Raw genomic sequence first — 66,574 nt, forward strand, 5'->3', positions numbered from 1 at the left:
CTGCACCGTGGCTGCCACAACCCTGCAGAGACATGGGCGTGAGGCACTTGGGACTGGACCCACCTCTCGGACTGCCCGTGTACACCAATAGCCTGGCTCAGCAAGACAGGTAAAAAGGGGGCCCAGGCTGGCAGGACACGCAGGCTGAGTGGTATCTCAGCACATCAGGTGGCATCCTAAGGGGGGCAGATTTCCCAGGCAGGGGCCCCCCGTTCCTGCCTCTTTGCTAACAACGGGATCGGTGTAATTAGCTATGGAGATGTGCAGTGCTTGGACCACCACCAAGGGATTGTCCCCTCCACAGGAACTGTCTACCCCGCTCCCCGCTCCTCCTCTGCACCCCCTTCAACACCTCTCAGTTCCTGGCAATGGGATCCACCCTGCACAGAGCCTGGCCCTCTCTGGGCTGGGGCAGGCCCCTCCCCACACATTTATGGGGCTAGTTAACCTAGAAACAGTCCAGGCAATTGCTTTCACCTTTTGAACCTTTATTTCCTAGTTCCTGTTCCCCTTCCCCCACCGCCTTCGCCAGACCCCCCAGCGCACCACACTAGAAGGGGGGAGGTTCCTGTGCAGCCAGCAGGGCACTGTCTACACTAGCGGCCGCAACCCACGGAGCCAGAGACCCTCCAGCCCCGCTCACAAGGAGTCGCAGCAAAAAGCAGCCAGGCCGAACGGGGCCAATCCTGTGAGACCCAGAGATGGTGTCGCTGCCCAGCCCCTCTTTAGCAGTGCAGAGACGAGGTGCCCCCCACAGCAAAGGCTCTGCCTGCTCCTTTGCGGCTTGTCCCAGCCCTGGGGGCTCAGTGACTCAACAGCGTGAATCGGGGAGAACCAAGCCTTCCCTTCATTCTTCAGACAAGCTGAGGCAGAGGAGGGGCACCAGGACACCTGGGTTGAATCTAGGCAGCGTGTTCCCAAGCAGGTCACTTACTCCTTCTAACTCATTTTCCCCCAAACCAGAAATAATTCTGACCTACCCCTCCAAGGGCTGGCTCAGTTCTTCCAAAGCACTGTAAGATCCGCTGACAGGACTATTTTCAGAGTAGCAGCCGTGTTAGTCTGTATTCGCAAAAAGAAAAGGAGGACTTGTGGCCCCTTAGAGACTAACCAATTTATTTGAGCATAAGCTTTCCTGAGCTACAGCATCCGATGAAGTGAGCTGTAGCTCACGAAAGCTTATGCTCAAATAAATTGGTTAGTCTCTAAGGGGCCACAAGTACTCCTTTTCTTTTTGACAGGACTATGTTAATCCAGAGTGTTAATCCAGGCCCAGTGAACGTTGACTCGGAAACCTAATGATAACACCATTTCGTTGCTGATCTTTTTTGCAGGGGCTCTGAGATGGTGGGTGACGCACACCACCAATTATTCCCCCTCCCCCGACTACTCTAAGGTTTTAATATACAGCACCCTGGTCTCAGAGTGCTGCCCAGCTTCGGCGGATGCTCCCCATGCCCCCCATTCTCTCTCTCAGACCTTGAGCACAAAGACTCCAGGAAATTCATTTTGCATACAAAACAAAGTTTAATTGATCCAGCCACCCCCACCCCCAGCTCCCACCCATGAGTGCTGCCCTTCCAACAGGGCTTGGGGAAGAAACTCCCCCACCAGAAAAGAATCCACATTAACATCCCCTTTGAGGCCTGAAATTCACAACAGTTTCTTGGTTTTAAGGAGAACTAAGGCAACAGATGGCGAGGCAGGAGGGTGGGTGGAACCCTGGCCAGATCAGAATTCGGCTGTGGCTGGTGGCAGCCGAACCGAGACCAGACCAGGTCTTGGAAGGGCTGGAAAACTAATTCCAGTTCCAGCAGCGGTAGAAAAAAAAGGGAGCCCCCAGTCTGCCCCAGAGGCCCAGCCAAGGGGAACTGAGCCCATGCTGGGGGCCGGGGCAGAGACGGCCGTAAACATATGGGTGCAGGCTTAGACATCGGCTATAAATATCCAAAGCCCCCCACCCCACCCCAAAAAACATAAATACATTCGGTAAGAAGAGCCCCTTCTATAAACGCAGAGTGCCCGATACACACAGATTGCTTCCAGCCTGGGAATGTGCAAACGCAGGCCCTGCCCCCCGGGGAGCCCCGGCGGGGCCAGGCAGTGAGGTACAGTGTGGTTGTGGGTTACCCGTAACAACGCCAGGCCAGGTGCCTCTGGTGGTGTCTAGCCCTGGACTCCACCAGTCCCGGGGCTGCAAGGAAACTTCTAGGTAGAGGCGGGGAGGTGGCCACCCTCCCCGCCCCGCCTCCGGCGAGGAAGCTCGAGGCCACAGCGCTCACATCAGGAGGCAGCTGCGCTCGGTGCCGTAGGAGTTGTCCACCCGGTCGATCTCCTCTATGATCTTGGTGAAGATTCCCCGGGTCATCTGCGGGGACGGAGCCGGGGAGGGGTGCTTGAGTGACAGCCGGGAGGGCTGGGATGGGATAATTGGGGCTCCCCCTCGGGGGAGGTCCTGAAGGAATCCACCCGCCCAGTGCTTCAGGCGTGGGGCTCTTGATCCCCAGCATCTGCGCCCCCCCCCCCCCCCCCCCCCCCCCCCCCCCAGGAGCGCCTCTGTTTCGGCAGCAGCTGCAGAGCTGCACCAGGCTCTGGGGAATCCAGTCGCTCCTGTCTCCGCAGTGCATGGACCTTACCCCTCTGTGCAGGCCCCTGCCCTCCCCACAACCCCTCAGCTCTGTTGGAAGGGGCAGATTCTCCCCCCACCCCCCAAGCCTGCAGGTACCAGGAGATGCTGCAGAGACAGGCTGTAGGCTCCCAGGGCAATTCAGCATCTCGCTCCCCCCCGCGCCCCCGAGAGTCAGGGCCAAGAGGTGAAATACACCAGACCTGGTTCTCTTTGGCCGACGACTCCAGGAACACGGCCCCCCAGGTATCCGCCAGCTTCTTGCCCTCGTCCGTCTTCACCTCCCGGCTAGAGACACGACAGGGGGTTGAATGGGAGCTGGATGAGGAGCGAAGACCCCTTAGACCAGAGCTGCCCACCCCCCAGGAACGCGACCGCGCGAGCGGAGGGAGGGGCAGCGGGCTGGAGCTCAGCAGGGAGCTCTAGGGAGGTGGGGTGCAGGGAGGAATGGGTGACAGACCACCGGGCCTCGCAACCCCAGAGCCACTTCTTACCTCTCCAAGGAGAGATCGGCCTTGTTCCCGACCAGCACCACCGGCATCCTGCGGAGGGGGGAAGAGTCAGAAGAGCAGAGTGAGCTGGTGGCATCCAGCCACCTCCGGCCCCCGCCTCCCCAACTCCAGTGGGCCGCGGCCCATGCACACCCAGCAGGCCAGGTGTCCAGCCCTGCCTGGGGAGGCCCCCCAAGGCCACGGCCCGTTCAGTCAAGAGGCCCAGTTAGCACCCACAGCCTCGGTGGGTTGAGATGCAGGCACACGCCCCATTGGAGTCCGACGGCCGGGGCTGGAGTAGATCCAGCCAGTGCAGCTGCAGACCCAGCCTCTCCCCGAGAGCCCCCTTGCTGGGACAGACCGGGCCCCGGACAGGGGAGGGGAACTCTTACCGGGTTTTCCCTCTGCTTTCGTACAGCCTGTTGTGAAGGGTCTTAACCACCTGGAAGCTGCAGAGGGGAGACGGGGAGCGGTCTCTAAGGAGAAGCCAGGGAGCTGCAGCCGCGCTGTTCCGCCGCCAGGCGTGGCCCAGAACGGCCCAGCAACCCCGATGACGGGATCCGGGGCCAACACCAGGGCTGGGCAGGTTCTGCTCCAACCTGGCCCCTCTGGACTCTGCCTATCCCCGGGTGGAGCCAGGGTGGGCCCGATCGCCCTCAGAGCCGGCTGGATCCCAGCCTGGAGCTGGCTGAGCCGGGTCTAGGGTCACCGTCATCGATTAGCCTGGCCAGCAGCTCCACCACAACTGGGGGGCACAACCCTGGGGGGGGGCCAGCCGCTGTAGTGCTGGTGACGACACGTGAGCCTGGAAGGGCCCCTCCAGACCCGCTACCCCAGGGGCAGTTTGCTGGGACAGTTGGGAGAACAGCCCCCTCTCTGATCCGGAGTCACGGCCCAGGACACGGGGCTGGCTGCAGCGTCCGGGCTCACTGAGCTCCCAGCCCGCCGCAGGGCACATCCCGTCCCCGGTGCTGGAGCCAAACCCCTGCCCCGCACCCCCCCGGGGGGGCGGGGACGGACCCTCACCTTCTGAGCGAGGTGACCGAATAGACCAGCAGGTATCCGTGGATCCCGATGCTGAAGGAGGGGGGCAGGATGGTGTACTCGTCCTGGTGAGCCCGGGCACAGCGTCGGGTGAGAAAAAGACAGACAAGATCGCGCCCCCCCCCCTTCATTACGGGACCCCACCCCACTGAGACACAGGCACCCAGCCCAGGGGCAGCAGAATCGAGTCAGGCCAGCAGGCGGAGGGGAGACCCCCAGCAGGTGTTTCACGAGTGCCCCCTCCTGCCCCAGCACCATGCTAAGGGACAGCGTTGCTGCTGGAGATTCATTCCTTTGGAAACACCGAACCTTTCACAACGTTATTTGGGTTATTTGGGGAAGGGCCTGACCAAATTCCCCCCTCCTTAAACACCCTCTGGTCATCAGACATGATTTCCCCCTTCCTGACCTAAACTGCTGCCTTGATAGGTGATGGGTTCCGCCCCAGAGATGGCTGCATCACATATCGGTTTTGGGGGTGGAAAGGGAAGACCCATCAGGACAAGGCACCAAGGGGAAAAGCTACAGCTAGTCCCTCCTGGCTGCCCCAAGGCCTTACCTGCCCTGCAGTATCCACTAGCTGGAGGTGAAATTCATCCTTTCCCACCATCAGCATTTTGTTGTAGGCTGGAGGGAATCAACGGCGCACAAGTCAATTATGGGGTGTGGCCCTCCGCACACAGCCCCACAGCTCCCTGCTGCCCTCTGGTGGCTGGTTTACGAGTCTGCTACTGACCCATAGCGAATGGGCCTGGTCCTTTGGCCTTGGATGTCCCCTCCCGCCCCCAGGTTCCGGGTGCTGAAGGAGACGAGGCCCCTGGAGCCGCAAGGAAGACGTTGGAAGCTTCTGGAGCTCAGCTGAAATCAGCTCCCGTTGGCCATGGCTTCCCGTCCTGCCCAGCCAGCTCCACACAACAGAACCAGAGCCGAGCCCGGAGACATTTGAGCTGGAGGGACCCCAGCGGCTCTGGCAGCCCTCCCCTATCCCCATGGATGTTCAGTCGATGATGGATTTGAGCCCAAAGCCTGATGCAGCCCCAGCCCCGGGGCGGGCCAGAGCGGCTCCGCGGTGAGCTAAGGACCGGAGCAGGGCTGAGCGTTTGACGCCCCCTGCGACTGGAGCACGTCCAGCAGGTCTCCTGCGATTGCACACACAGGACTAGCTGCTCCGGACACATTTAACAGCCCGAAGAATTGCTGCGTTTCCTGACAACAGGCAGGCCTGAGTAAAGGGCCACCCAACCGCCAATCGGGGCTGAGGTCTTCTGAAAAGCAGGAAGGGGCTGGAAACAGCCCAGGGCAGGAAGGAGGGAGGGGTCACGACAAAAGCAAAAGGAAACATTCCCCCCCCTCCCCCCACGCACAGCACGTGGCCTTTCAGCTTAAAGGCCCCTTGTCTTTTTATTCTGAGCCGGATTCTCGCCCTCGGTCGAGATCTATTCGAGTGAAACCCCAAGCAGAGCTCAAGTGGTTTCCATTCATACTAGGCAAAAGAAACTAACCGATCGCTTTAGGGAGCCGGGGACAGAGCCCTGATGGATACCTCGCCCCGGGCCCCTCCCTGCCCCCTGCAGAAGGCTCTGGATTCCAGGCAGGGAAGCCACCTTCTCCCCACATTCCCTCCCCAACGGCTGGCGTCCTGGCTGGTGTTTGTTTTAACACATGTGCGAGTTGTAGCGTGGACACCGCACATTCCTAGTCCCATCCAAGAACAGCAACACATGGATCCTGTAGCCTGGTCGAGCGGGTCGGTTCTGCCCCTGACTCTGCCACATCACTTTGCCAAGTCTCCTCCCCTCCCGTCCTTCTTCGGCGCCCCCCAACCCCACCTTTAAACGATGGCACCTCCAGTGGAGACTGGTTTTGGTGAGGCCTCTAGACACGAGGGGGATAAATAATGTGCGAAGACAACTACAATTCCCAAGGTAGAGATGCCCGCTATGGATTTAATCAGGCCTCCAAGGGCCCTGCACTCACTGCTTTCCACTGTAGGGTCATAGCACTCCAGGAATTCCCCGTCAACGAACTGATGAGCCAGGGAAGTTTTACCTGGAGGGAAGAGATTTGAAAGCTTGTTGTTGTGGATGCCGCAAGTCTCTTAGCGTACGTCTACATTGCAGTCAGACACCCGGAGATGGCCCATGCCGGCTGACTAGGGCCAAGAGGCTATCTAACTGCGGTGGGAACCAGGGGCTAGAGCCCAGGGCTCCAGCCTGAGCCCAAACGGCTGCACCACAACTAAACAAGCCCCTTGGCCCGAGCCAGCCCGGCATGGGCCAGCCGCGGGTGTCTGACTGCAGCGTGGACGTGACCCTTAAAGCCTGCTTTGTCCGCTGCCACGAGCCACCCACAGAGACAACCGGGCGCGGCCTGCCAAGTTCACAACCGCCTCCAGGTTCGCAGGGGACGTCCAAATGCGCACCCCGGCCGAGGGCGGCCTTTCTGCTGTGGGGTGGGGGTGGGGGGATCAGCCCCCACGGGTGGGTGTTTTTAGGCAACAGCTGATCAGAGGGATGCGAACCCACCCGCCCAGACCCCATTCTACCATGGTCCCTGGGGGGGGAGGGGGGGAGGAAATGTCAGATACACACACACACACACCCTGCGGGGGCAGGCCCCCTGGCTGGACACCCCCCCACACAAACACCTGAAAGCGATACACGAGATCTAAGGAAACGAGTCTGACTCCAGGTCATTTCCTCCCTCCCCTCGCCTGCCATGGGGCTCAATGGCAAACTGACCCCGCATGACCTCTCCTCCCAGCCCCTCCGGGGTCGGAGCTGGGGGGTGGGGGGGGTCCAGCAGAGACACACGGAGCTGCACACCCCAGAACGTGGCCATAACCCCGCCCCCCGCCCTGGGGCGCGCCTGGGGGCAGGTGGGAAGGACCCCCTGCTCCCAGCCCCCCAACCCCCCCGCAGATGCTGCGGGGCAGCTCGAAGCGTGCGGGAGCTGGGCCGGGAAGCAGCAGGAAACCCGCAGCGCAGCCGGGCCCGTCCCCTCCTCACAGGAGCAGCAGCCCCCACCGCCTCTGCAGCCCCTCGCCCCCCCAGCAGACCCCCACCTGCTCCATGCAGAGCCCCCCGTGCCCCCACGCCCCAGACCCCGCATGCACCCTGCGCCCCACCCCGCCGGCTCCGTGCACCCTCCCCCCGCTGCTGCAGGGGAGCCCCGCCCCGCCGGACTCACCCACGGAGCGGTACCCCAGGATCACCACCTTCCGGTAGCGCACCAGCGGCATGGCCCGCGCGGACAGCACCCGCGCCGCTGAGCCCGGGGGCGGCAGGACGGGGGAGAGCGACGCGGGCGGGCCCGGCAACCTGAGCGATAAGAGCCCGCCCGGGCGGGGCCGCCACCGCAACCACAACACCCGGCCTCCCACGTGCCCAAAACACTGCGAAAGCAGCCGCCGCTATTGGCCGGCGACCCGGCCGGAGGGGCGGAGCCTCCCCGGAGGAGGGCGGGGAGGGGGGAGGGCGCATGCGCGCTGATAGGGCAGGCTCCATTCATGAAAACGGAGGCTCGGAAACTGGACCACGTGGTTTTACACACACACAGGCACAGAGCACGTGGGGGGAGGGCTGTTTCCACAGCCTGACTCCCCCCCCGGAATTGACCCCCCCCCACTTCCAGAGCTGCTTCCACACACTAACTGTCCCCCCACGCCCGTGCTGTGCATCTGCCCCCTTCTGTTCCCCCCCCGGCTCTGGTCCCCCTCTCTGCCCCACAGGGACCAACCTCCTCCTTGCAGTCCTGTCGCCTTGTCGTCCCCCCCCCCCGCAATTCCACCTCTGCCCACCCGCCCCACTTCTGCACCCAGAACCTTGGCACGGCCAGGCTGGCTCAGACCAATGGTCCATCGACCCAGCGTCCTGTCTGCCCGCAGCGGGTGCCAGGGGCCCCAGAGGGAATGAACAGACCAGGGCAATTACGGAGTGATCCACCCCGTGTCGCCCATTCCCAGCTCTGGCAGTCAGAGGTTTAGGGCCACTTGGAGCATCGGGCAAGGTTCCCTGCCCAGCTCGGCTGATAGTCCTTGATGGCCCCGTCCTCCAGGAACTGATCTGTCTTTTTGTACTTTTGGCCCTCACCCCATCCCCTGGCAACCAGCTCCACCGGTGACTGTGCGCCGTGTGAAGCAGAACGTCCTTTTGTTTGTTTGAAACCTGCTGCCCGTTAATTTCATCGGGTGGCCCCTGCTTCATGTGTTAGGTGGAGGGGTAAATAACGCGTCCTGAGTCACCGTTTCCAAACCAGTCATGATTGTACAGGCCTCCCTCATCTCCCCCCTCAGTCACCACATTTCCAAGCTGGACGGTCCCAGTCCTTTTCATCTCGCCTGAGATGGAAACTGTTCCATTCCCCTAAGCATTTTTGTTGCCCTACTCAGTACTTCCGTCACTTCTAATATATCTTCTTTGAGATGGGGCAGCCAGCACTGCAGGCAGCATTCAAGCTGTGGGCGTACAAGGGATTTATATAGTGTCATTATGATATTTCCTGTCTTGTTATCTATTGCTCTCCTAACGGTTCCTAACATTCTATTCGCCTTTTTGTCGGCCGCTGCGCACTGAGAGATGCTTTCAGAGAACTATCCACAGCGACTCCAAGATCTTGTTCCTGAATGCTAACAGCCAATTTAGACCCCATCACTTCATATGGATAATTGTGACTGTGTTTTCCAGTGTGCGTTACTTCGCATTTATCTGCATCGAATTTCATCTGGCATTTTCTTGCCCAGTCACCCAGTTTTGTGAGATCCCGTTTGCAGTCTGCTTTGGGCATAACTAATTATGTATCTGCAAACTTTGCCATTTCACTGTTCACCCCTTTCTCCAGCTCGTTTATGAATCTGTCGAACAGCACTGATCCCAGTACCGCTCCATGGGAGACCCGGCTATCTCTCTCTGCTGTGAAAACTGGCCATTTATTCCTACCCTTTGTTTCCTATCTTTTAACCAGTTACTGAACCATGAGAGGACCTTTCCTCTTATCCCATGACTGTTTACTTTGCTTAAGAGCCTTTGATGAGGGACCTTATCAAAGATTTCTGAAAGGCCAAGTACACTATATCCACTGGATCACCCTTGTCTACATGTTTGTTGACCTCTTCTCTTCCCAGAGAATTCTAGTAGATTGGTGAGGCATGATTTCCCTTTACAAAAGCCATGTTGACTCTTCCCCAACAAATCATGTTAATCTGTGCGGCGGATAAATCTGTTCTTTACCACAGTTTCAAACAATTTGACTGGTCCTGGTACCCTGCCAGCTCAATACCCTCCCCCCTTTCTGTAGGTCCCCTGGTCTCCATGCTAATATGATGGGCATGGCTGGCCACAGAGACCATGAACAGACCCTCGCAGATATTCTAGGGAGAGGGTGGATGGCCATCTCAATGGGGAGAGACAGCCCCAGTATCCAGCGATTCCCAGCCCAGAGTGGAGTTGGGACTTGCCCATGCTGGGATGGAAACATCCCAAGCTGTTCTGTTCCAGTTAGCTGCCCTGAGCCTGGCCTGGGTGGGGGTATAATAAATTAACTTCCCCTGTAAATAAACCGCATGCCAGATAAGACTGGGGCAGGTGGGAGTCTGTTTTGCTCTTTCCAAAGCAGGCAGTTGGGGGGGTGGGTGGGGTGGGCACGGGGAGGGGGAAATAGGTGGAGGTGGTGGAAGAATTTTGCTTGTAAACAAGTGTAAAGGTCCTGGCTGGAGCCTGCCCCCTGGGGCTGGGTCCTTCCTCGGGGAAGTGTCTGAGCACATCAGCGCCTGCTGGGCCTGTCTGCCGCAATCAGCCTTGTTTACTGCAAACCCAGCGGGAAGCTTCAGGGCCTGTCTACACTGCAGTTGTCAGCGAGCTTGGGCTGGGGAGGGCTTGGGACAAGGGGCTGTTTAACCCTCCCCCCCGCCCCCCCCGCAGGGTCCCAGAGCCCAGGCTCCCGTCTGAATGTCTTCACCACAGTTAAACAGCTCCTTAACCCGAGCTCCACGAGCTTGAGTCAGCTGGCCCGGGCCAGCCGCGGGGGTGTGACTGCAGTGTAGACAGACCCATGGCACAGTGTTTGGCTGTCCCATCCTCAGGGCGGGTTGGGACAGGGAGGAAAGCAGCTGTGGTGGGCTCAGGGTGGGGAAGGGGGGGGGTCCTTATCCGGCGTCCCCTTTTAGTCTGTATCAGACTGAAACATGCCTCTCACCTGGGGCAGCCACAGCCCCCCCACGGCCTAGGGGCCAGGGCTGGGGGAGCTCTTGGTCTTGCCCTGTTGTGTAACCGGGGGGGCCCAGGCAGGAAACCAGGGTCTCTCTGCAGCAGGGCAGGGATCCCTGAGGTCTGCGGCACCAGTGTCAGGAGCCTTGAGTAGGCCCCGCAGCTCCCAGCCCCAGGGCCCCGCTCTGCCCTTCCCCCGGTGACATGCGCTCAGCAGAGGGCCATGCATGCACTACAGGGCAGCAACCCTGGGCTAGTTCCCTGCCTGTGTGCTGGTCCCTCGTGGCCTCCGGGGCACCCTGACAGCAGGGTGGGGGTGGGGCCTGGAGGGGAGAATCCTGCCCCACCATGCCGGGCCTGGCTCTGTGTGGGGATCCCAGCCACGGAGATTGAACCCGTCTTGCTTCTGCCCCCTTTGCCCAGGACAAAGGAGGGGTGAGGTCCCAGGGCCCTTCCTGGGCTCAGCTCCAGGCGCTGGCGGGCCAGGGCCATGCAGGGGCCCATTGCCTCCAGCTGCCGGCCAGTCTTCTGCACGGTTCTGCGGGGACACTAGGGGGCAGCCCACACCAGCTCAGCCATATCTGTGTCTCAAAATACCTGTACGCCCCCCCAGCCCCCCGCCCCCCCCTCCCCAGGGAACCGGGGGGCAGATGGGAGCTGGCCAGAACCCAAACCTGGAAGATGCTGGGGGGGAGAATGGACCGTTCCACCTCTGGGCCGCCTGTTCGAACCCAGCGCCTGGCCGTAGCGCTGGTGTGCAGCCGCTCACGTGGGAGATGAGTCTGGGGAGTTCTCAGCCCAGCTCCCACGGGGCAGCCCCGTCACAGAGACATGACGGAAGGTCTGGGTTGTGCCAGGCTGACAGCATGGGGGAGGGGCTGAAATGGGCAGGCTGGGGTGGGGGGTTGTGATATGGGGAGGGATGAGACTGCAGCGATGCAGGGGGCTTGGGCAGAACCAGGTGAATGGGGGGCGCTGGGAAAAGGGGAAGATGGGGCAGTGGGGGCAGGGGAGGTTCTGCCTGTCTTATCCCAATTCCTGCACAACTCAGCCTCCCCACCCTCCCCCCTTACCAGCCCGGCCCGTCTCCCGGGGGATGGCGCTGGGGACAGAGGCCGGAGGGGCTGCTCGCCAGAGGAGCCATTCCTCTCATGAGTAAGGCCTTGCTTGGTTTTGGTTGGGGCAGGGGTCAGACAGCAAATGGTGGGGAAGGGGGTTGATTATGCAAAGGTGCCCACAGTGATCATTGGGGGGCGGGGTGTCTCAGTGTGTGGGGGGTGGGATCTGCTAATTCCTGCTGGGCTCCTGCCACCTGGGAGGGGTGTGGGTTGAGATTAGACCTGAATCTGGGTCAGTTCGCCCCCCAATATTTTCCTGCATCATTTCCTCAAAGGGGCTCAGTGCAAAAGGTTCCGGTGTTTGGGGTTGGGGGGGGCATTTCCCCTCTGCACACAGTCCCCGGCCCTCCAAATTCAACCCCCCAGGCAGCTCCCTTCTCTCTGGGCCTAGAATCCCCCCTCCCCCCCCGCCTTGCTCCCAAGAGTCTCCACACTTCATTTTGGCTCAGAAGCCAAAAAGCTCTGGGCTTGGTCCTTTCCGGGTCTCCCAGCAGGAGTCACCCCCTTCCCCCTGCCGATGGGTTGTGCTGGGGGCTCAGGAGGGGGTTGCAGGGCCCATCTCGCCCCAGTGCTGGGGGGGATCAATGCAAGAGAGAAAAAGACCCGTGTTCTTGTGCCTGGGGCAGAACGGGAGCTGCTGGATGCCAGCTGGGGAGGGCTGGGGGAGGAGCTGTTCCTCCAATGATGCCTCCTCCCCCCGCCAAAAGCAAGCTGGGAGGCAGGTCTGCTGGCAGCAGGTCCCTGGGGTGCTGAGCCGTGTGCTCGCCCCAGGAGAGGAGCCAGAAGGGAGCAGGCCCCCCCGGGGGGCCCAGCCTGCCTCCCTCTGAGCAAACACTGGCTGCTCTCACAGCCCCGCGCCCACTTGACCTTCGCTAGGCAAACGTGAAGCAAGGAATGTGCAATGGGATTGGGGTGGCGCGGAGTCGGAGAGCGGGGCTGGGGGTGGCGATGTGGGGCCCAGCCACCCCACGGGAGACGTGGAGAAAGGGGCCTGCTGCTAAGTGTGGGGCGTGTCCGGCCTGTGGCTAGGCACCTGGTGCTTCCCCTAAGCAGCACTGGGCGTGACCAAGGGTGAGATGGGAGACCTGGGGATGCAGGTGGTGTTAGTGCTGGGGGGGGGGTCACCTGTGCTGAGCCTCAGGGGCCAGGCACCAGGTGAGACATGGAAAACCAAGGCCTGAGCTGCCCCTAGGGCTATCCCCAGCCATGGCGGGAGGGGGCAATCTGGGCAATTCCAGCCTCCCCCACCCCCCTGGGCTGGAGAGGAGAAAGGGGGACTAGCCATATGGAGGGGGTCTAAGCAGCTGTGGGGGTAGGACACAGGTACAGCCCGTTAGCAGCTTCTCTCCAGCACCAGACGACACAATCTCTTAATTAACAAAAATTAAATATTATTTTTTAAAAACCCAAACAGTTAAAACAGCTTTAACCCTCCCCTGCACCCTGCCACCCCCCGTGTGCAGCAGAGGTAGCCCGGGGAGAGAGGAACAGCGTAGACCATTATATTACCCTTTCTAAATATAAAAATAAAACTTTTAAGCCAGGGGTGGGGGGCAAGGTTAGGGGGTTAGAGTGACAGGGCCCAGCAGTGCAGAGTTAACCGGTTACCAAGATACACGTCCCCCCACTCTCCTCCCCTGCATGAGACAGAGCGGGGGAGTAGTCCCCCCCCCATTTGCACTCCCCCCCCGAGTTCAGTGGAACAACTTGCCCCTGTACGCGGGTCCTGCCCCTGCTGCTGACTGGCCTTGCGGCTAGGAGAGAGAGTCCCATCCCCCGACCTGGCACTGCCCGCACGGACCAGCACAAGTCAGCCTAGAACAGGCTGGCAAGGAAGCCGGGCGCTTACCCTTGCCGGGCAGGACACACAGACACGTGAGGGTCACTGTGCCGCCCTCACAGAGCCACGAAAAGAACCCAGGAGTCATGCACCCCCCCGCCCCAGTGTGAACGCTAGCCCGGTCTCCCCTCCTGGAGCCCGCAATAGAAGCCAGGGGTCCTGATGCCCACCCCCTCCTCCAGCCACTAGCCCACACTAGCGCTTGGCTCCCACAGTTTCCAAGAGAGCATGGCCAGGGTCTGGCTTTTCAAGCCAATGAGTGACCCCCACACAAGGGAACCCCTCTGACTTCAAAGCTCAGGGTCCCTCTGCCACCCTATTCCTGCCCCAGTTGTGGGGCGGCTGGGCCAGAGAGCCTACCTGGAGCCCCCACCCCCACCCCCCTCCCGGGGAGCTCATTCCCTCTGAGCCCTGCTGTGGAGGAATGCGGGGGAGGCCCACCCAGCCCAGAGCCCGGCAGAGCATGGCTTCCCGCGCGGCCGAGAACCGCAGCTGGGCAGAGGGTCTTGGGGTGATGACGCAGCCTCGGAGCCTCCTGCGGGAGCATGATTGTGTGCACGGCACCCCACCATCCCCAGTGGGATCTGGGCTCAGGGGCCCTGCCTCCGTTCCTCCTTCCAAGGACCCCGAGGCAGCCACTGTGCAACCCCTCCCTTGCACGAACTCCTTGGCAGGGCACTAACTGGGCCCAGCGCCGCCACTCCCTCCTCCCGAGGGTGCAAAGGGGGCGGCCATGCCAGCTGGCTGCTGGCAATGACCATTCCGAGGATCTCCCAGGCACTGTGGGGTAGCAGCAGAGTGGGCCAGGGCAGAATCCCTCGATGAACGCTTCGGGGGGACATGAGGAGGGTGGGCAGGTGGGTGCCGTGCCCAAGGAGAAGCGTGGGGTGGGGGTCATGCCAGGATGGGGGAGTGGCTGCAGGGTGAGGGCAGGTGGTCAGGGGCCTAGCAGGAGCATTAGTAACAGGAGGGAGGGATGGCCCGGGTCTGACCTGCTGCATTCGGTGGAATCACAGCTGGGGACGCAGCAGAGAACCCAGCCTGGGGCTGGCACATGCCCAAAGCCATGGGCTGGGCTGAGCCTGCAAACCCTCCGGGCCCGATTCTGCCCCTGGGTCAGCCCGGGTGGGCACCACCCCAAAACCGGCCTCGGGATTTCATCTCGAGCAGGGAAAGCAGCAAGCCAAGGCCCAGGCATGCTGGTTAAGTGAAGCAATAAACACAGGAACTGGGGAGAGGTGCCCCAACAGGAGTGTGGTTTGGGGCTCACCCACCCCCTCCGGACAGGGTCACCCCAGGAGTGCCACGAAGCCTGAACAGATACCGAGGGGCAGCGTCGGCTCCAGGCGGCAGGGGCCAGACGCCCTGCAGGGGCGTGGTTACGGAGCCAGTCACACCGGCCGGAGCACCAGCAGCAGGTGCCAGAGCGTGCACCCACTCGCAAGGGGCTGGCCCCCCCAGTCAGCGTGAACACCTCCTGGGACGCTGTAACAAGGAACCCAGTACCCCCTCGCCCCCCCCCAGTCAGCGTGAACACCTCCTGGGACGCTGTAACAAGGAACCCAGTACCCCCTCGCTCCCCTGCTGGGGGCCCGGGTTCCCATCCCCTCCCCCCTCCCTGCCCCCAAGGCTTGCAGGGATCCCAAGGCACTTGCAGGAAAGCTTGGAAGCCACTCGGGGCCCAGTGCCTCCTGCTTCCCGTTTGTTACATTAACTTTGTCCGAGTCACTGATTGTAACGCGGCCGCTAGGCCTGGAGGGAGTCCTGGCCCAGCACCCTCCACGCCAGCTGGTAAAGCAGCCGCGAGTACCAGTGCAGGCCCGTCTCCGGAGCACTGCAGTTCTTGCCCTCGCCACTCAGGGGCAGCAGTGAGAGGAGGCCGTGGAGGAGCCGGAGTGGGGCGAAGGCGCGGTGGGCCCAGTGGTGGTTCTCCAGGACGGCGTAGCAGGAGGCTAGCACCCCGTTGACCAGGAGGGTCCCATGTGACGTCAGTGGGGCGAACACCCCCATGCCCTCCTCCCGCGACACCCGCAGCACCCGGACCGGCTGCAGCCCGCGTCCGCCAGCGTGGTGGGCCAGCACCGAGTCACCCGCCCGCACCCGCCTGGCGAAGATGGGCACAAAGCTGGCCGTGCCGTTGGCTGGGGCCTGGGCAGCGAACACCAGGTGGGAGGGCGTGAGCAGCAGCCGGTGGGCAGGGCTCTCCGTCTCGATGGCCACGAAGGACACACGCCGGCGCAGGTCGCGGTCCAGGAAAAGCAGCACCTCGGTGGGGACCACCTGGCCGCTCCGGTCCACGGCCAGCACCCAGTCACCACGGCGCAGCTCCGACAGCCCCTTCCGCTCGCCGCTCCGCAGCGTCACCGTGGCGTGGCCCGGGAAGCAGCCGCCGGCCCGGCTGGCCAGGGAGTTCTCTGCGGAAAGACAGAGGGTCCTGTCAACCCGGTGGCACGAGTGGGCCAGAAAACACAGCGATGGAGGCATGGAGCGGGCGGGCAGGCGTGGGGGATATTTGCACCCGCCTCGCTCCCACGGTGCCAGGCCTCCCCCAAGCAGAGGTGGTGGACCAGGTGAAAACAGGGCTAGCACCTGGGCAGTTTAAATCCAGGCTCACACGCACTGGAGCAGAGAGACCAGTGCCCGGCACAGACAGACCCGGGCTTGTGAGGCCTGCCCGTGCCCACACCGGGACGGAGCAGCTCCCGAGAAGCGCCGCGCGCTCTCGGCCGCCAGCGAAGGCAGCGGGAGCCGTGGGCACCTCCCATGTCTGGAGCCTCTTCGTTCTGCCGTCTGGCTTGGCCATGGTTCTAGGGAGGGGAAGAGCTCGCACTGACGGGCTCAACCCAGAAACAAACCATCAGGGCCCGGTGCTTGGGAAGGCCCCGTTTACCAGGGGACTTCAAGAGGGATCCCGAGAGACAGCTTCTTCTCCCCTCCCGCCTGAAAGTGCTACGGCCTGGTGAGGAACCCTAGAGACGTATCCACCTCCCCCAGCTCTGTCACTGGGAGGTTAAACCCAATGGGCCTGATTGTGCTGCCCCTTGGGGGTGTTGGCCACACCAGTGCACACCCCTCCCCTGTGAGCTGCTGCTCCTTCACCCCCACTTTGCATCAGCAGAGCCAACAATGCAAGGTGCGGAGAATCAGGCCCCAAACCACAGGCCCTGGTTACGTAGGCCCTGCAGGATTTTGTCTGCTGCCTGCAGGGAGCACAAGTGAACTGGACAGTGAGTGTGGAAAGATACTGTAGATCTGACCAAGAGAGGGGCGGTTTGAACTGCGCTTCGGCGTAAAGCAAACTCAAACTAGCTCTCAAGAGACACGGCCTGTGTTTACAACAACAGGCACGACATAGCACACAGAGTCTCTCTACGCAGGTCACTAACCACACAGGAAATCATTCACACTCAAACCCAGTCTTCGAATCCTGAGGACTCTCCAGCGCTGGCATGCTTTGTTTTACTGCTCACCCCGGGCTGGCTCGGGGACAAGGACTAGCCTGGCCAGGTTCACTTATTGTTTCTTCTCAGTTTGGCTTGTGCACCAGTGCACGCCCGGGGCTTTCTGGGGCTGCTGGAAGGGGTGTGGGAGGGAAGATGGGATTTTTAAAAAAATATTCTTAGCGAGTATTACTAATTCTTTAGTTAGGAATTAGCAGTTAGTTAGTATTACTACAATAATTACTAACTAAGAACCCTCTCTGCACTGCATTTCTTTTAAAAAACCATAAGAACAATTCTCTTCATGTTAGATTTTTGTGAAATCCTTAATGCTAACGGGGTGAGTAAGGAATTCTGCTGCTACCATTATGGCAGTGCCGAGAAGCACCCCAAAAATCGGGGCCCCGCTGTGCCAGGAGCTGCACAGCACTACCGTGAGAGGCGGGCTTGCCCCAAAGAGCTGATAGTCTGTATAGGCAACAGGTGGGAGGGGAAGCCGAGGCATGGACCTGGGAAGAGACTCAACCAAGGTCACAAAGCAGGTCATTGGCAGAGATGGGACTAGAACCCAGGAGTCCACAGTCCCAGCCTAGTGCTCTGCCCACCAGGGGTATTGGGCGGGGGCATAAAAGGCAATCGAGAGGGTCGTGAGGTGTTGAAAATTTTATTTCAGATGAAGGCAAAGAAAATGTGTCCCCTCCCGCTCCCCACACACTCTCCGGCGCTGCTCCCCACTCTCAGAACACCCCCCCCCCCGAGCAATCACACAGCTGAGCATCAGTGACACATTTTGTACTCTTCCACGTGAACAGAAGCAAACTTCTGAATTCAAACAAGGAGTGGCCAACCTGAAGAAGTCAAGGAACACATGCCACCCGGCACGATGGCAAAGCCAGGGTCTCTGTCTCCCACGTCATCACCCTGCTTCCCGTTACCTGCTTTCACCGACACATGGATGTGGGCCTTGGACTCGTAGTAGACCCAGTCAAAGCCGGCCTCCACGGCAAGGCGCGCCAGCATGCCGTACTTCTCCCTGTCCCGGTCAGACGTGGTGATGTCCAGCGCCCGCCCCTCGTAGTGCAGCGAGTCGGGCAGGTGATGCCCATCTTCGTCCCAGCCTTCCGTCACCCGCAGCTTCACGCCGGGCCACATGTTCATCACAGCGATGGCCAGCGCGTTCACACGGTCCTTGCAGCGCTGGCAAGGGAGAGCATGAACATAAGTACATAAGAACGGCCAGACTGGGTCAGACCATCGGTCCATCTAGCCCAGTATCCTGTCTGCCAACAGTGGCCAGTGCCGGGTGCCCCAGAGGGAATGAACAGAACAAGGAATCACCAGGTGATCCATCCCCTGTCACCCATTCCCAGCTCCTGGCAAACAGAGGCTAGGGACACCATCCCTGCCCATCCTGGCTAAAAGCCACTGATGGACGTATCCTCCATGAATTTATCTAGTTCTTTTTAGAACCCTGGTGTAGTCTTGGCCTTCACAACATCCTCTGGCAAGGAGTTCCACAGGTTGACAGTGTGTTGTGAAAAAAAAATACTTCCTTTGGTTCGTTTTAAACCTGCTGCCTATTCATTTCATATGGTGGCCCCTAGTTCTTGTATTATGAGAAGGAATAAATACCACTTAGTTACTTTCTCCCCACCAGTCATGATTTTATAGACCTCTATCACATCCCCCCTTAGTCGTCTCTTTTCCAAGCTGAGAAGTCCCAGTCTTATTAATCTCTCCTCATACATTAACCCTTACTGCTCCGGAGGCGCGGGGGATGCAGTGGGGCAGAAGGAAGGGAGCTGCATTACAAGAGGAGAATGCACAGCTTGCCGGGGGGCTGCAAGGAGAGGGGACCCTGACATCAGAGGAGAAACGGTCAGACAGTGGTTCTCAAACTTTTGTACTGGTGACCCCTTTCACATAGCTAGCCTCTGAGTGTGACCCCCCCCTTATAAATTAAAAACACTTTTTTATATTTTTAACACCATTATAAATGCTGGAGGCAAAGCGGGGTTTGGGGTGGAGGTTGACAGCTCGCAACCCCCTGTGTAATAACCTTGTGAACCCCTGATGGGTCCCGACCCCCAGTTTGAGATTTGTGCTAAGAGATTTGGACAGCCTTGATCTGCCCTGGAGTGCTGCGGGGGGCACCCAGATGAAGGAGATGCTGCTGCAGGGGGCAGAGGCCAGGCCATTTTCACTGACAGGGACAGCGAGCGGGGGGAAGATAGGGGAGGGCAAAGGCAGCAGCATCCCCATGGTCCCACAGCTTTGCGGGTTCACAAGCCTAATTCCTTGTCCCGACTGGCGCACGTACGCCCTGGAAAGCCAGGCAGTGCCACCAGGCGCGGGGGCAGGGTTTCAGAGGCATTTCAGCCGAGACGGGGGCACTGTCATGCCGGGCCCTGCACAGACACTGAGACCCACTGGGGCTCACCGGCGAGGACCTGGTCTCCAGTACGAAATGAAAGGTGCGCTCAGCGCCAGGAGACCCGCCCGACTCCCCCGGCTTGGCAGACCAGGGTCGCCCGGAGCCAGCCTGGGTGAAGGGCACACCTGTCTCTGCAGCACAGCAAAGGCCTATGGACCAGGCAGATGCAGGTGGGCAGGGAATAAGCCCACGGAGGGGAAGGGACGTTGCCGTGGGGCAGCAGCACTGCCAGGGATAGAACCACCCGGCCAGTGCCCTACCCCCCGAGTCAGGCTGGCTCCCCGAGCTCCTGCGTGGGACAAACGGCAGGGGGGGCTGTGGTGACCCCCCCACCCCAATTCTGAGGTCTCCAGTGAGACCGGGGGGGGGCGTTTTTCCAGGCCCTGGCTTGTCGTCAGAAGCTGGCAACCAAATCCCCTGGGCAGGGACCCCGGCGGGCACAGACGCCGCACGGCCCCACAGAGCCATGCTGGGGGTGGCGCCACCCGGGGGGACATGCCTGGGTCTGGCTGAAGAACCAAAGCTGAGGGGGTGGGGAGAGGGAATAAAGATTAAACTGGGTCTGTCTGCCCCCACCTGGCCCAAACCAGAGCTCACCAGCTCCCCACAGAAACACGCAGACCAGCTCCTTAATGGGTGATTCATTAACTCGGGTCAGACGCAGAGGGAATGGCTAATCCGTGTTTCAGGAGCATCAGACTTGTTTGAGGTTGAGCCGGGCCGGGCAGGGGGCGGGCGGGAACCCGAACTCCTGGGTCCTATCCCTGGCTCTGGAATTGTCTCCCTCTGTGACCTTGTGCCAGTCACTCCCCTTTTCGGGGCCGTGGGGATAGCCACGCTTCCCCGCCTTTGCAAAGCAATGAAACTCTTGATTGAAAGGTGATAGATTCATCCATCCTGCTGCAGACCCATGTACACTTTGCCCTCAAACAATTTCCAGGTTATTTATCTGTTATACCATTCCTCCCGCACAGAACTGCAGCCACCTCTGGGGCGAGGTGGAGCAGCTCTGTATAACACCAACGCTGCAGAGCAGATTGTTTTAAAAACAGTGCATGAAAATCAGAATCCCGCCGAGTCTCTCCCGATGCGGGACTGCAACAACGGGCAACAAGAGGCAGAGCCTGAGATAAGCTCAGCAAGGAGAGGCAAAGGGAAAGGCTGGAGTGGCAGCAAACATCCGGAGTCTCAGCCCATACTGCCTCTTCTCTTCACCCCCAGCGCTCCCCCAGATCTGTCCCCCCCAGGATCATTAACTATCTCCTGCAGCTTTCACTCCTGGCAGCCACTTTCCTTCCTTCTTCCCTCCCTCCTCCTGGGCTCCTGCCCCTGACCCCTTCAGCGCTGAGTGACCTGTGGCTGCAGCCCACCCCGGCTCGGGCCTAGGAAAAGTCGGGGGAAGTCCAGCAGCCGGATAGCAGAGCTGGGGCCTTGGGGGCAGGCAGGGTGGGCGGGGAGCAGTGAGGGGAAGGAACGAGAGAGGGGCAGACGGAGAGATGGCGGGGGGGCATGGGTGGCATTTAAACCAACTGGAAAGGGAACAAAGTCAGATTGATGGCGTGCCGGGGAGGAGGGAAGGGCCGGAGCAGGAATGTGCCGCGCTTCTCTCCCCTCACAGCACAATAGCTGTTTTCCAGCCCGAGAATTACTTAACTCGGCGAGAATTTCAGATCCTCCGGTTCAACAGAGAAAGAACAGCAAAGTCATCAGCTTTGCCACAAAGGCCCCATTCAGCAGCCTTGCACCCCCCGGCCGGTGTCAGCAAGGGGGAAAGCGCACCGTGGGAGGGGCAGCCACGGGACCCCACTCCCCTGCCAGTCTCCCCCTCTGCAGGACTGCAGCAGCCACTGACCAGGATTGGGGTCCTGCAAGGGTGGGGGCTGGAGCAGTGGACAGGAGAGGTTGGTGTGCTGGCCACCAGGGGGTGTCGGGCTGGAGGGAGAGCAGAATATCCCCTGGCGGGGAGGAGTGCTTGGGGGTCTGGGGGGGGGGGGACCCTTTTAGCTTGACTCACCCTCCCCGCATGCACCCAGGCTGGGGATCCCCCTGCCCCAGAGCATGCACTTTCCATAGGGGTGAACAGAGTGGCTGGGGGAAGCACTTTCTGGGGTACCCAGACCAGCCAAAGGATGGATGAACTCCCAGGCCCTGAACCCTAGTGGCCAGACACCCCATGAAAGTCAGGGTGCAGCAGCCAAATTTCAAGGTGGCTAATCCACTCAGCAGCACCACCGGCCACCACACTTTCAGCTGGATAATATTCATCCTAAACAGCTGCCACACTCCACCCCAGAGGAGGTTGCATCTCAGTGCTGGGCAAGTGATCCCTTTTGCTGTGTGACTCTGGAACAGCTTCTGCATTCTGCCCCAGAGGTGGCGGCATTTGAGTAGCATGGGCGATGGGGTCTCTGCCAGGGTGATCTGTCACATGGCTGCGGAGTGGGGATAGTTGCCTTTCAAGTCCTCCCACAGGCCCCTGGGCTGCAGTTAGGGGTTGTTGATAACTGGGTTCCTCCCACCCCCCTGAGATACCCCAATGCCCTGCCCCAGCAAGAATACGATGCCCTCTGGGTCCCTGCCCACAGCATGGCAGCCTCAGGGGGAAGCAGCCCAGAAGAAGGCAAGACAGGAGCAAGGGGAAATCGTACCAGCTGGGAAGCTCCGGCTGGGAGAGGAGGTTTATCACTAAACGAATAATCAAATAAAGAAAAAAGTAACCACTTCGCTATAGCCTTGACATTATTCTCATACCAGGAGGGCGAGACTGGCGCGGCGGGCAGGGCAGCCGGGAGCATGGGAAGGAGGGAGAGGGACAGGCAGTGAAAAGAGCGAGAGCGGGAGAACAAGGGAAGGGTGGCTGGACAGAGGACGGAGACAGAGCCAAGCAGCCTGGACCAGGGGAGCCTGAGGCAGCCTCCTCCATCACCATGGCAACAGGATACGGGCATCCCCCTCGCTGCCCCAGCCTCCTAGGATGGGGAGACACAGAACTTCCCTCCTGCCAGCTCTCCCCGCCCGCCATTTGCCCCAGTGGGGGCATGGGACCCCCTGACCTTCGCTTTCTATTCCGAGTCCCCCCACGCCCCCATGGCAGCCGGCCAAGCCCAGCTGCATGGCCATGGGAGCTCTGACCTGCAGAGGCAGCCGCAGGTCACCAGCTGCCTGGCTCCGAGGGCCAGAGGCTGCCAGGACCACGGTCCTGGAGCAACTGAATAGGGGCATTTTCAGGCACCTCTGAGGCTGGGACGGGGAAACCAAGAGAAGCAGCAAGTGCTGCCGGGGCAGGGGAGTGACACCCCAACTGCAAAACCCCTCCGCGGGGGGAGTCTGGGCAGTGCACAGGCCCTGCCCAGCACAGCTCGCGCCCCAGTGACCTGCCAGTTCCCCCTCACCTGAGACTCTCCAAGCACAGTCCTGACGCCTCAGAGCAGCCCTGGGATATAGGTACCAGGGTATCCCCACTTCAGAGCTGGGGAAACTGAGGCGCAGAGCAGGGCAGGAACTAGCCAGTGAGTCCAGGCTGCAGGCAGGGATAGAAGCCAGCCATTATTAATGACCTGGAAGAGGGGCTGAGCAGGGGATGAGGGAGGACACCACGTTACTGAGGTTAGTGAAGACCGTGAGGAACTTGAGAGGGACCCTCAACCTGGGCCTGGCCCACAGGGGGTGGATCACTCGCTAATTCCCTGTTCCGTCCACTCCCTCTGAAGCACCTGGCACAGGGGCTGATACGCTGAGGATCCCCACAGTGCAAACCCCAAGGATGGAGCTGAATCGGTCAGGCGAGGAGCGGCTGTAGTGGACTAATGCGCCCAGGAAGAGGGACTTCGGGTTTTTCCAATTTTAGTGTCTATGGCTCTCCAGCCACTAGACCCCACCCCCTCCCACTGCTGCAAATGGAACCCAGGAGTCCCAGCTCCCATGGCAACCAGCACCGGACACATCCCATCAACCTCCCGCTCCCGGTTTGCTAAGGCTTGAGTAGTCCAGCGTCCTGGTTCCTTCCTGGGAGGGAAGGGCCCACCCCAGAGTGTGGCCCCCTCACCGAACGCAGACTCCCCTCCTCACCCCAGTGCTGCAGCATGAGTGGCAGGAAACACCCACCCCGGCGCTCCAGGTTCCCGGCGCTCTCCATGCACCCCCACGCCCCATTGTCTCTCCTCCGGCACAGCCAGCTCATTCTCCTCCCAGAGCCGGCGCGCCCACCACCCTGTGCCATCCAGACCCAGTCTGGCTGCCAGCCTCTCCCCTCGCCCAGGCAACGGGCATCGGGTGACTCAGCAGGAGGAAATGAATCCGCGATGCAGTCAGCATGCCCACCCACGGACACACGAGAGGCAGAAATGTCACCGGCTCGCACAGCCCGGGAGCCAGAGTTCCCCTGGCACCGCTGGGACCTGGCATTGGCCACCCTGGGGGCGGTTACATCAACTATCATGACTAAGGGGCATGGCACTACCATGTCCGCCTCTCTGGGGCACAGCCTGGCCCTGGGGCACCTCCTGCCCCCAGAAGGGCCTGCACCTCCCCCGCGAGGGTGCCCGGGGGGCTTCCCGCACAGTTGCAGCCCCTCCGTCGTATTACATTGCTCATCGCCAGGCCCCTGTCACTGCAATGGGGTCAGTCCCGGTGGGTGGGGCTGTTGGAACAGCTAGCCAGTCCTGGCCCATCTACTTCTACGTGTTGCTAGCACCACGTTCACCCGTGGAACTCACTGCCCCAGGATTGTTCAGATGCAGAAAGGGCACTCAGCTGTGCTGGGATCTGAAACTCTGCTTTGTACATGTTTCAACCCTGGAGCCTTCAGCCCCCTGTTAGCTCCCTAGCTAACAGACCTGTTAGGGGCCCTGTTCCAGCCATGCAAGGGACTTATCTGCCCCCCGTTGCCGTAGTGTCCCAGCACCTCTCTAGTCACAACCCTCCTGGGCCGCAGGGCAGGGCCATTATCCCCATTGGTGCAGTGGAGAAACTGAGGCACAGAGAAGCCGCATGACTGGCTTGTGTTCATACAGTCTGTGGCAGAGCTGTGACCGGACCCCGGGTCTCCCAGGGCCAAGCCACTGGGCCAGCCGTCTCCTCGTAACCTGTGCAACAAACCAGAGCAACACAGAAGCCCCCAGTGAATGTCCCCAGGGCCGCCCGCGTCTCTGCCTGGAGAACACGTCCAGGGGAGGGGTTGAAATGGGGCCAGGTGCAGGATTCCCTGGGCCCTGTTGTTAAAGTGCATGCGACCCTGAACCCAGCTAGCGGGAGCCAGCAATAGCTTTATTGCTCGCCAGGCCCCTGGCACTGCTTCGCCACCCCTGCCGAGCCATGGAGCCCTCCGCGGGGAGGTGAAATGGGATGGGACGTCCCTGCTCTCCCCCCCCAGCCCAAGGAGCTGCCACCTCGGCCCGAACTTCGCTGCCAAGACAGGGCAGTTCTTGCAGTGGGACAATTACTGCGTCCCAGTGGAGACAGGGCTCCGGCAGCTGGGCCCGTGCCATGGTGAGGCCAAATCAGTCGTGGGCAGGAGCCACGCCCCGGCCTGGCAACATGGGGGGAAGCTCCCTGGGCCCTGTCTCCACTGGGCTCTGACAGCGGGAGAGCAAGCACCCAGGGGTGACCCTGCTGGACCCCTCCCCCAGTCTGCTGGCAGCCCAGATGCTGCTGCTGAAGACAAAGTGACCAGGGTGCCAACCATCTCGGGGCCCGAGTCAGATGGGGACACCAAGGACCAGGTCCCGAGCTCCTCTCCCAGTGTAAATCCGGACTGGCTTCAAGGGAGACATTCCAGATTTACATCGAACAACCTGTTCCCCATCCGCCCCACCTCCACATACCAGAGCCAGAACTACCCCCCAGCTCCTCCGCTCTAATCCACCCCCCATCTCACCAGCTGCAGCCCCCCCCCAGTCCCCCCCCCCAGGGCTGGGTCAGTCTCCCCAAAAGGTCTCACAAACCACTTCCTGTTCATTTTTCTCACTTGGTTTCTGCTCCAATGGGTCCCTGGGGAGCCTGGGGGGTCTGGGATCGAATCTCTGCACCCCACATAGACAGAGCAGCCCCTGTTTGCTCAGGCCTGCAGCAGGCCCTGGGTGGAGACCGGGCAAGGGCCACAGGGCGCAGGGCTGGAAGCCACTATGCTTGTGTCTAGCACAGATGCCCCATATCACCTGGGCCCAGGCACCTGCCTCAGTGTCCCTGTCTGTGAAATGGGGGAGTCTGTAGGAGCTAGGCTCTGAGGAGGTGGAAACGCTGAATTCGAGCAGGCCAGGTGCTTTCAGAGCCCGGGATGCTCCAAGGCATCAAGGTCCGAGGCGGCTCCCGGGGCTGGGGCAGGGCAGAGCAGCGATTCCATCGGCCGCTATTCACCTGTCACAGAAAACGGCCGGAGGGGCCCCCAGCCTGAGCGCCCCCTTCGCCCCCCAACAGCTGGACCCTTCCCCGGAGCCTCCAGCGCTCCTTGCTGCTGAGGGGGTTCCCAGCCCTTCGAGTTGGGGCTGGAACACCCGGGGAGGGGGTGCAGAGTCCGGGGGTGCAGAGTCCGGGGGTGCAGAGTCGGGGGGTCGGCGGGGTGCAGAGCCAGGGGGTCGCAGAGCCGGGGGGTGGCAGAGTCGGGGGCCGGCGGGGGGTGCAGAGTCGGGGGGTGCAAGGGACGGGGGCCGCCAGACCAGCTCCACGCAGCCGCTGGGAGTTCTAAACCCAGCCAAACCCCCGAGCGAAGGGGCAGCAAATCGCGGGGGGTTCAGGGAAGCCCGCTCCGGTCTGGGAACAAGCTGCAGGCGGGTCCAGGCCGGTCACCCCCGACTCGGGGGACGGACTGGGAACAGCCCCCCCCCCCCCCCCCGGGAGGGGCGGGGGGGGTCCAGCCGCTCGGGATCCAGCTCCAAAGGTCTCGCTGCCGGGCAGCCCCCCGGAGAGCGACCCCGGTCTCCCAATTCGCTCCCCCTTGTACCTGGACGGCTCCGGCCCCTGGACTCGCCCTGCAAAGCACCCGGGCCCCGGGCACCAGCCGCGCCAGGGACAAGCCGCCAGGGGCCGGGTTAATGGGTAACGGGGAGCGGGGAGGGGGGCCAAGCACCCGGCTTAGCGAGGGCGGGACGAGCCCCAGGAGAGGGGCGCCCCCGGGGGGCCCAGGGCCGGGCGCCCCTTACCTGGCTCATGAGCCGGTCGGCCCCCGTGTTCTCCTCGTCCTTGAAGATGATGTCGGGGTTGTAGTTGGGCACCAGGTCCCTGAAGCGCTCGGCGCGGCGCCCCAGCCGGCCCTCGGCCCGCCCGCTCGCAGCCAGGCTCTGCTCGGGCACGCCGGGCACGAACTGCTTGTAGCGCAGGGGGACCAGGTGTCTCCGGGCCTGTCGCCTGCGCCCCGGCGGGCCCCGGCCCGGCCCGCAGCCCCGGCCCGGCGGCAGCAGGCAGCAGGCCAGGCAGAGCAGGCTGAGCGCCAGCGGGGCGTGCCAGGGCATCGCGGGGTCTGGCCGACGGCTCAGCTGCCTCCCGCGGCTCCGGGGTCCCGCATCGGGGCGGAGCCAGGTACCCCCGACAGCCCCGGGCCCCCCCGGGCGCTGCCAGCCCGTAGCGCCCGGGACCGCTCCTGGCACCGCTGCCCCTAGGGCCCGGGGACCCCTCCTGGCACCGCTGCCCTAGGGCCCGGGGACCCCTCCTGGCACCGCTGCCCCTAGGGCCCGGGGACCGCTCCTGGCACCGCTGCCCTAGGGCCCGGGGACCGCTCCTGGCACCGCTGCCCCTAGGGCCCGGGGACCCCTCCTGGCACCGCTGCCCTAGGGCCCGGGGACCCCTCCTGGCACCGCTGCCCCTAGGGCCCGGGGACCGCTCCTGGCACCGCTGCCCTAGGGCCCGGGGACCGCTCCTGGCACCGCTGCCCTAGGGCCCGGGGACCGCTCCTGGCACCGCTGCCCTAGGGCCCGGGGACCCCTCCTGGCACTGCCATGCCCAGGTACCCTGGGTGCTCGGCTGCGCCCTCTGCTGCGGGGACCCTTGGGTGCCAGCCGCGCGCCCCGGGCAGCATCCCCCTGCTGCTGCCAGGCACTGGGCAGCCCCGCCGGGTCTTTCGCTGCTGCTGCCCCTGCCAGGCTCCCGGCTCCGCCTTTAAGAGTCCGTCCCCCGGGAGCGGCGGCCACATCCCCCCGGTGCCGCCCCCGCGGAGCCCGGGCCAGCGGTCACTGGCGCGCCCTGCACCCAGCACCCAGCGCGCGTCCCCGCGCAACCTCTTCTTGTGCTCCCGCGCGTAACCCCTCTGGATCCTGCATGCGCGTCCTCGCGCACTGCCAGCCTCGGTGCACCTGAGCGCGCTCCCGCCCTTTCACCTGCGGCGCGCCCCACCTGGCCCCAGCGGGAACGCGGCTCTGCCTTTCTCCGAAGCGCGCTCCTGACAGGTGTCCTTACCCCTGTCACAGTGGGGCCCAGCGCACCCCCATTGCCGGCCCCCCAAGCCCTCATCGCACCCCACTCCCTGCACCCCGGAGTCTTCCACCCCCCACTGCACCCTCCTCCCCTTCTCAGCACCCCAGCCCATGCCCCCCCTTCCCTCTTCCCACCCCAGTGCGTTTCCTTCCCCCCTTCTCGCTCCTCAGCTCCCCAGCCCCCCTTTGCACCTCGTCTCCTGCACCCCCTCCCCTCCGGGGCACAGTCCGCAGCAGGCCCCTACGGGTCAGTGTAAACCCACCCCTGGTCTCCCAGGGGTTGCCTGCACCCAGGGAGGGGGAGCTCGGGTGCCCCCATTGCAGGAGATCTAGGCCCCCCCCATCCCAGCCAGGAGGGTTAAAGAACCTAATTCTCAGGGGGGAAAGTGGCCGCCCCAACTGAGCTGGGGTCCCCCTCCCCCCCAGGGCTATAGCCCCCCACGCCGGGGCCAGTCTCTCTCGTGGGGGGGGGGGGTGTCAGGTGAGAATTTAGCCTGGGAGCAGGGGGCCCTCAACCGCCGGCGCTCTCCTCTGGAGCCGCTGGCTCCGGCCACTGTTGGAGACCCGGGGAGATGGGCCCTGGTCCGAGCCAGGCTGGCCCGCCCCAGGGCGTGTCCCCCGTCTCCCCCGCACCCCGACATCCAGCACCTGCCTCGCCCGGTAGGCGGTAGGCGTATTCCTGGCGGCGTCCTCACATGCCGTCCGACGCAGTGGGGATCCCCCCACGAAGGCTCAGGCTCCAATACCCCTGTTAGTCTATAGGGTGGCACGGGCCTGGAACTCCTGGAGCCCCCAGGACAATCCTGGAGGCTTGGCAACCCTGCTCGCCCAGGGGGTCCCTGCTGGAGTCGTCGGCCAGGCCCCAGGAGCGGAGGAGGTGCAGCTTCCAGGGTGGGGGCCCCAAAAATTCAGCAGCCACTTTTGAAAACTGCAGATTCCCCCCCCCGCGGGCGGGGGTCGGGGCGTGTCCTGCAGCAGCATTTCCGGCTCTGGCCAGCAGAGGGCAGGCTCCTCTCATCCTAATTTGCCTTTTGTTGCAGTTCAAAGGACCCAAAGTTGAATAAATTCACCACGAAAGGGGAAGAGCCCAGAGCGACCTCTGCCCTCCCCTGGGCCGGGTACCCGGCCTCCCAGCCCCTGCCAGGGCACCCACGCTCCCAGCCGGACCTGTGCCCCAGGGCCCTCCCCCCTGCAGGTCCCCAGGGTCACTTGGGCGCCTACCGAGCAGGTTGGAGGTCCAAGGCCCGGTGGGGGGGGCCCAGCTCTGAGCAGGCTGAACCAGCTCCCCCCAGTGCCGTGGCCCCCAGGTGGGAGACGCAGGCTGGGGCAGGTGCACCGAGCAACGCCCACTGGCGGGTGGATCAGTGCCAGGCCGGGGCGGCTGGGAGAAGCGCATGTTCCAGGGAAGCCGGGTAGCCATGGCCACATTTCCTGCAATATACACCCAGCTTCCTGATCAGCCCCTGTAAAAACAGGAGAGGTTGGGCAGGGCAGGGAAGAGACAGCAAACTCCCAGCTGTGACAGCCAGGCCAGGCCGGTTCCCAGCCCCCTGCGGCCGCTCCCCCCATCCGGAGAGCCGGGGCAGGATGGGTGGGAAGGTTTGGCACTAGGGCAGTTTCCTCTGTGCTCAGAGTGACAAACACCCCATGAAACTGGGCTTGCGGCCGGAAGCATCGCTGCCCCCTCACACAACCTCCCCCCCCCCGCATATAGGGTGTTGTGAAGGCAAAGGTTATGACGGGGTTCAAAAGAGAACTAGATCAGTTCCTGGAGGACAGGTCCATCATTGGCTATTAGCCAGGCTGGGCAGGGATGGTGGCCCTAGCCTCTGTTTGCCAGAGATTGGGAATGGGCGAGGGGATGGATCACTTGAGGATTCCCTGTTCTGTTCGTTCCCTCGGGAGCCCCAGCCCTGGCCACTGTCGGCAGACAGGACGGACCTTGGGTTTGACCCCCTCTGATGTTCAAAAGGCACACGGGGCTAGGGACCCAAGAGGCCTATAGAGCAGACTGGAGCTGGGCCGAAAGGTGAACAAGTCATCGTCCACGGCACCCCTGGCTCCCTTCCCCCCTGCAGTCCTGACCCACAGCCCCCTTGGTCTCCCTTCCCCCACAGCTCTGTTGCTGCCCCTCAATCCCAACCTAGAGCCCCGAAGCTCCCAGTGACAGATTGCCTGCCCCCCTTCTCAGCTAGCCCGGAGCTGCTGCTGGCACTCTAGCCCAGCCTGGGCCCCCTCTGGCCCATAGAACCCTGCAGGGACTCTGACTATGGGCACGGGGAGGGGGAAAGCAGGGAAAATGGGCCCCTGAAAGCCAGGAACCCACCCAGCAGCCCAGCCCTCACCTTTGCCCTGACTCTGTTTCTGCTGCCTGACCCAGGGCTGGGGGGAGGGTGGAAGAGGCTCGTTCGCTACAGCCAGGAAAATGGGTAATTACACCCAAAAGCAAAGGGGGAGTCAGACAGGGTGTGGCACCTTCCAGGATGGGGGGGGGAGGAGGGAAGCTGTGGGTGTACATTCACACACCCATTTGGATACGCCAGAGAGCACAGTCTGCTCCTGCTGCAGCAGCCCCAGCTTCCCCCAACAGCCCAAGCAGGCCCAGAGTTGGGTGGGTGCAGTTTTGCACATGCCCCAGCACCTGGCAGAGCAACAAGTTGTGCCCAGCTCCAGCAGCAGGAAACCAGGGGGCAGGCACAGGGGTGTCCAGGTGCAGCAGCGGGTGTGTGCGTGCCCGCACAGCACTCCAGGAGCTGGGACGCACATTTCCCAGCAGGAATTTCAACAGACGGAGCTGGTGTCTCGCAAGCCGCTAGCCTCCCACCATGTATTAAAAGACACTTTTTATTATTTAAATAAAAAAACACACACAGCAAGTGACAGTGCAGATCAGCTGTCACTATCAGCTGACAGCGCAGAGACCTGACACACTCATTAGACAAAGCAAAGCTTGCCCTAGGCTCCCATGCTTCAGGGCAGGAATACAGCAGGAAGGACTGGAGATCCAGGCCCACACCCCTTTCAGCTCTGTCCCCCCACCCCAATGCTAATGCCGGGGGGGGGGGGGGGGGGGGAAGGGGGATTGACATTTACAGCCCACACACAAATACATTCCCCCCCCCCCCCAACTCCTCCCCCTCAGAGGCAGGATCAGGCACCAACCTGACCCATGCTGGCTAAGGGGTATCTGTAGCCAGAGCTCCTCCCCCTACAACCCAGGGTGAGAAAGAGGAGCCCCCAGGTGTTTGAATGACAAACCCCCCCACCCCCACCGACACCTCCCTGGGTCCCTGCCCCACCCGGGAGCCCCGCTCAGTTGAAGGCCAGTCCTAAGTCACTTAGTGTCAGAGGGACAGGAGCAGCCTGGGGCTGAGGGGGGCAGGCAGACAGAGCAGGGAGGGGCTGAGCTCACTGGGCGAGGGGAGGGTCTCAGAGCGGGGGGGTCTTTCACCCATAAGACATCAGGGCAGCAGCTGTTCGAAAAAAATAAAAATAAAAAATGCCCACACAGGAAACGCAGCCAGCGAAGCAGACGAATGCGCGGCCCATGGCCACCTAGTGTGCTTGAGTGAGGTATGTAACCGTGGCGCCGGGGGGTCTGCACGGGGCAGGGCCGGGCCCTGGGGGGCTCGGGGCAACAACTCTAGTGAGGCAGCTTCTGCACCTGCTAAACCCCCGCTCCCCGCAGCGGCCCCTGCTGGGAGAGGCTGGGACTGGGCTCGCAGGGAGCTGCCCCCATAGCCAGTGCCCTGCCCCCCACAGCGCCCCCTGCTGGCCAACAGCTCCCATTATAGTCCCCGACATCTTCCTGCAGGGTGCCTGGAGCTGCCTTCCCCCCCAGGAGGCTGCAGCAGTGGGGGGAGGACTGGAGGGGGTGGGGGGGGGAAACAGCTCAGCAGCAGAGAATTCTCCTGTCTCCCCCCCGCCGGGGATCAAATGGGGGGGGGGGCCCTCGATCCGCCCCATCCCTTTGCAGCATCCGCACCACAGGAGGATACCGGCCCCTCCTCGCCAGCAGACCATTGGGCGGAGTCAGCCAGGCCCCGCCCCTTCGGCTCAGAATGCAGGAGACACAAATAAATCCATCGAGTCGGGGGGGGGGGCAGGGGGGGCTGCCCCCCCGCCCCATGGCCTGGAGGGGCCGCAGCAGCCCCCATTTCCCATCGTTGGCTGGCGCCAGACTCGTCCTAGCAGAGCTTGCTGGGCTGGCGGGTGCGCGTCACGGGCAGGGGCAGCTTGTGCAAACCTGGCCAGGGGAGACACGGGTTAGGGGCCACGGTGGCATTGCCCCTCCATGTCCATCCCCCTGCTGGCAGCCTGGGCTGGGGCCAGGGACCCCTTCACCCACAGCCCTGGCTCACCGGCAAATCGCCTCCCCCAGGGCCCTGCAGGCCTGTCACACGGACACACCCGGCTTCCCGGCCTGGGGACCGGCTCCCCCCAGGGGTGCAGGCGGCAGGCCCCGGACTCACCGAAGGCTCGGATGAGCTCGGCCCGCACAGCCCACGTAAACTTCTTCACCAGGCACAGTGTGGTGAGGGCAGCGAAGAGCATGTTGTAGAAGAAAACAATGTAGAAATTCCCCAGCCAGTTAAACCTGCCAAAGTCGCCCAGGAGGTCAAACCGCGTGAGTCCTGCAAGAGAGAGAGGCTGAGCGCTCCCCTCAGGGGGGCTGGACCCCACTGTACCTCCCCCTGCAGCCCCAGGCCTGGGCTCCCCCAGCACCCCCCTTCCTGACCCACAGCCCCTTGTTATTCCAGCCACGCCTCTGCCCCTCAATCCCAACCTACAGCCCCTAAGCGGCTGCTCCAGAGCTCCAACCCCTGGCCAACGGGACGGGCCTCCAGGGTGGGGCAGTTCTGCTGGCCCAGTCCAGGGGTGCGCGTGCGTATTGGGAGCCACTCAGGTCCGCCCCAGGGGCGCGCGGTTCCCCGGAGCCCAGCATGGCCGCAGGAGACTCACCCAGCGTTCTGGAGAAGACGGGCAGCGCGGAGCTGAGGACCAGCAGGGACACACAGTTCCCAATGATCTGGGCGGAGGGGGAAAAGACAGGCCTCGAACCTGGGAGCCAGACTCCCCCTCCCCCCCGCGTGTGGGCACAGGACCCCTCCCGCCCCCCAGAACCCCGCCACAACTCCGTATCCGCCACCCAGCGAGCCACAAGACACCTGCCGGCCCCTCTGGCCAGGATCAGCGGCCCCACCCCTGGAATTAGGGAACCAAGATCCCCAGCTGCACTCTGGCTCTGGGGCAGCCTGGGGGCTCCTGCTGCGCATCCACGTCTAACTGGGGGGCACCTGACAGCGAGGCTTCTCCCCATCCAGCCTGGCGCCGGAGCCATGGCGCCCTCGTGTGGCGAGATGATGCAATGCAGCCCCCCCAGGGCTGGGACTAGAACCCAGGCGTCCGGAGTGCAGCCCTGGTGCTGGGCCCACCACACCGTGTCCCTAGTGGCTCCATGCGGGTAGTAGGCGGCTCTGGCTGCACGGAGGCAGGGGGCACCCGGTGGCGGAGGGGCAGGTACCACTTACCTTGGTCATGGGGGTATCCTGCCTCACGGGGAGCAGCCTCGTGAACAGGGGGGAGCTGTAGAAGCCCACAACGGAGGAGATCATCAGATAGCTGAGTCCAGGGGTTAAGGAGGAATAACGGAGTGGGGGGGGGTGGAACTTGTTGGGCCCAGGGAGCTGATGCAGGGACTGGGATGGGGGCACGGCACCCAGAGGGGCAGGGAAGGGGGGGACTGGGCTAGCAAACCCAGGCCCTGCCCCAGAGAGAGCAGCCCCCCTGCAGGGATCAGACGGAGGGGCTGGGGCTGCACATCCCAAGGATACAAGATGAGAACCACCTGCAAGGCGGCGCCAAAGGACCCGAAGATGGAGAAGGAGACCTGCCCCAGGGGTGCGTCCTGCAGGGAGAGAGAGCAGAGAAGAGGGTCGGTGTGGGGGGCAGATTGGAGCAGGAACCCATCAGCCAGCTTTGGGCTCATGTCCCAGGATGTCCCAGAGCCCCTTCACGCTGTCACCTGGTGAGCACTTCCCCCCGCATGGATCCATGGGGCAGGCATAGACCATGCAGTGCAGGGTGAACCCCCAGACCTGGAGAGGCCCGGTAGGGGGCTAGATAGCTGGGTCTCCCCATTGCTGATGGTGTGTCTATTGGGAGCTGGGCTGAGACCCAGCAAATTCGTCCCATGCATGGGCCCATGGCAGAGAGGGAAGGGTTAAACTCAGCTCAGACCCGCCCCCCGCGGTACCTGAATCCCCCGCGGCATCGCGGCATCATCCAGCAGCAGCTCCAGCGTGTGAAAACAGACGACGAGCACAGAGATGGCCTGGGAAGGACCAGAAGGGAGGTCAGTGCGGCCTCCTCCCAGCACCCTCGGGGGTCCTTCCCCAGGGAGCTCCACAGAGAATAACCCCCCCACCCCTGACAAGCAGGGAAACTGAGGCACAGCCATCAGGCAGGCCCCCCCCGTCTCCCCCCCCAGCACCTACCGTCAGCGCCAGCAGGCACAGCATGGCCAGGGGGTAGGCCAGGTTCCGCTGCCAGGGCGAGGCACAGCGCCGCAGCTCTGCCGGGAAGCACAGGACACGCCCCGGGTGAGCAAGTGGTCAAGGCTCCACCACCTGCCCCCTTGAGAATGAACACTGCCCCCCTCCCCCACCCAGACCAGAGCATCCAACTGATCTCGCCGCCCAGCAAGCGGGGAGAGAACCCAGGAGTCCGGCTCCATCCCCCGCCCGCCCCGAGCTCTCTGTCTCCCCAGCCCCGCTCCTTACCCAGCGCCAGTCTCCGGCTCTGGATGGCCAGGAACTGCTCCTGGAGCACGGCCGCGCTCAAGTTCAGCCAGCAGGAGGTGGGACCTGCAGAAGGAGAGAGTCCCGAGGGGTGAACTGGGGGATGGGGGGGGGGCTGAGCCCCTCCGGGAAGGGGCCCGTTGGAGTGAGCCGGGATCACGCCCCTCCAGCACCCGGGGCGGGGCACGGGGGACACACTCACTGGCAGAGATCTTGCGGGAGAGGGCAGCTTCCTCGAACCTTGTGCAGTTCAGCTGCTCGTCCAGATCCTCCAGCAGCTGCAGGGGGGACGACAGAGGGAGAGCACGGCGCCCGTTAGCCACCACGCAGCTGGGAGAGCAACACCCCATCCCTCCCCCACGGTGGGCTCGACCCCCAGCAAACAAGGGGTTACCCTCTCCACTCAGCGTCCCCCGGTGGGGGCAGGGGCGCAGGAGATGGGGCGAGGGCGGGGCAGGAACAGGGTGCCTTACCCTGGGCTTGACCAGCAGCTTCCCGGTGACGGTGAACATGCGGGAGAGGCCGACAGGCGTGCACACTGTGGGGGGGCAGAGAGCAAAGGAGCAGGGTGAGAACAGGCACCGGCCCCCCCTTCTATTGGCAAAAGGAACCAAAGGGATCGGGCCCTTTCTGTGTCTGCCAGTGGGGCGGGTTCAAGCCTGGGGCCTTCATGGTCTCGGCACCCAGAGCTGGAGAGGTCCCTGCCCTGAAATCAGCCCCCCCCACCCCCCCAGTTCCTTTCCGAACCCGCATCGGGCTCCGAGAGCAGCGGGAGACACCTCTGATGAACACACAGTCGCTCGGTTCGGTGGCCATGAGGCGTGGCGGGGGGGGGACGGGGGACACGACACTGCCCCCCCAGGAGCGGGCCTGGCTAGAGTGCATGCTCCACCCCGTGGGTACCTGGCCTGGCATCAGCCTGTCCGTCAGGGAGACCCCGGCACCACCCAAAAGGGATTGGTCAGGAAAATCCACCAACAGGTTATCCAGGGCCGGGGAGGGAGATCCTGAATTCCAGCCCCTGCATTCAGACTTTTCTGGACCAGAGCCAGCTCGGAAGCTCCTGGAAAACGTCCACCAGACCGAGCAGGAGACGCACGGATCAGGGCTGGAGGCAGAGTCTGGCTACAGAGGCTTGCATGGGCCTTTGTTTGGAGGAAGGGACAGACTCCACCCCGAAAGAGCTCCCAGTCTAACTACGCAAGCCCCATTTCAGAGACTCCCCCCAGGTCACCCGAGCAGTCTGTGTCAGACAGGAACGGAAGCCAGGAACCATACGGCCAGCCTACCCCCTTGCATTTGTTTAGGGGGAGGACTGGAAACTCAGCTTGGACCCCACAGATCCCCCCTCAGCCCTCAAAGAAATCAAACCATCCACTTACACAGCAGCAGCAGCCCCCCAAAGAGCGAGATGCAGGAGTAGAGGTAGGGGAGGTAGTATTCCCACAGGTCTGTGGAGAGGAGAGGGTTAACATTACACACCCAGGCTGGGGTAAGCCATGGGGCCCAGAAGACCCTCGGTGCCAGGGCTGGGCAAGGGGCCGGGAATGGGATTCCTTGGCACTCAGGAGATGGTCACTCCCACCGGAGCAGGGTATGGGTGCGCTGGGGGGGAGGACATTAACTAGCACGTCTGATAAGGCTTCCAGTCACCCCAGAGCATCACAGCAAGGGGGGTTGGGTACCAATCACCCCACTGTGCAGATAGGGAAACTGAGGCATGGGGCAAGGCAGAGTTTTGCCCCCCTCATAACAAGCCACTGGCAGAGATGAAAAATTCAACCCAGGAGTCTGGACCCTAGCCCCTGGACCACACTCCCTTTTCCCAGAGCTGGGAAAAGAACCCAGGAGTCCTGTCCCTCCGTCTGAGAGCATGCAACCCCCCTCCCACCATCACCGCCCCATGGGGAGCTCGCGCTGCCCGGCCACTCGCCGTAGAGGGATTCCCGGCTGCCCGTGTCCTCGTCCACAATGGCTGACGCCACCCAGACCATCCCCAGCACCAGCAGGGTCAGCAGCAGCAGCTCCACGAAGGTCTCGTAGACTCGGGCCAGGATGCCCTGCGGGGGGGGCGGGGGGGTAGAATTTAACACGGCGCGGGTGGCACCAAGGGCAGCGGGGGAGACAGACCCGGCAGCTGGTACCTTCTTGGATCCCGCGAAGCCCTCGGCCTCGGTGAAGAAATACGCGAAGGGCATGAGGAAGACCAGGGAGAGGTTGGAGAAGAGGAAGACCAGGTTCCAGAGGCCTGGAGAGAGACGGGCAGGTGAGCCCCCCCGAGCCCAGCCCCCCGGGCCACGCCCGGGCTGGCGGGGCGGGGTGGGGCGGGGCGGGCGCTCACCGTGGATCAGCGAGCCGTTCAGCCACTGGATGTAGTCGTTGTGCGGGAAGAGCAGCAGTACCTCGTTGGCGAGGATGGAGAAGGGCACCAGCAGCAGGGCGCCCAGCGAGACGGCCAGCGTGAAGGTGCACAGCGACAGCCTGAGGGGGGCGGGGGGCGAGCATGAGCGTGGCTCCTCCACCCCTTCCCCGGCCAGCCTCCCGAACGGCCCCCAGGGCGCAGGGCAAAGCCAGCGGGGCGCGAGGGGACCCGCCGTGGCTGGAATGTGAGCAGGCAGCACCCAGGGGTGAGTGCCGGCCGCGCCTCGAGGCAGCTGGTGATGCGAGTTCTGCCAGGTCTCAGCGCGTGGAGCAGCTCAGCGAGACTCAAACCAGCACGTGCCTCGGGGAGAGACGCGTTAGCCGCTGCCCCCCCCAGAGCTGGGGAGAGAACGCAGGAGTCCTGAGCCCCATCGCCCTGCTCAACCTGTGATCCTCAAACCTGCCCAGTCCCAGCACGCTGGGGGGGGAAATGCGTCAATACGGGAAGGGGCGAAGGACAGCCAGGAGCTTACGCAATTCTGTCGACAGCAGCATCCTCGTCATCCTCAACTGCAGAGAGATGGGGGAGAAAAGCCGTTAGCTCGGCAGAGACCCTCACGCTCGTGACACCTCACGGGACAGAGTCGGGGAAGCTTCGGCCAAGAGCCACAACAAGGTTTTGTGGCATGGGTGGGGTGGGAGGTTTCGTGGCCCGGGGGTTGCCAAGCCGGGACCCAGCTCTGCTAGACTCCTGCAATGCCCAGGGCAAAGCCCCTCTGCCCCCAGCTCTGAGATGGGGAGAAGGGGCCTCTGCCTCGCCTACGGGAAATGGGCACTGCTCGGGGGCAGGGTCTCTCTGCACCTGGTCACAGCGGGGGTCCCAGGTGATGCCAGAATACCCAGGCCAGCAGCTTGTCCCAGACGGATCCCTCCCTCGCTGCCCTGCAGCCGGATGTCCAGAATTATTCAGCCAATATTCTGTGTTTTTAAGAGAATCCAGGTTTATGCTAAAGCGAGCCCGTAGCCCCTGCATCTCTGTACCGAACCACATTAAAAACGGCGTGTAAGCTTTTGTTCTGGGGGCACGCAGAGACCTGTGCTGAGCTTTGTGACAATGATACAAACGGACAGAATTGTTGCTAAAAACTCGGTGCGGATTTCCAAGAGCCTTGTGCCCGGGAACTAAAGTACTAGGGTCAGAGGGCACCAAGGCATTTTGGGGAGTTTGTGCCCATGGTAGCAGGCTCAGGTGTGTGTGTAGACAGACACCTTGGCAGCATTGCACTGCTGGTTGTACCCCTGGCTCGGGGAAGATTCTCCCCTCCCCCCCCCCGTATTTGTGCCAACTAATCTGGCTCACACTCGGTAAATCTGGTTGACTGGGATTGTTTGACATTTTCTTAGTAAAGGAGCCGACCCTCCAAGCAGTGACTGGCACCCCCAGCGGGTTCAGTCAAAGGAGTAACCTCAGGGACGGGAACGTGGGCTCATCGATTTCCACCCACGTGCCACACGGAGACGGGGGCATCGGTGACTCAGACAAGCCCAGGTGCCCGCTGGTGTCTCCCCAAAGGCAGGCTCCCGTGTGCTGCACCTGGCTGCCTGACACCCCCCAGGGCCCCCACCCCGACCCCCAGGAATCATCCTGGGCTTGGATTTCACAGAGTCAAAACAGAGATGGCCCAAGGCTGGGGGGGCGGGGGGGGGGGGAGTGACAAGACAGCACCGCCTAACAAAGGGCTCAGCAGCCCCCTTCCCCCATCTCCACTCCGCCTTCGCTCCCACCAAGCCGCCAGCAGCCCCCATCCGTATTCAGGTCACACGTCTCCTCTCCCCGTTCCCTGGCCAGCCCCACCTGGCTCCGTGCCAAGCTGAATGCTCACAGCCAGTTCCCGTCCCCGACCCTCACCAACCCCCCAACCCCGGCAGCCGTTCCCCGCACCCCGGCAGCCGTCCGTGCGGCAGGCGGCTCAGCGCCGGGCGTTTCAGCCCTGACACGGCACAGGGGTCGGCACCGTGGCCGCTGCAGGGCAGCAGTAAAAACTACAGAAATGCTGCACAAAGAACGGCGTGAAAGCGGCCCAGCGACGCAGTCAGAGCGCGGGGCAGCGAGGCTGCAGCAGCCCGCTCGACTGTCCCCAGCTGCACCCCCAGGTCGCAACCCTGCTCCTGCTCCGGGGCTGGCTCTGCGTTTCCAAGGGCTTGTCTGCACAGGCAGATCTGGCCCAAGCACCCCCAAAGCAGGGGCAGCGCACCGAAATGAAAGCGGGGCACAGTCACTCCCCACACTGGCGGTTTACATCGGCACAGGAATCCCCAAGCCCCACAGGGCACCCAGAGTCCCTGGCTGAGGGTGGAATGGTCCCATCAGGAAAGCTATTCTGGGCAGAGTTTCCTCAGGGGTAGCAACTCCCATGGAAAAGAGCCAGCAAGCATGGGGGGTGGGAGGGGCATTGGGGCAGCACAGTGGGGAAGGGGAGCAGGGTACACAGGCATCGTCAGCACTGTAAGGCAACCCCCAGCCACTGCAATACCCCCTCCTCTCTCAGCCAAAGGTTTGAAGTCCTTTACAGACATCAGTTAAGCCTCACATCCTCTGTGCACAGCAGGTAAGGTATTGCTTCCCCCAGCCTGAAAAACAGACACCTCTGGGGTGGGGCACGGCCGCTGATTAACGGCCCACAGCATCGCTGCCCATCCTGCAGCCCACTGAAATGGCCGCAACAGGAGTCATATTCTGCCTCCCCAGATGTGGCATTTGGCCAGCGTGTCGGACACAAGACCCCGACTCTCCTGAAAAGGGTCCCAGGATCTCCACCGCCAGGCCAGGAGCTCGATTTCACACCCTCCCACAGAGACCGGATTCGGCTCAGAGGGAAGCACTCTCCTGACAGAATCTCCACCAGGCATTTCCACCCTCACCAGACACGACAGACGGTGGAGCTGTCACTCGACCGGGAAATGCACCATCTGGAAAGACGCAGATGGGGCTGGGAGGGGTGGGGGACGACAGGACTCCGGACTCGCCTCAGAGCGAGTGGCTGCACCAGCCCACCTGAGACAGGAACCCAGGGGCCGTGTGTGTATGGTGCTGGGGGGGTCCCCCCTGGATTTCAGACCAGATGCTTGGGCCCTGAGCCACCCAGGCTGGCTTGTGGGGGCAAAGGAGCATAGTGGGGGGAGGGTAAGACAGCAGGCGGCCAGAGGAGCCAGGGTCAACATGTGCATTGGCGGGGGGGGGGGAGGGGGGAGGGGGGAACCTATGGGTCAATTCTTATTTATGTATAGGCCTGCCAGCAGGGCCTTGGCGAGAGCTGGGGTGCACACAGCACGGGGAGACGCGGGTCCCCTCCCAAGCCAGTGGGGAGCAGCCCAGGGACCCCCTGCCAGGCACAGTGGAAGCCAAGTCCTGGCCTCAGCACATGAGTCCCTGCCCACATGGGGGTCTGCGCCCCGGGGAACGCAGTGCATCGGGCCAGATCCATGGGTCCGCAGACCCTGCAGGGGAGCCGTGTGCAAGGGGGCTCCGTTGGCGGGGAATGCGCTACCCACCCCAACGCACAAGGCACAGCCAAGGACACCCATGGCACAAGCACCAGGCTGACCCCGTAGTGTGAGGATCCTCGCCGTTGGGCTTCCCCCCAGGGAGCGGAGCTTCCGCTCTGAGATGCGGGAGCGGCGGAGGGCAGAGCGGTCCCCCTTCCCGGCTCTCAACAGAGCCTGCAGCCCCCTCCCGTATTCTGTGCCCAGATGCCCCCTCGGCTCCTGCCCACCCCAGCTCACAGGATGCCGGGCAGCCTGGCTCCATCCCACGCAGCCCCCAGCATGGTGGGGGGACCCCCAGGGACGGGACGGGTTTGGCCGTTGGTAAGACAACTCCTCAGGGAGGGCAAGGACGGTGCAGGGTCAGGTGGAGGGGCCACCATGCGGCTCTCCTGCCCCGGGCTCTGCCTAGGGGGCCTGGTGTTTCGGCCCCATCCCCCTGCTCCCCGCCCAGGCCCCCCAGCATCCGGCTTTGGGCTCGCTGCACAGCCCGGGGAGGGAAGCGCCATGGTGACGACACCACGCTTAGCAACAGAACCAGGCGACGCTCGGGAGATGCTGGTCTCTGAGCCCAGATCCCGGGGGGGCGGGGGGGGATGTTGCCCATGGCAACCGCAACACAGCAGCAATGTAAACAAACCAAGGGGGGCCCTCCCCAGCAGGACGGGGTCTCCCCTGGGGATGCACCAAACAGCACACAGCAGAGCTGCTGCAGGAGGTTTGGCCCCCGGCTCAAGCAGCCCCGGGGGAGGGGGTGTGCGGGGGGGGGGGAGCTGCTGGGGGCCCTGGAGTTGGAATTCAACAAGAGCCCCGTGCAGGGAGGGGGCAGCCAGAGCCAGGCCGGTTACCTGTGGCGAAGTCCGTGTGTTTCTTGAAGCGGGTTATGACGAAGTGGCTCAGGATATAGAGGCTGGCGAAGAGCAGCGTGCAGATCTGCAGAGAGGGAGGGAGGGAGGGTCAGAGGCGGCCCAGGCAGCTGGATCCCACCCGCCGTGCTCCCCATTCCCCCCCGCACCAATCCTCCCCTCCTCAACCCACCCCCACGCCCCATTCGCTACTATCCAAGCCCTGCAGAGCAGCTGCAGGGAAAGCGCTGACACCCCGGGCAGGAATCCCAGCTCCGAGCTCCGGTGCCCCTGCCAGGAACAGCTCGCGCTGGGTGTCTCTCAGGGCAGCACTGGGGGCAGGGTTTCTATACGGATTTCTGCCTGACCCCACGCCAGCTGGAAATGGGACGCCCTGAAGCCTGGAGGCCCTTGCAGGTTGCTCCTGCAGCTGAGCAGAAGGGGGGGTGGGGGGGGATGACAACTCCAGTTTAAAGGTACCCTCCAATCCAGAGCTGCCAGCCTGGGGCTCTTTTCGGAAGTCTGGGCCTGGACCCACAAGGGAACCTCCCACGAAGCGGCCAGCCCCAGAGCCGTTCAGCCTCCCCCAGCACCAAGCCTTTGCACTGCGGATGCGACCAGCACGGCGGCCCAGAGGCCCCGCACATGCACACGCCAGAAGTTCCAGACATTTTGCCGGTATCTTTGGATGCCCCCGTGACATGTTTCTGGGGCTCCTTTGGCTGAGAGGCTCAGGATGCCCCCAGGCTCATTGTCAGACTCTGCACCATGCTGGGCTCTATTCAGGTACGTCCCCACCCGGCCGCTCCACAGCGTCTGTCGCCCGAAAATGACCCACGAGGCCTGGCTGTGAGCTCAGCCCATAACCTGCCCACGTGGGTATTTGCTGTAGAGGGCAACAGGACAGGACAAGGCAGGGAGGGAGGGTATTGTGTTGGTGGGGTTTGCATTTTGCAGGGGCAATTGGAGCAGGGCGTAGTGGGGGCAGGCTGGAGAAATCAGTCTCTGAACAAACAGGGTACATTTTGGCCCGGGCCCACAAAGGTGTTTAGGCGCCGAATTTGCGTCACCGGGGGCCTGGCTAACCGCGACATGGCAGTCGGGCTGGCAGGCTGGCCATTCACGCTCACTGCTGGCATTCCTCTTTGCCGGGTCCAAGCCAGGCCATGCCGAGCAGGCCAGAAAACGTCTGGTGGCGGATGTCTGGCCACATGGAATGCCCCTGCTCTGTAATTTGCCCCTTCTTGGGGGATTCCGAGGGGTCCAGGGAAGCGTGGCCAGCCCCTGCCTGTGCCATACACACAGCGGGGCCCGGTGCGGTCAGTCCCGCCTGCCACCAGCGCTAGAGCCATTGCCGTGATTGGAAGGAAGCCGGCAGGCAGCACCGGGCACACGGCTCACCCGCCCCCGAGCCGCGCTCCGAGGTCCAAGCAGAGCAGGGCTACGTTTAAGAACACAAGGACCTTTGATCACTCGCAGCGTGTGTCAGACAGGCCGGGCACAAAGGTTGACCTGAACCCATCGGCTTCGTTGCATCAGCACAAATTCATTACCCTTCCCACCCCCCAGCTCACGCCTGTTTCCTCCCCCCCCCCAGGTCTGTCTCTGAGCCCTGCCTCGAGAAGTGCCGACTGCCCGGGCTCGCCGGGAGAGTGCCGGCCGACTCCCACTGCACTCTGGATCGTGCCCTAGCAGGCGTGGGGACTCCCTGGACCCCGGCACAGCCTGAACCCCTCCAGAAGCAACACGCCCCGCTGGCAGGCCAGCCCCTCCTAGAGCCACAGGGCAAAATAAAACCCCAATTACACAAGAGGCCGACCGCTGCGCAGCGCTCAGCGGCTGGAGAAAACCCAGGTCGGGTCCAAGCGCGGCCGGTTCTGCTTCCCCGGGCCAAGGGAATGCCCCTGCAGAGAGGCCGCAGCGGCTGCAGTGCCAACGAGCTGGTCTCGGGGGCTGCACCCATCAGGCGTCCCAGCCTGGAGCTCACAGCAGCCGCCAGCTGCCCAGACATTCAGGTTTGGGTGGTTGAAATTTAGGGGTCTCAAAGAACTGGCCCAGGGTTAACTCCTCGAAGGCCGCACCCGCCTGAAGGCTCGGGGCCGCGCCAATCCTGACATGCTTCTAGTAGGTCAGCGCTGGAAGCTGGCAGAGACTGATTGACCTCTCTTGCTGCTGGGAGCCAGCCAGCACCTCCAGCAGGGAGCAGGCTGGGGAAGGCCCCACGGGCCCTGCAGCCCAGCCCTACCCAGGATCCTTCGGACACAGAGGTTCAGAAATTAAAGGGTGGCCAGTTCAACACGTACAAAGGAAACCTGTTAATCATACAATACTTGATTAGCCTGTGGAACTCCCTGCCACAGGATTTAGCAGAATTCAAACAGGGACTGGACAGCTGCACGGACAACCAACCTACCCAGTGTTAGACCATCAGTGCCAACGACTTCAGGGAAGGGACGAGAGATTCATCCCAGGAGAGCAGAGAACTCTCCCTCCTCTCTAGTGCAGGTCTGAGCAGCGGAGAGAGGAGCTTAGCTAGCAGGGAGCTGCTAGAGCCCTGGGCACAGTCTGGCTCCTGAGCCCACACAGGACGGCTCAAGGGTCCAGCCAGCAGGGTGGTTCGGATGCAGCACGGGGGGCTCAGGCTGGGGGCCTTCTGGAGGGCTGGAAGGGGCCAGCTGGGCCTCAGCTTCCTGGCCTGGCCCCTCTCCGGGTCAATGGATCCTGAAAGGAGAGCTGTCCAGGGTCCCCCTTCTGCCCCAGTTCAGCCCCCCGGGGAGGATCCCTCGGCCCCTAGCCCTGCTCGAGGGGAAGCAGCAATCCCAGCTCCGCAGCAATTCCCCTGCCACCCCAGCGGGGCATCATGCCATGCCAGAGAGCGAGCGAGTGCAGCCAGCGGGGAATAAAGGGCAGCAGCCTGCAGCTCCCAGATGCAGCCGCAAGTGCTGAAGGGCTGTGACCTCGGTTCTCAGCAGCACCTCCCCTCCCCGACACCCACGCACCCCGCAGGGAGCTAATGCTCTGCGTGGCTCTTTATACCCCCCTCAGGGACTGGCAGGCGCGGACAGCCCAGGCCCCATTCCCTCCACCGCAGGCCACGTCAGCCCCTAGCCCTAGGGCCGGTACACGCGTTGGCCTGCATGCCCCTAGCCCTTCCTCTACTGGCAGAGGGAGTGGAGGACCCAGGTAAATCTTTTCCAGCTTGGAATTCCAGGGACGCCAGGCAGGAAAGGAATTAACGGGGTTTCTGTGATGGGAGCAGCGGGGATACAGGGAAATAAAAGCCATTTGCAAATCCACCTACACATCCGGACCTTTCAGCACCATCCAGACTTGCCCCAACCCCCCCCCGCCCCCTGCATGCCTTAGCACCCCCGGGGCGATGGGGTCAGTAGGACTCCTCGATGTGCGACAGGGCTGGAGAGGGGCAGAGCCTGAGCGCGACTGCCATTCAGCAGCGCCCGCGCACCACGGTGACCACAAGGGCTCCCCCTCTGCCCCCACCCAGTGAGCACAGACCCTGGTGCAAAGCTGCTGAATGATCCGGGGGGGCCCCCAGCTTACAGCGCCGGGAGAAAGGGCTAAGCAGAGACACTTGGTGCATGGCACCTGCATTCCCAGCAGGGTTAGCTCCCCTGGCACCGACCTGCTAAGTCTTAGGCAGGGCACAGCGTGTGCGCTGGAAGGTCAAGTTAGCGCCCCGTCGCTGTGCCAAGCGAAGGAGTTTGTGCTGCCCCAGCAACAGAGCCAGGCAGGGCTCTGCTTGGGCGGGGCGGGGACAGGAAGAATTGAGCAGGTCCTGGACTCTGACTTCCCCCTCCCTCCCTGCCATGGGCCCCAGGCCAGGGCGAACAGAGCAGTGCTCCTTCCTCCAGGGATCGTGGGCAATCCCAGCCGGTTCTCCTCCCCCACGCCCCACCCAGGGCAGCAGAGCAGCATCCTCATCCCCTTCCCACACAGGTGAGTGACTCAACCAAGGTGTCACGGTGAGTCAGTGGCAGAGCAGGGAAACCAGAACCCAGGCATCCTGAAGCCACTGCCCTGCTTTAGCTGCCAGGCCTGCCCAACCCTGTGGGGCCCCCCCAAGCAACCAGCCCCCACGACGCCATGAATGGTTGTGCCCGCCACAGAACCTGGCGGCTCCCACTAGCGCCACCTTCAACAGCCGGCCACCAACGCTCCTCTTCGGGGGACCCGCCATTGACAGGAGCCAGCGTCACCTCGTGGCTACAGCAAGAGACAGGCGAGCCAGGACTCCTGGTTCTCTTCCCCAGACAGGGAGCATGGCCTAGGCGTTACAGGAGGGGACAGGGAGCCAGGACTCCTGGATTCTCTTCCCCAGACAGGGAGCATGGCTTAGGCGTTACAGGAGGGGACAGGGAGCCAGGACTCCTGGGTTCTCTACTCCCTGCAGCATTGGGTGTTCTGTGTCCCCTGTCCCCTCACGCTGACACCAACCCACCTTCGCCCGGAGGTGCTTCAGTCTTAATAAAGTGACATTATTTTACCAACCTGTGGGGGGGGAGGGGAGCCCACTGAATAGCGCCCCTCCCCCATGGAGCAGCAGCCATGTGGACCTCCCAGTCCGACGGGAGGGGCTCAGGCGGAGGGGCTCAGGCTACGTGCGGACAGATCAGGCTGGGAAAGTCTTCAGCCCTGAACCTTTTAACTGATGTCAATTCAGCAGGAAAAACAAACCCAGCTGCTTCCCTCCCGCTCCCCCTCGCCTGCCAAGCAGGATAGCCGGGCCCTGGTGTGCCAGCTGCCCGCCTCTGGGCCCTCAGCTCCAGTTTCTCTGGCACAGCTCGCAGCGCGGGGTTGGCTCGGGAGCAGAGTCTGCCTTGCTCCAAGCACTGGGCTGTTTCAGACCAACTGACCCAAGGGCCTCCACTCGGGAAGGCCCCCTCCAAGCCACCCAATGCACCATGTGGGGCTGGGGGTGGGGGGGTACAAATGCCAGGAGCCAGGATTCCTGCAAGACTGAGCCCTGGGGTAACAGAGGGTAACAGAGGGCTGCCATCTGTAACCAAGGCTCCCCACTCCCCAACACAGCTACTGTCACAGCGTTGTCAGGACCCAAGTCAAGGGGCTGCCGACACTGGCAGAGGAGGGGCTAGAAACCCCCATCACCCAGCTGACGCTGGAGTCTCTGTGGGCTGGTTAGGACACAGATGTCAAAGGGTTCTAGCATGTTTTTCCCCCCCGACCCCAGAGCCCTGCTGGCAAGAGGGCATGTTCCTACTCATGACTGCAGCTGGCCAGGGAGGCGGGGATCCTGCCAGGAGCGTCCAGATTCCCAAACAAACTGGCTACAATCTTGCTGAAAGCTATCACCTTGGCGCCAGCTGTACCAGCTGGTGCTGCTGCTCTGTCCCGTGGAGAAGGACTCCCAGGTGGCACTGCATGGTTTGCGGAGGGAGAATTCATCTGCCTAGATGTTTTCAGGTACCGGGGACAATACCCCGTGGAAGTCCAGTCTCTGTGCAGAAACGGTGCCCTCAGGACATCCACTCACACTGCACAAGACCCAGCTAATTCTCTCTGCGAAGCAGATCGTGGTCGCTGCTACCACACTTGAAACCCTGCTCAGCGGCTGGAGTCCCCTTGGACAAGGGTGAGGAATATCCAGCCACACAGGGATGGGTTAGATGCCCAGGGAGCAGAGGCATGTCCCAAAAAAAGTTTCTTGTTAGACCTCCCTGCTTTCTAGCGGACGCTGGGAAACCGAGCCACGGCCGGCATCAGGTGTCCAAACACAGCCCTCAGCTGATATTGTGGTGACGCAGCAGCACTGTGACCTGCCCCCGAGTGCAGCCTGGTCCCCACTGACACGGGGCCAACCGTGATATTTGACACGGGTGTCGGCCACGGGTGGCTCCCCTGATCCACCACAGGGCAGCCCTTGGGCTGGGGGAAAGGGCTTGGCAGACTCAGTAAGGGCGCAATCTTTAAAGGAAGCCACAGCTCAAGATGCCTCCAAGGGAGATAAGCAGGGCATGGGGAGAGGAAGAGGTGTCTAGCAGAGAGAATGGTCACAGAAGAGCAAGATGTCCAAAGCCGGGGGTAACGGCACAGGGCGGGGGCCAAGGCGAGTCCCAGCGACCACAAGTAACTCAGATCCGAGCCTCACCCGGCTGCTTCTTTGCTCCTAGGGCTCCCAAAGGCTCCCCCTTTCTGTGGGACAGTGAGGTGGGAGGGTGGCAACATGGAGGCTTGGGCAGTTTGACCCAAGGACTCTCTATGTCCCATCCCAACAGGCAGCGTGTGCAGCTGTCGGGGTCCTGCCACGCCACGCACCAGAAGTGGCTGCATGTCAGCGGGGCTGAAGCAGCAGCTCCTGCAGGCACCTCACATGCTGGTTTGGGGTGAAACACGTTACAAACCGACAGACTGTGTTCGGCAGGGCACCAGAGCCGGGGGGCTGGAGGGAAGGAAAAGTTTTGGTTTTTCTTGCTCCAACTCAGAGCCAGGCACTTTCCCAGACCAGGCTGCATTCGCCTTGCACTTCCCAGCCCCTCTCCCAGCGCCGGCCCAGCCCCACCAACACCGACCTGGGCCAGGCACTTGAACCCCTGGCGGGATTCAAGGGCCCTGGCCAGCACCCCCATTATTGCCACCCCAGGGCTCCACCAAGGGGGCAGGGACCCCCCTGGGACCCCTCGGACCCTCCATCCCCCCTGTTCTGCCCAGCTCCCCCCACCCCAGGGCTTGGCGTGCCCCGCCAGCAGCAGATGCGGACCACGGGGCTGGCCCTGCCTCTCCTGAGCCCATCCCCGTGGTATCGCCCCGCACCCTCTCAGGCCCCCGGTCCTCTAGCCCCACTCACCAGGCACTCCCGCACCCGCTCGTGGAACAGCTGCTCCCGCAGCCCCAGCACGTCGAGCTCCGCCGGCTCCATTCCCCGCCCCGCATGGCTGGGGTCGCCTCCCGGCTCAGTCCGCGGCGGCCCGTCCGGCTGCGGCGGCCCCTTTAAGGCGCTGCCCGGCGCTGGCTACACTGTATCCGCGCGGGGCGCGCCGCGTTCCACTCTTAAAGGGCCCGCAGCCGCGGGCCAGGCCGGCGGGGGCGGGGTGACGCCGGCCATGCGAAGGGCTCATTGGCTGCAGGAGGTTGAATCCGCCGCTGCTCATTGGCTGGGACGGGAGTTGTACCCGATAGGCCGAGCTCGCAGCTCCGCCCCCGCCCGAGGCTGGGCCCGGGGCAAGGATCGGGGCCAAGCTGGCTGCGAGCAGCGGCAGACTTGGGGGACGGTCCCAGAGACCGGGGTGGGGCCCGTGTTTGGCCACGAGCCCAGGAGAGCTGGGGTCACCCCATGTTCCCGCGTGACTGAGCTTGTGCCTCAGTTCCCCACTTTACCATGGGGTGACCGCAGGTGGCTGGTACTGGAGAGCGGATTTCCCTACACCCACCCTGGGGGGGTACACCCCCCAGCCCCTCCTCCCCCAGCTGTCAGCTAGGCATGGGTTTTCATTGGTGTGTCTGCTCCTGGGATGAGCCCCTCGGAAGCCGGAGGGGGTGGGAGGCAGGCCCATTCGGTTGGTTTCATGACACCCTTTGGGGGCAGATTTCACCAATGGGAGGGAGGGGGGTAAATTTCAGGCTTTGGCCTCATTCTATAGGAACTATAAATGGTTCTTAGACAGTGGCTTTGGAAAGGGGGTTACTACTTTGAACCTAATGGATGCTGGGGTGGTAATGGATAGAGAGGGGCACTAAACTGGATCAGAGAGACCCAGGAGCCTAGAGTCAAGCCAGAGCTAAGCTTGGCTCTGCCCTTTGACCTGGGTTTGCTTCTGCTCCCACTCTCTGTCTCCAGTGCTAGTCTGGCCCCCCCGAAGTGCTTTCCCCAGGAATTGAAACTGGGGGCTGGAAAATGACTAAATTGTTACCAGTCTCATGATTTTATAGTCTCACAGTATTCGGTGCTTTTCTTAAAGCAGGGTCACATCATTGAGAGGAGAACCTCGCCTGTAACTAACAAAACGGCTTCTAGTCTGCATGGTCACGCACAAAATGTAAACGTGAAAGGCTGCAGCACCAAAAGGCAAATCAAACCACCCCAGCTGTTATTACAATCCTCATGACTTGTAAGCCAATCTCATGGGTTTTTGGTTTTTTTTTTGTTTTTTTTTTGGGGGGGGGGGGTAGGGGAGACTAAAAATTGATTTTTTTAAATACATGCAGTGAGCAACTGCATTTTACCTCTTCAAAAAACAAAGTTGGGGAGGAAAAAAAAACCAGAAAATTAAAACCGGACAATATCTGTCATTAAGAAGGGTCCATGTTCTAGACTATGTAATGTCACCTAATGAGGGGGTACCAGGCCCAGTAGAAATGCAAACAGCACGTTGTTATATAATGCAAGGTAACAACACAGGGCCTGCCGCAAGAACATCCCGCTTTCATTCTCTTCTGATGGCCCGTCATAGCTGGTGCAATTCCCAGGCCAGAGCTCACACCACCCAGGCCAGGCCCTGATCCAGGCCTGGCTTTCCCCCGGCAGAGCCATGTGCAAATAGCACCATCTGCAGGCCCAGGAGGAGTGAGAAGAACAGTAATTACGGGAGGCTGCGGCAGCTCATCTCTAGGTCTTTTGTGTAAATTCGACAGCTTGTCTCTCCCCACCACCAGAAGTTGGTCCAGTAAAAGATGTGACCTCGCCCCCCAAGAATGATCTCCACGGTAATTGGATTTGCGATCTTTGTTACCGAATGGGGAGTATTTAACATTATGTGAATTGTGCCATGCCTAGGAGCCCCAGTGTCAGGCAACGCACACACACACAGAACAAAGACAGCCCCTGCCCCAGAGGTCTCACCTTCTACGTAAAAACTGAAAACATTTTCACATGCAAACTGGCCAGTTCTGTGCAACTCCTCTTACTCCAGATTTCTCTCCACTCCAAATCCCAGTACCTGTTTGCTCTCCCCACCCTCATCTTTACTTTGAAGCTTCTCAAATCCCTCTGCATGTGTTCCTGCTACCCTCACCTTCTACAAGTTGCTTCTCATGCTCCAAAGACACACCTGCTTCCTTCCCACCACTCCCTCACTTCAGAAGAGAAGCACTTTTCCCAGGAACATTATACACCATGATGTAACAGCCACCGTGTTCCGGCTGAAGCAGATTAACGGTTTCAGGCAGCAAACACGTGATCCTACTTCTACCAGCAATCCCGTGCTGACAGTGCTTGCTGAATTTCCCCGGGAGGTGATACCTGGTAGGAGTGAGAATGTCCGAACCCGTTAGACCACATGCTAACCCTGAACAACCATTAGCTATATAGCCAGGCACAGGAAAGCCTATTGTCTCCAGCACACAACATGAGCATTGCTGGATGCTCTCATCTGCTTTATAGATTATAAAACGTTGTATAGGATTTTGCATATTATATTTTAAAACATGGTTGTATTTACATCCCCTAGTTCACTCCTAGGGTATATTTTCTTAAAATGGCAATTCCCCTTACAGGAAAGATAGTACATTTAATTTTTATATATATTTAATATTTTGAAATAGTGGGGAGAAAAAAAATAAATGACTCCCTAACCTCCTCCTTTCCATTTTATGCTTGGGAACTAGGGCCTGCCCCAGCATTTCAGAAATACAGCACTTAGGGGATGGTTAACACCCTCAATTGTGTTTTTCATTTAAAAGAAATAGTGATATGGCTGGATGGAGCCAGAGGTGACCATGGACAACAAAAAGAAAAAAGGAGGACTTGGGGCACCTTAGAGACTAACCAATTTATTTGAGCATAAGCTTTCATGAGCTACAGCTCACTTCATCGGATGCGTGCAGTGGAAAATACAGTGGGGAGATTTATATACACAGAGAACATGAAACAATGGGTGTTACCATACACCCTGTAAGGAGAGCGATCACTTAAGATGGACAACAGCAAGTCCTTGGAGTCTATCCACACTGGGGGCCTTTCCACCAGCGTAGCTGTATTGGGGCTTAGGTAGTAGAAGATGGTGCTTGCTCAGCTGTTACCAGAGCAGATCACAGTTCAATATAAACTTCCCTCATAGATGCGGTAACAGAACTATGTTGGTGCAGGGTCCCCTAATGCAGACAGGCCCTAGGACTTTCACTAGCGTCTACATAAACCGAGGGCATGCGGAGCTGCAAGCGGGGGAGTTGGAGTCACAGAAGGCAGGCGATTCAGATGACCAGGGCGGGAAGGAGGTGCAGCAGCAGCAAGGAATAGAAGTGATACACCGCTTGTTAAAAGAGCCCCATTGCGTAACAGAGTATCTGATAGGCACCAACTTAGACAGCGATTCCAGCTCCCCACGCCAGCTTGGCAGAAAGAGCTGCTGCATAATCCCTTGGCAGGACAGGAGTTCCCACGCCTCACTTGGGAGATGCTGTGGAGCAAAGGATGCTTGGAGTTTGTGCCAAGAAAGCCGATCTACCTCCCACCCAAGGTAGACATTGAGTCTTTACCTGATTGTTCGGCTCCTGGGACTATGGTGAGAGGCCCGGCTGCCATGTCACAAACTGCTTTATTCGAAGTGCTGCTGGAGCTCGGTTCTGCTGGACTATAGCAAGTGTCCAATGCACGGAGCCGGCCTTCAGAGCATCTTAAATCCTAGTGTTCAATACCCGGCTCTGTGAAACCTGTAACAAGCGGAGCCACTCGGAAGGGCTGGTCAGCCCGAAGCACATTCATCAGGCCCCTGACTGGACCTCTTCTGCTTACACCATGATCCAGCAGGTGGGATGGTTGTAGTAAAGCCTAGCTTTCAATTATGAACATTCCAGCTGGTCCCTTTTATGCCACAATTGAGTAAGTGAAGGCCCTTGTTCACAATGTGGGGTCCTGAGTTCATGTTTTTAGCTTGCCAGGCACAGAACCTGCAGAGCAGAAAAGCAGCCAGCCAAGTGCTTTACCATCCATGCTTGTTTTAAGCGGCTCGAGGGAGAGCTTGGCAGGTCAGCTTAAAGCAAGGGAGAGCAGAGATTCTCATTCACAGGGTGGCCCTCAGTGGAAGGAGAGGCAGGAGGCACATGCCCGCCCCCAGGGTTTGTGTTTGGTCTTCATTGGAAGCCAACATTTAAGGACAGAGGCATTAGGGAAGGAACTGGCCAGAGTTGTTCTCTGCAGCTTGAAACGGCTGCTCTGTGGGCCTACAGCTGGGACTCCACATGCACTCTGGGACATACACTAGTTGTATTAGACACACAGAGCAATCTTTTCTTTTTTTTAAAGCCTTTATTTCACAAACATGATATGTTTACAAAGACAAATGGAAAAAACTGACATGATCAGATTTTGAAACAGTGGGAACTAGTCAGATTGCTGTACTCCTTAAAGGCTCCTTCATACCATTGTGGTACCATCCATTGCTTCCCTAGTTAACAAGTAAGCTAAGTGTTTTACGATGAAGTTTTGTGGACACAGAACATGCTGCAGGGATTTAAGAGCGTTAATCTATTCCTCCCCTTCCTCTTCACCCTCCCCTTCAACAGAATCCACACCAACCTCTTCGTAATCCTTCTCTAGGGCAGCCATGTCCTCCCGAGCCTCCGAGAATTCGCCTTCCTCCATCCCCTCCCCTACGTACCAGTGAACAAAGGCACGCTTGGCGTACATCAGGTCAAACTTGTGGTCCAGACGAGCCCAGGCCTCAGCTATGGCTGTGGTGTTGCTGAGCATGCACACGGCCCGCTGCACCTTGGCCAGGTCACCGCCAGGAACCACAGTGGGGGGCTGGTAGTTGATACCAACCTTGAAGCCAGTTGGGCACCAGTCCACGAACTGGATGCTGCGCTTGGTTTTGATGGTGGCAATAGCAGCATTGACATCTTTGGGCACCACGTCCCCACGGTACAACAGGCAGCAGGCCATGTATTTCCCGTGGCGGGGGTCACATTTCACCATCTGGTTGGCTGGCTCAAAGCAAGCGTTTGTGATCTCTGCTACAGAAAGCTGCTCATGGTAAGCTTTCTCAGCAGAGATGACCGGGGCGTAGGTGGCCAGAGGGAAGTGGATACGGGGGTAGGGCACCAAGTTGGTCTGGAACTCTGTCAGATCTACATTCAGGGCACCATCAAATCGGAGGGAGGCGGTGATGGAGGACACGATCTGGCTAATAAGACGGTTCAGGTTGGTGTAGGTGGGGCGCTCAATGTCCAGGTTCCTGCGGCAGATGTCATAGATGGCCTCGTTGTCTACCATGAAGGCGCAGTCAGAGTGCTCCAGGGTGGTGTGGGTGGTCAGGATGGAGTTGTAGGGCTCCACCACTGCGGTGGAGACCTGAGGAGCGGGGTAGATGGAGAACTCCAGCTTGGACTTCTTGCCATAGTCCACAGACAGACGCTCCATCAGCAGGGAGGTGAACCCAGAACCAGTGCCACCTCCAAAGCTGTGGAAGACCAGGAAGCCCTGGAGACCTGTGCACTGGTCGGCCTAGAAGAAAGGGGAAAGAAAAGCAAGGGGAGTTAGCCTGTATTTGCAGCACAGCTTGTACTATCTAGAATGGGAGAAGAACACAGTCTTCCATCCCACACCGCTGACAATTTTCTTCCAAATTTAAGTGTTTGTTGAAGATGAGACGCCTGAATGTAGGGCTTGAGATTGGAGACAAAGTGTATTTTCCTCACTCCCAGCATAGTTTAAATCTTGGCTACAGGACAGGCTCTAGTTAGTCCCCAGTCAGTTAAATGCACTACACCTCTGTCCCTTTTGTGCCGGGGCAGAAAGCTCCATACAGACTGGCTTTGATTAGAGATCCACCTAATACTGATCCATCACACTTACTGAACTGTCAAGCATTCATCCCTAGATGGAGCTGTAGCATGAGACACTGCCAGGGATACCACTATGCCTCTGGGCTGTGGGGGGTCTGAACAGATTTGCAGGATCAGAGGCCATACTGCTCCTCTTTGGTGAGATCTGCCAGGTGGAAATTCCCACCCCATAGAAAGCTCATCCTAAGACATGGCTTCTCCTCCTGATCCCATGAGATGCCTCCTTTTACATACAGTGGAAGATTTGCCTTAGCAATGGTCACTGCCCAGCTGCTGGAGGTCAGCCAGCAAATTCAGTTCTCTAGAAAGGAGGAAGAGAACGAAGTGTAGCTACTGCACACATCTAACTCCTCAGGCTGCAGTAGCTGGGATGCAGGAGACTCCCTCAGCCTCACATTGTTGAAAACCCTTTCTAGGGCAGCAGTCTTAGGAGGGCCACAGAGTAGTTTAGTTGTGTCGCCCAGCTCCTTCCTCTTTACAAGAGAGCCAAAGTCACTCAAGCAGATCAGATACCCTAGGAAGGGGGATGAATCTCTCAATGCAATCACCACCCAGAGTCACCAGTTCTCCCTCCCATTAGACATACAGGTGCAAGGACAGCAGGCAGACCACTTTTGAGGGGGACAAATTCCAGGTGTATAGGTAAAGGAGTTGTGTCAGTGTGAGATTTGCAGAGACCAAGGGTAGCACGTTTCTTGTATGCAGTAATTAGGGTTCTAGTTATTTTCTCAGTATTCACTGCACTCTGATCATCAGTGTGGAGGATGTGCTCCGGTTAGGGCTGCTGATTTCCCCATCCTTTGTTTCCCTGCCTAAGTTACCTCTCCTCGCCTGCACCAGCTCCCAGCCATGCCATGTCCTAGCCTATCAGACAAAGTGCTCAGGAATGTGAGTGGTTGACAGGCAAGATGTTACTGTTAAGTTTGAGCGACCACCCAGTGAGAGGCTGGTAGAAGCATCTGTGTTGGAAGCGGGGGGGAGAGGAGAGGAGTTCTCACCTCTCAGAGCTGCCATTCCAGCGAGTCTGCAGACACAGGCAGACAGTGCCTTGCATTGGTTTACAGTCCCATATGTGAAAGGTCAACTTTACAGCCATGAGGATTGGAACGTTGTTGTAATGAAAGCTTATTCTACAGATCACAAGTCACTTGAGTCACAAATATATCAAGAGGCCCTGATATTAGACATCCCTGTGCTAGAAGTTGCAGAGATCTCCACCAAACGTAAACATTCCTTCAGAGCCACGCCCAGCTCACACTAGTACAGATCTCGAACCCTCCAAGAACGAACCACCAAGCTGCTGGGCGACAAGTGCGGGTCTCTAGACTCTTCTGGTATGGCAGCTGCTCCCGCAAGTGTAACCAGAGGGAGGGGTCCTACAGATTGAAGGTTTCTCCCTTCCCCACCACACACCAATAAAGACACTGAACAAAACCCCTCAGATGAGTGGTATTTACCAGCTTGCGGATCCTGTCGAGAACCAGGTCGATGATTTCTTTCCCAATGGTGTAGTGCCCACGGGCATAGTTGTTGGCAGCATCTTCCTTGCCAGTGATGAGCTGCTCAGGGTGGAAGAGTTGGCGGTAGGTTCCAGTGCGCACTTCATCTGGGGAGAAGAAAGGCAGAGAGTTTGTCTCCCCGCTGTCCATGCACAGCAGCTGTCTGCTCTAGGCACATGAGTTTACAAGGGAGCCCAGAAAGCAATCAGATGATGGCTTTGCACACTCACCTATGACTGTTGGCTCCAAGTCCACAAAGACGGCTCTGGGGACATGCTTGCCAGCGCCCGTCTCACTGAAGAAGGTATTGAAGGAGTCGTCTCCTCCCCCGATGGTCTTGTCACTGGGCATCTGGCCGTCAGGCTGGATCCCATGTTCCAGGCAGTAGAGCTCCCAGCAGGCATTGCCGATCTGGACACCAGCCTGGCCTACGTGGATAGAGATGCACTCACGCTGCGGGGAGAAAGAGAAGGAACCAGTTAGTGCCATGACTTCATTATAACCAGTGTCTACAGTGTCCCTGAACCATTACTCCCAAGTACCTCGTTGCTCCAGGTTAGACTATGCCCTTTGGAACAAGGACCTCCTCTCACCGTATTAAAAGGTCAGCATCCATCTACGTGATATAAGGGAACAGGGTGATGTGGTCCAATGGACAGACCCAGCACAGCACTGGGAGTGAGGGAATCAGGTCCCCCAATTGCAAGCTCGGTGCCTTGTTTTCCCCAGTAACAAGCCAGGAATAGTATTTTTTAATTCACCTTCAATGTCTATAGATCACGGTATCAGGGCCTTTGGTCCCAATCTCCAGTAGCGTGTGGTCAGTGCTTCAGTGAGATCTTTTGAGTCACAGCATGGCCTCTGAATGTCTGGGTTCATGAAGGAGTAAGTTTTGTATCTGTAGTTAGTGAACTAATCTCTGGCCAGATTTCCTGCACCTTAGAACAGATTTCCTATGACACACATTGGGATTGCATTACCATTTTGCATTCAGATTCTGGTCTGGATGTGCCCCCTTTCCCACCCTGTACCTGCCCCTCCACGGACTCAGGGAGGGAATTTCTTTATTTAGCTAAATAAAGAAAGCTTCAACTCATACCATGATCACATTTCTCAAAAACACAGGAAGAACAGTCTTTAGTCAGAGGAGAAGGAGGCAATATGCATTGAATTTTCCACCCTGTGGTCTAGTAAAAAAAATTTTTTTTTTTAAATGAATGAACTATTCAGCATGAAGCAGCAACTGCAGTGTCTGCAGCCAGCCTCTGAGTGGTTTACCAGCAATCACACCACTTGCAAGCCATCAGCTGACCATCTCCCCACTCCCAAAAAATGGAACTGATGCAGTCAACTTCCACATCTGCAAAGCAGAAAGGTCTAAGCAAATTCTCTCTCCTCCTACACCCAGATTTACTCTCTGCAGGAACATCTGCCACCAGTGGCCCACTCCTAGGATTACCCTAGGCCTAGATCTAGATTTAGTCTACAGCTTTCCCCCTTACAATCCACTTACGTTCCTAAGGCACACACCCCACCCTTGCTGAACACACCACCTGCTCCAACACATTTCTCTCTGCCTCTGCAAGGAATCCGCAGGGACAGATGGCACTCCTCAGCTGCGACTGCCCCCTCTGGAGTTTAGCAAATCTAAGACAAGGGAATTACAAGCTTTTGCAGCATCCAGTAAAACCCCCCCACAAATGCAGCGCTTACGTAATAGACCAGTGGCCATTTCATTTCAAATGGCTGCAGGAGGAGGGGTTTATTTGAGCAAGAAACGCAACAAGGAAGAGCCACCCTGTTCCCCAGTAGCCCCACCCCTCAGTGCCACACTTGGTCCTTTCCAGCCAGGGGAGAGGGTTTTTCTCGACACCAACCGTAGCATTACTCAGCATGGAGGGGTTTCGGTGCCCCCCCCCCCCCCAAGGGGCCACGCAGGGCTGGATGCAGAGGGAGCTGCAGTGGGGGGGGGTCTGTGGGGGAATTAGGGCAGCACTGGGGGGGGGTCTGCAATGAGGAGTGTGCAGAGGGGCGGTGAAGCATTCCCAGGCTGGGGAGTTTGCAGGGATGGGGGGAGGGGGGCCTGGCAGCACTGCGGGGGGGGTCTGCAATGAGGAGTGTGCAGAGGGGCGGTGAAGCATTCCCAGGCTGGGGAGTTTGCAGGGATGGGGGGAGGGGGGCCTGGCAGCACTGGGGGGGGGGGGGGGGGGGGGGGTCTGCAATGAGGAGTGTGCAGAGGGGCGGTGAAGCATTCCCAGGCTGGGGAGTTTGCAGGGATGGGGGGAGGGGGGCCTGGCAGCACTGCGGGGGGGGGTCTGCAATGAGGAGCGTGCAGAGGGGCGGTGAAGCATACCCAGGCTGGGGAGTTTGCAGGGATGGGGGGGGGGGGCTGGCAGCATTGCGGGGGGGTCTGCAATGAGGAGCGTGCAGAGGGGCGGTGAAGCATTCCCAGGCTGGGGTGTTTGCAGGGATGGGGGGGGGGGGGCCTGGCAGCATTGCGGGGGGGTCTGCAATGAGGAGTGTGCAGAGGGGCGGTGAAGCATTCCCAGGCTGGGGAGTTTGCAGGGATGGGGGGAGGGGGGGGGGGGGCCTGGCAGCATTGCGGGGGGGTCTGCAATGAGGAGTGTGCAGAGGGGCGGTGAAGCATTCCCAGGCTGGGGAGTTTGCAGGAACCGGGGGGGGAATTATACAACACACTGTGCAAGGACCCGGCTGCAGCGGCGGGGCGCCACGCCCGTGCAGACAAGACTCAACACGTGGCCTTTTCACACTCCCCCCCCCCCGCCGCCCCATCTGCAGCCACGGGGTGCGCGCGCAGCCGGCCGCCGCCACGCGCCCGAGCCCGCGCGCGGGAAAGGTAACGGCCGGCGGGGAGGGGCCAAGGGGAGCCGGGGGGCGCGCGCCCTCCCCTCAGGGGTTGGCGCCAACCCGCAGCCCCCATGCGCTCCCCCTGCCGCAATCCGGGCCCCTCCCCCACCTCGCCAGATTCCCCCCCTCCAGCCCCCCCTCTTTCACCCCCAACACCCCTCCCCCAGCTCACCATGCTGCGGGGCGGGCGGGCGCAGGCAGCGGGCGGGTGGGGACGTTACTTCTCCCGACAAGCGAAGAGTCGCTGGAAGTAACCGAGTGAGGCGGGCGGGCGCCGGCGGCTGCTTTTCTACCCCCGTCCCCGGGGGGGCGGGGCCCGGCCGCCCGCGTCAGCCCCGAGCCCGGCCGCCATTGGCGGGCGGGCCCGTCCGTCTGTGAGCTCACAATGCGGGGGCTGCCGGGGGGGGGAACGACCCCGTGTTCAGCTGGGCGTTGGGGGTCCCCCTCAACTGACCCCCCAGGCGGCCCCTCCCCCACCAGAAGATCTGGGTTTAGGGGCGCCCCCCCCAAATCGAGCCCCCCCACCCGCTGCTCAGCGCAGAGCCGGGGGCTCCCCGCAGCGCGGCGTCGGGGCGGGGCTGCCCCCAGGAGCCAGCGCCCCCCCACCCCGGGACACCCCCCCCAGCAGCCAGAGCTGGGGTACCCCAGTGCCCCCCGGATTGCAGAGCGGGCCCCAAAGGCAGACACCCCACCCCCCCGTGCCAGGGGGACAGGCGGGGCCGGTCGGGGGCCGGGGCGTGGGTGGGTGGGTGCATGTGCACGGCGCTGTACGCGCCCGGCGCTGGCGGCTGCATAAACCAGGCTGCTCAGCCTGGCTCCTCTGCAGCCCCCCGCAACCTGCACTGCGGCCCCCTTTGTCAAGCCCCCCGGGGGGGGGAACCGCTGATCTAGGCTCATGAGGGCAGGTCACAGACCCCGTAGACCCCTCCGCAGACCCCCGGGGCCGCACGTGGGAAACCAGCGTTTGAAACAAAGGGCCCTTTCAGTCCAGGCCAGAGCGGGCTGGGGTTTTAACTAGATCCCCCCGAGCCAGGCGGGCGCTGCTGGCCCCCCGTGGGTGGCGAAGACAAATGTCTGGCAGCTGCCAGGGGCTTCTCTGCGCATTTGGCTTCCAAATAACTGGGATAGTTTCAGGCTGAGCCACAGCTGAAGCTCCAGCCCCAGCCCCTCGCCCCCTCCCCGCAGGTGCCAGCTTAGATGCGGCGCCACCAGAGAAAAATGCAACTTTGCGAGCGTCTGTCAAGCGCCCAGATCGCGAATTGCAGCTGCTGCATTAGGAGGGGCTTTGTGCGGCCTGCATGGCAGCACAGCCAGCCTTTGTCCTCGGCTTTAAAATCAAACCAGTAAAACTGCAACCCCGTGGGCGGAGGATGAGGCTGGCTGAAGAAGAGGACGGGCAGCCGGGTCTGGGTTCCCGGATGCCATCAATAATGGAGCAAGCTGCAGAGCTGTGTGCAGGGCGGGGGAGCCGGGCCAGGCCGCCTGACTGGGACTGCGGCTCCAGGCTGCAGAGGAAAAATGCGGCAGCAGGGGCAGGAATGGCTCAGCCTGGCTCCCGTGGGCAGGGCGGGGGAGCAAAGAAACCCCAGAGGGGAGCAGGGGGCTGAGCGGGGTCTGGGCTCACAGATGGGTTACTCCTGGGGGAAGCACTCCGGATTGACACTCCGAGCCAGAGGGGAAGCAGGCCCAGGGGAGAGAGAAAGGGGAACCAGTGCTTCTCCAAACGCCCTCCCTGCCAGTCCGGGCACACGCCACAGCAGCACCCACTGCCCCCTGGACACCCGCTGCGGCACTGACCCCCCCCCCCATCACCCTGTAACCTCTGCCCCTTGGCAGGGGCACACTGGGAAGCAGCACAGCCCTCCAGCCAGGGACACCGCCTGCAAACATCTTCCTGCAAACACTGGACCCCTCAGTATTTACCGTATCCTTTCATCCTCCTGTCTCTCCTTCCCCCTGCTGTCCCTGTGTCTGACCCCCTGTGCTGAGCTCCCCTCTAGCCTCCGCCTTCTCGGTTGCACCCAGAGGAGTCTAGCTCCCTTCCCCCTTCTCTTTTGGGGAGCTGGGCCCCAGCGTGGCGGGTTTGTTGTTCACCTCTGTGCAAGGCCCACCCCGACAGCAGCAGCAGCAGCCTGGCCTAGCAGCGTTGCCTGGATTCCCGTTTCCTTAGGCAAAGTGCAGGCAGCAGGAGCGGGGGACCCATCTCCCCCCTTGCACGGCACCCAGTCTGCCCAGAGGCCAAGGGGCAAGGAGAGGGCGTAGGGCTCTCACCCTCTGTAGCCCCCTCAACAGGGGAGGGGGGAGTCCATAGGCACCAATAATAATAACCTGGTTTTGAAAAGGGGCTACATGGTCTAGTTTCTTTATTCCCAAACCTGGGCTTCTCTGGGACCTGCCTGCAGCTGGGAGGTGTGACTGGCAGGTGACGGAGCCTGGGTTTGAGCTGACTCTGCTGTCACTGAAGGCAGGGCAGAAGCATTGGGGGATTGCTGGGGATGGGCCAGTCCAGCTAGAGCAGCTCCACAGCGATATTTATTTGCACTTCAGTGGTGCGGAGTGATAATGGCAGTGAGAGCCCCTGTGCCCTCTTGTGAGCCTTTGGCGTGTGGGCATGTGGCGTGTTGCAAACTTGACAGGTATCTGCAGTGCCAAAATCTTATAACCCACGTAAGGTTTTAGGGGGAGGAACCTGGCAGGGCAGGCCTGGGCATTGGACGATAGTTGCAGTGCAGGCCTTTTAAAAAGCTGCAAGGCAAAGCCGCAGGTTGCTGGTGGGCCAGAGCCCGCTGCCTGTCTCCCCCACCTGGAAAGGCCCCCTCCTCAAAGCACACACAAGGGAACCAAACAGCAGTCGACGGGCCTTGCTCTGTCCCGCAGATGGGCCCGACAGATGCAAAAAGCACCCTGCTCGACGTGTTTAGCAGGGCCACACTCACCTAGAAAACACTCTGGGAGGGCAAGGGCTACCGGTTGCTGCTTTCCTGGCACAACTGCCTTTTCCCAGGAGACCCTCAAAGACAGCCTGAAACCCAGGGAGAAGGGGCTTGTTGCAGAGCCTTCATCTCAGCCTGCCAGCTTTAACACTTGGACTGGGGGCTTGCTCTGTGTGGTCCCCATTTGAATCCCTGGCCCTTGAGGCCACATACGGCCCAGCTGCGGTACATCTCCTCTGATGTGGGTCTTCACAGAAACTTGCCAATGCCACCCCTCAGTCAGCCAGAGGAGACACTGTTGAGCTATGCAAAGCATTCCCTGCTCCCCAGCGCCTGGAGACAAGCAGGATGCCTCTGTGGCCATGACTTAGTATTTGTTATAAGATGTGGAGCTTTCTCTCAAGGTTATTAACAGATATGAGAACTTGCTCGGTGCCGTCCCAGCAGGCGACTTATTGCAGATGTGCCATGCTCAGATTTCAAATGGGGCTGGCTGTCTTTGTAGCTATCGAGAGGTGTGCTTAGGTGGAAGCCCTGTTTGCTACCTCTCATGCTACCTTCTCAATGTTTGCAAATTGGACAAGAGAAAGGAAACCCACACCTCCTTCCCCTTTTATTCAGAGTTTGCAGGGCTTTTTCTGTTGTCCCATATCTTTGCACTCAGGCCTTGTCTGCACGATGCTTTTTTTCTCAAATTTCCCACTGTCGGTACTACTGGTAGAAGTGATTTGACGGCAGGCAACTGTGAGAATGTTAAGGGAAAAACAGACAGACCCAGGATCATGTGAATGCGTTTGGCTGGCGGTTTGATAGCATGCCAACATTCTTCCCTTCCCTCGCGGGATCTGCAAATGGCTCCAGCTAGATGTGTTCTTATTTTATCTGTATTTTGTACAATGAATAACAAAAGGGGCAGGCCCAGAATATCTGAAGACCTTTCAGAGACTTATAAAACAAAAATGGTCCATTTTTCACTAGGCCAAAACTTTGGCTCCATTTCCCCTCTCGTCCCACCTCCAGACTGAAATGTGTTTGATCTAATCTCTTACACGGCTTGTTCTAAATAATCCTATTTCCTGTTGTTTTTCGGAGCAGTTTATGAATAACCTCATTGCTCTCTCACCACAGTCTGCAAAGAAACATCTGTTTTCACACAGTGGCTGCTTCTGCGCTGGCAAAGCTGGAGACATTTACTGCTCCCCGCCCCCCTCACTGCTGCAGTGCTGCTGGTGGAAGTGAGAGCTGTAGACAGGGCTCAGGTAAACCTATGCATTTTGATCACCGTGCCATCATCTAACCATGCTCTAAACCCCGCTGCAGCCTCTAACATCACTACCCCTGGTCTGAGTGTTACAGATTCCATTTTTTGCCCATGTAGACAAGACTTAGGAAAGCATCGTTCACACAAAAGTATTACACATTCCGAAGCAGTTTTTACCTGCAAGCAAAAGCAAACGACATGGAGTATAGTAAAAATGTTTCAGTCCCTTTTGTTGTCCTATGGTACAGGAGGAAAAGGTCTATAGATTAAAAAAAATATTTATTTGTACACCATATTGTTATCGTGTGGAACTCACTGCCACAGGAAGTCCAGTCAAATCAATGAATAGATTTTATAAAGGCCTGGATAATTGTCTGACCAACAACATTGATAAAACAAGGGAATAATAATCTCATGCTTCAAGCTGTAAACTGATCACCTTTGGGAAACTTCAGCAGAGAGGGCAGTTGAAATGAACACTGGCTTTTAAGAAATTGTTAGGGGTTCTTGTAGCCAGTTAATGCATCCCTGTAAAAGATTAGTTGTTTGCAAGAATGAACAGGCACTCAGTCCTGATGGGTAAGAAAGGGCTTGCCGCAACTGCCCTCCAGAAAGGCTTACATGGATTGTGTTCATTTGTCTCTGTGCCCAGCCACTGGAGGACAGCATGGGTGCATCTGAACAGAGGCTCCCTGAAGCACGGTTCCTGTGCATGCATGAATCAGTAGCTTTAGACTCCTGACAAATTACTCCAGGAAAGAATGTAGTGCTTTGTGTTTAATTGCATTTGGCATCTCTGAGTAGCCATCTTGTTTGGACAAGGATACCGGAGAAAGCCCATTAGTGATTGTCCTCCAGTTGTAATTCATCTACTGATTAAACATTCAGAAGAGCTTTGGTGCTTTTAATACCTAAACAAAATGCCCAGGCTCTACCCAGCAAAGTTCTTCTGATAACAGCTATTAAACCACGTTGGGATTTGGGAACTCATGTATGGGCTGCCGTTGGCTCCCCTACACAGATGACAGCGGGACGTTACAAAATGCCGTATTCAAAGCTGCATGCCGGAATAGAATGAATTCTCCTCAGGCTGGGAACACACAGACCATTGTGCTCATTGCGTTCAGGACTGTTTCCCTGATCCCGTTGTCCTTGTAAAGATGAGCTTGTCTTAGGGGCCTGCCCAGCCCCTTCTACTCTCTCTTGCCTCTCAGATTTCACCTTGTCTGACTCCCATTATTTATTCCATTCCGGAGGGAACATTGAATGGCAAAGGTGGGGCTTTGTGCCACTTGGCAGCCTCCTTTTCAATCTTTCCAACCAAAAAGGGGTTTTGTGTGTGAGTGGCTCTAACTGACACGGCTGCCCCTCTGAAATCTAACTGAAAGTAGGTTCCAAACTCAGCTTGCTGTAGCCTGCGTCCTTCCCTTTAACTGTTGTTTGTTTTGCAGGAGGCAGGGCTCTAGGAACCAACAATGCTGGGAGGGTTGGTCTTGTTTGACAAAAAGGTGTGAAAGGAGGGGAATATTGCAATGCTGCTGCTACTGACAAATTGTCTTTCCCCTTTGACATAGAGGGCACTGAAGACCAGGACGGTTTTGCAAAAACAAGGGAATTTTTAAAAAATTCTAAACTTGTGTGTTATGGAAATGAAACAAAGAAGTGAAACTAGGAACTGTTTTAATCTTGGAAGCTCCAGTCACTTCTCTCCTAGTCTGTTACCAAAACCCCTCAGTTCACTTTCATCTCACTGCAGTCCAGGCATTATCCTATATGTATCTAGTCTGAAATATTGATGGCCAGTGAATGTTTTATGAGCCAAACTTCGGAGGCAGGTGCATGGTACAGTGCCTATTTCTGCAGGCAGAGGCACAGAGAGTAAGGAAAGGCTACAGTATTAAGACTGAAATTAGTAACTTCCCCCTGAAACCAAGAGTGAAACTCTAAGTGACTTCAATGGGCACAAGCCTGGGGCCACACTTTCAGTAGTGGATGATGCATTAGGGCTCTGGGGGATACCCTGGTCCCCTTGAAGTCATTGGGGTTTTGCTAATGGGGCCAGGATTTCACCCTCTCCCTTCAGTCCAGTCTTCCCCCGTAATTCACCAGTGCATGTCCCCAGGTCACAGCTAAATGCTCCATGCCAGGGTGAATGGTTCATAGAGGTCTCCACTGTTTGCAGAAAAAACATTTCGGACAGACACTAGCCACCAACCCTTTTCAAAGATCCCTTGTGTTTTCTTTATTCATGAAGACAAAGCATCCATCTCCTTTACATCAGGGTTCAGTTAGTGTGAATGAGAAAGGGAAGGGTCTCTTAATTGTGAGAGAGTGAATAGCAACACATAATTACAAGCAGATTATAGGTGCCTATTTTCCATGACTGCAAGCACCTGCATTTGTTAAGTGACACTGTCATGGTCAAAATTGTATATTTTAAAAAGTCTCCTGTGGATAGTGCAAGCTACAACTTAGAGGACTAAAGCAAAACATTGGAAAGAAAGATTTAATTTGCTTTTTCCAACCTCTATTTGGCTAACGGGAACCATTTCAATTTGCTTCTACCCCATTGCATTCCCATGTTCTCATGCCCTAGCACAAAGCTGCCATGTTTTGATTGCAGATGCTGCAGAGGAGTATTTATTAGTCAAGGAAAATAGTTTCAATGGTTATTTTAAAAAGAAATTAATGAAGCATTTCTATTAGGTTTAGATTTCAGGGCAAAGTTGACCAGACACTGTGCTTTCAATGGGTATTTCGGGTTAAGAGGTCACTGTTGCCTGGGTAACACGATGTAGCTTTAGCAACAGTCATCAGATTCGTTACAAGCTTCTGGTTGAGGGGTGAAGAAAAGCCCTCGGACATCCTGAAAGAGGCACTGATCTGGTTTTAGTTATTTCAGATGCTGGATCAGTGACAGGATGGGTTGAACACCTCTCTTCCCCAAATGGACCCAGCTGAAATGTCATTAAGCCTGCTCTGGAGTGAAAACAGGAGGCCAGTTTCCAGACCTAGTTGATTTTTTTTTTAAAACTTCTCTGCTTACAGAACATGTGGGGGGAGGGCATGGCCTGGGCTTTCCTGCAGCGAGGCAGCCACAAGGGCTCCTTGGGGTCACTGGCAGCTGGCACAAGTTGGTGCCGACTCAGGGCTGCACTAATTTATAGAGTTCAAGCTCAAGGAAGCGCAGTCATGGCTTAAAACCATCGCGGCTGGATCTCCCCTAAAAGCGTGGGCGTCAGTCATTGTAAAAAACAATACGCTGTTTCAAAATTCATTGTTTTTTTTTTTTTTTTTAAAAAGTGTTATTTTTGACAACTGAAGTCTGCAGTTTTAGATTTTGCAGAGGGCAGTTTTGTGGTCTTCTAAGAGACCCTCAAAGTGTTTCTATTGTGTGCAACTACACAGTGGTGTGGAGGTTTAAATGAAGATGGATTTCAGGAGTGTGTTGAGCACATACAAAAGACACGGATCCTCTAAGACAGGGAATGCTTTTTTATTCACAAACCCACAAGAGAAGTGGACGGTTTGGGTCTGTACCAAAAACTTCCATGATTTTAAGCACAGATCAGTTACCAGACAGCAAACACACACATTTGGGCAGACACTGCTACATACAAATTAACTGATCGGACCAAACATTTTGAATGTTTAGAATAGTTTAAGCTCCCTGTAAGAGCAGCACCGTTGTGACATTTTACTTTAATATTCCTCCCCTTCCTCTTCACCCTCCCCTTCAACAGAATCCACACCAACCTCTTCGTAATCCTTCTCTAGGGCAGCCATGTCCTCCCGAGCCTCCGAGAATTCGCCTTCCTCCATCCCCTCCCCTACGTACCAGTGAACAAAGGCACGCTTGGCGTACATCAGGTCAAACTTGTGGTCCAGACGAGCCCAGGCCTCAGCTATGGCTGTGGTGTTGCTGAGCATGCACACAGCCCGCTGCACCTTGGCCAGGTCACCGCCAGGAACCACAGTGGGGGGCTGGTAGTTGATACCAACCTTGAAGCCAGTTGGGCACCAGTCCACAAACTGGATAGTGCGCTTGGTTTTGATGGTGGCAATAGCAGCATTGACATCTTTGGGCACCACGTCCCCACGGTATAAGAG

The 66,574-nt window shown here is 59.9% G+C and overlaps 5 protein-coding genes across 13 annotated transcripts in view; all 5 read right to left on the reverse strand.

The window, feature by feature from the left end:
• Positions 1–480: 480 nt before the first annotated feature.
• Positions 481–7,643, reverse strand: RHEBL1 (RHEB like 1). Of its 4 annotated transcripts, none has more exons than XM_037884155.2 (8): positions 7,351–7,643; positions 6,139–6,210; positions 4,721–4,788; positions 4,144–4,226; positions 3,510–3,566; positions 3,121–3,168; positions 2,830–2,914; positions 481–2,368 (listed from the first exon to the last, which is right to left on the reverse strand). In XM_037884155.2, exons 1-8 carry the CDS (start codon positions 7,400–7,402, stop codon positions 2,279–2,281), a joined length of 555 nt encoding a protein of 184 aa, XP_037740083.1. In that variant the 5' UTR covers positions 7,403–7,643; the 3' UTR covers positions 481–2,278. The 4 variants fall into 4 exon arrangements, with proteins under 4 accessions (XP_037740083.1, XP_037740085.1, XP_037740084.1 ...); XM_037884154.2 differs by having other exon boundaries at positions 1,531–2,368; positions 2,830–2,944; positions 7,351–7,589; XM_037884157.2 differs by lacking the exon at positions 3,510–3,566 and having other exon boundaries at positions 1,512–2,368; positions 7,351–7,532.
• Positions 7,644–12,852: 5,209 nt separating this feature from the next.
• Positions 12,853–27,612, reverse strand: DHH (desert hedgehog signaling molecule). The gene is made up of 3 exons (XM_037883901.2): positions 26,333–27,612; positions 17,698–17,959; positions 12,853–15,736 (listed from the first exon to the last, which is right to left on the reverse strand). The coding sequence occupies exons 1-3, from the start codon at positions 26,639–26,641 to the stop codon at positions 15,069–15,071; spliced, it is 1,239 nt and encodes a 412-aa protein (XP_037739829.1). The 5' UTR covers positions 26,642–27,612; the 3' UTR covers positions 12,853–15,068.
• Positions 27,613–30,402: 2,790 nt separating this feature from the next.
• LMBR1L (limb development membrane protein 1 like) lies at positions 30,403–48,202 on the reverse strand. 4 transcript variants are annotated; one of them, XM_037884113.2, is made up of 17 exons: positions 47,971–48,202; positions 41,151–41,235; positions 37,293–37,329; positions 36,740–36,879; positions 36,543–36,646; positions 36,332–36,458; positions 35,781–35,849; positions 34,872–34,936; positions 34,601–34,676; positions 34,381–34,464; positions 34,096–34,172; positions 33,855–33,932; positions 33,433–33,506; positions 33,130–33,220; positions 32,561–32,627; positions 32,071–32,232; positions 30,403–31,844 (listed from the first exon to the last, which is right to left on the reverse strand). In XM_037884113.2, exons 1-17 carry the CDS (start codon positions 48,040–48,042, stop codon positions 31,786–31,788), a joined length of 1,467 nt encoding a protein of 488 aa, XP_037740041.1. In that variant the 5' UTR covers positions 48,043–48,202; the 3' UTR covers positions 30,403–31,785. The 4 variants fall into 4 exon arrangements, with proteins under 4 accessions (XP_037740041.1, XP_043388856.1, XP_043388857.1 ...); XM_043532921.1 differs by lacking the exon at positions 47,971–48,202 and adding an exon at positions 42,793–42,925; XM_043532922.1 differs by having other exon boundaries at positions 36,332–36,646; positions 47,971–48,168.
• Positions 48,203–51,143: 2,941 nt separating this feature from the next.
• The window catches only part of LOC102937969 (tubulin alpha-1B chain), a 19,975-nt gene continuing 4,544 nt past the window's right edge, over positions 51,144–66,574 (reverse strand). The window contains exons 1-4 of one of the 3 annotated variants that reach the window (XM_037883809.2): positions 58,443–58,599; positions 55,633–55,855; positions 55,361–55,509; positions 51,144–53,562 (exon numbers count right to left, since the gene is read on the reverse strand). In XM_037883809.2, the coding sequence (XP_037739737.1) occupies positions 52,585–53,562; positions 55,361–55,509; positions 55,633–55,855; positions 58,443–58,445 (1,353 nt within the window). In that variant the 5' untranslated portion in view covers positions 58,446–58,599 and the 3' untranslated portion in view covers positions 51,144–52,584. Of the gene's footprint in view, positions 53,563–55,360; positions 55,510–55,632; positions 55,856–56,915; positions 56,985–58,442; positions 58,600–66,574 lie in introns of those variants that run through there. The other 2 variants (XM_007064711.4, XM_037883811.2) reach the window with 2 other exon arrangements.
• TUBA1A (tubulin alpha 1a) overlaps positions 65,945–66,574 on the reverse strand; it is a 5,232-nt gene continuing 4,602 nt past the window's right edge. The window contains exon 4 of the mRNA XM_037883813.2: positions 65,945–66,574. This exon is cut by the window's right edge and continues 573 nt beyond it. Coding sequence (XP_037739741.1) covers positions 66,167–66,574 — 408 coding nt within the window. The 3' untranslated portion in view covers positions 65,945–66,166.

Source organism: Chelonia mydas, chromosome 20 (assembly GCF_015237465.2).
Source record: "Chelonia mydas isolate rCheMyd1 chromosome 20, rCheMyd1.pri.v2, whole genome shotgun sequence".
Taxonomy (NCBI): Eukaryota; Metazoa; Chordata; order Testudines; family Cheloniidae; genus Chelonia; species Chelonia mydas.

Bases quoted from the DNA above. Each gene is read 5' to 3' on its own strand.
- RHEBL1 (XM_037884154.2), bottom strand. From the start codon at position 7,402: ATGCCGCTGGTGCGCTACCGGAAGGTGGTGATCCTGGGGTACCGCTCC. The intron at 4,227-4,720 runs GTAAGGCCTTGG...CGGGCTCACCAG, and splicing joins TAGTGGATACTGCAGGGCAG to GACGAGTACACCATCCTGCC. The intron at 3,567-4,143 runs GTGAGGGTCCGT...TCCCCTCTGCAG, and splicing joins TCGGTCACCTCGCTCAGAAG to CTTCCAGGTGGTTAAGACCC.
- LMBR1L (XM_043532922.1), bottom strand. From the start codon at position 48,042: ATGGAGCCGGCGGAGCTCGACGTGCTGGGGCTGCGGGAGCAGCTGTTC. The intron at 37,330-41,150 runs GTAACCGGCCTG...ATCTCTCTGCAG, and splicing joins ACACACGGACTTCGCCACAG to TTGAGGATGACGAGGATGCT. The intron at 32,233-32,560 runs GTGAGTCTCCTG...TCTCTCTTGCAG, and splicing joins CGTCTTCTCCAGAACGCTGG to GACTCACGCGGTTTGACCTC.
- DHH (XM_037883901.2), bottom strand. From the start codon at position 26,641: ATGCCCTGGCACGCCCCGCTGGCGCTCAGCCTGCTCTGCCTGGCCTGC. The intron at 17,960-26,332 runs GTAAGGGGCGCC...CTCCCTTGCCAG, and splicing joins CCGACCGGCTCATGAGCCAG to CGCTGCAAGGACCGTGTGAA. The intron at 15,737-17,697 runs GTAACGGGAAGC...GTCTTTCCGCAG, and splicing joins CCATGTGTCGGTGAAAGCAG to AGAACTCCCTGGCCAGCCGG.